Source organism: Pteronotus mesoamericanus, unplaced genomic scaffold, assembly GCF_021234165.1.
Source record: "Pteronotus mesoamericanus isolate MK-2021 breed Mesoamerican mustached bat unplaced genomic scaffold, CSHL_Meso_final contig_26, whole genome shotgun sequence".
Classification (NCBI taxonomy): Eukaryota; Metazoa; Chordata; class Mammalia; order Chiroptera; family Mormoopidae; genus Pteronotus; species Pteronotus mesoamericanus.
This window is the reverse complement of record NW_026555109.1, coordinates 8,535,287-8,607,375: the sequence shown is the minus strand read 5'-3', so window position 1 is coordinate 8,607,375 and position 72,089 is coordinate 8,535,287.

Genomic DNA, 72,089 nt, shown 5'->3' with positions numbered 1-72,089 from the left:
TGCTTTCAGTGAGGGCATTTTCCATATATACTAAACAGCTTTGGGGGAGATCCAAACAAAACATATACAATCTTTCTACAGTGCACATGATAGTTGAATTCCTGGAAAATTCAGTATATATTAAATCCAAGCAAGATATATTTTGGGTTTACAGGTAAAATGATATTAGATTTTTGGTCCATATTGTTAGATGTCTGGGGTGGGGACACTGAAAAGCCAGGCTTAGTAAAAAACTTAAGATTAATTTGTTTCCGGAATTTTTCATTTTGTATGTTTTAACTGCTATTGACAACTGGTAACTAAAACTGAAAAAAAATGTGGATGGTAGAACTACTGTACTAAAATATGTTGAACATAGCAATAGAATGTTTTGAAAGACATCATCTTCAAAATCAGATGGTACATTTTCTATTTATCTGGGACTCTATCTGCTGTAAGAGGTTCACATATTAAAAATTTTACAATTTCTATCTTTTCAACTGAATTATAAATATTAAGGAAGACAAACATCTTCAATGAATTATATACCTTATTTTTCTCAATGAGAAAAAGAAATATTAAAAATCATCATAATAAAAACAATATAATTAAATAATACAAAAATAATTGATAACCAGTGAAAATTCTTTTTTTCCCTTTAAATATGGGGTTCTCTCAGGTTACATAACAGAATAAATTATATAACAAAGAACTTTACTTTCTCTTATTTTTCATATTTCAGGGCTGAACCAAACTAGGAAGTATACCTACAGAATCTGTAATATCCTTAAGTAATTTCTAGTCATTTCTGTTCAACCCTTTATATTAATATTTAGAACTGTGAGGTTAAATGTTCTCTTTGTTATATTAATAAATAAATGAATCAAGAGGTTCTTGTTTTTGCAAGTTGCATACAATATTTTTTTTTTACCTGGATGGGTTTCGCCCATTAATTTTTCATACTTTCTTAAGAACCAATTAACATAGTATACTTTCATTCAAAAGCCTTTATATTGCAATTAGAACGTTGGATCAATTTTCCCCAGAGCTATATGTCAAAGATAAACACTTTTATTAGTCTGATGTGAATAAGGGTTATAATTATAATCCAATGTAACTGATTTATGTGTGTGACTTTTCATTAATTTATCATAGCCTTATTATCTCTTTGGAGCTTATGTAACATGTTCAGTATAATTTTGAAATATAAGAGAGGTCTGTGTGAAGAAGATGGAAAATTATATATATATATATATGTGTGTACACACACACACACACACACACACACACACACACACACTACATCTATACCTTTTGGAGTTCTGAAATACTGTAAGCTTGTCCTGGACAGTGAATAATGCAAACCATTATGCTCCAGCATTCACTCACCCAAAATTAAAATTACCCACTACATTTTGGTTTGGTTGCTTCTCTGAAAAACCAGATCTACCTCAAGATATTGAAACTAAAATACAAAAAGTAGAACCAAAAATACTTCCTTTAAAGTAATAGCATATTATTAACTTACATTAAAATGAAAATAACACAGAGTCAAGTAATAGAGAATCAATAACAACAAAAACTTGAGCTAAATAAAGCTACTATAATTCACCCAAAGTTTCCTTCAGACTTTCATTATAGCCAGAGCAAACATAGAAAATCAGAAGTTTCATGGCTCCTCTTTTCTAATAAAGATAATAAAAAGGATATTATTTGGTCAGGAGAGATGACTTAGTGTCTAATCTGAGCTTTCCCATATCTTTTATATGGAAATACTAGATTTCATGGTGAAGAACCTCTTCAAAAGCTGTTTTATTAAAAAAAAAAAGTTAAAAAGTAGTGGTGTTCCATCTATGGCTGCATTTTATAACCATCTTTAATAAAAGTTGCTGTCAGGAATCGTTTGGTTTCATGAAGGCATGAATGTACTTTACGAGCCAAACTTTCAGCACTTAAAAGAGTGATTAGCATCCTTAAGTACCAGCAAAATGTAGACTCTATGTTGTAACCACTGATTAGAACACAGGTTCTGAATCAGACAGACCGTTTATGTTCAGCCCCTATCTCAGCTTCTCAGATGCTGGGTAGCTGAGGACAAGAACTGGCCAAATCTTTGCATTAGGAATAAATTGCTTAGAACATAACAAACACATCAAGATATTAGTCATTATTAACTGTATTGATTAATGTAATTACCAATATGTCCTTTCAAAACCAGAGATAGTCAATATCTTCACATGTATTCTAGTAAAGAATTTGTAACCAGATAGATAGTGCTGTGTCTTGTTTTCCTCCCACATTGACAATCATATAATGTTTGGAAGGATCGTGATCTATTGCTTCAAAGTTATAGTGAAAAAAAGTTTTTACAGAGTAATTTTTTTTCTTTTTTTAATTTATTTTTAAATTTATAAATCATGTTCATTCTATTACAGTTGTCTCAGTTTTTACCCCTTTACCCACCTCCACCCATCCCACCCCCACCCCCTGCTCCCGCAGTCCATTCCCACTCTGTTGTCCATGTCCATGGGTCATTCATACATGTTCTTTGTCTAGTCCCTTCCCCTTCTTTCCACCATTGTCCTTTTTTCCCATCCCCTCTGGTCACTTTCAGTCTGCTCCATGTCCCCGTGCCTGCGATTTATTTTGTTTGTTTGTTTATTTTGTTGAATACAGTCGACTTATAGATGAGATCATATGGTAACTGTCTTTCATCAACTGACTTATTTCACTTAGCTTAATATTCTCCAGTTCCATCCATGTTGTCACAAAGGGTAGGAGATCCATCTCTCATTCTTTCTTTCTTTCTTAAATGCACATTTTATTTATTTTTTTAAATGTCAAGGTTAATTATAAAATATTTTAAAAAATTTAAAACCATTAAAAGTCTCAGCAATTAAACCAACATGACACCAGCACAGAAATAATCAAGTAGATCAATGAAATATAATGAGTATTCTAGAGACAAATGTATATATCTGTTTAACAATATATGATTAAGTTGATATTTCAAATCAATGGGTAAAATAAGGTTTATTCAACAAATAAGGTGCATGGACCACTATTACTTGAAGTAAAACAAATATAGAGCCCTATTTCACACATTACACAAGAAATATTCAGGTGAGTGAAAAATCAGTATGTAGAATCTAAGGAGTTTTAGAAGAAAATAGAACTAATATTTTTCATGACCTGAAGTAAAACATTCAAACTATAAAGTAAATATTGACAGTATAACTTTATTACACATTTAACTATATAGTAATATACATATTTAAAAAAGTTAAAGGACAAGGGATATAATAGAAAAGTATTTGCAACACATCTAAAACATAGTTAATAGGTTTTTGGTTTTTTGGTTTTTATTTTGGGAAAAAAAGTTCTACAAACCTTTAATCAATAAATGGATAAGACTACCAAAAAGTCATTTCAAGTTTTTTTTTTTAATAATAGAAATAGGCAAGAACTATACTAAAACAGGTTTAGTTTCAACAAATAGTAAAGGAACAATTAAAATAACATCATTGTCACGACCAGATTAATGAGTATTAAGAATATTGGTAATAGCAAGTATTGGCAACTCTGAAAGGAACTGGATATTCATAGAAACTTTTTCCTCATCTTAAAGAAGTCCCTTTAGCATATTTTGCAGTGCTGGTTTGGTGGAGGTGTATTCTTTCAGCCTTCTTTTGCCTGAGAAACTGCTTATTTCGCCTTCCATTTTAACTGAGAGCTTTGCTGGGTAGAGCGGTCTTGGTTGCAGGCCTTTGTTTTTCATAACTTGGAATATTTCTTGCCATTCCCTTCTGGCTTACAGTGTTTCTGTTGAGAAGTCAGATGCTAGATGTATCGGGGCTCCCTTATATGTAACTACCTCTTTCTCTCTTGCTTCCTTTAGGATTTTCTGTTTGTCTTTGATATTTGTCATTTTCATGATGATGTGTCTTGGAGTGGGCCATCCTTGGGTTCCTCTTGAATGGGACGCTCTGTGCTTCCTGAACTGGTGTGACTTTTTCTCTCCTCCAATTAGGGGAGTTTTCCATCATTCCTTTTTCAAACAGCTTCTCTATCCCTTCCTCATTCTCTTCTCCTTCCGGTATCTGCATTACATGGATATTATTACTTTTCAAGTTGTCCTGCATTTCCCTCAATGCCTCTTCATTCTTTTTGAGTCTTTCTTCATTTTCTTGCTCTTTCTAGGAGCTTTCTGCTACCTTATCCTCCAGCTCGCTGATTCGGTCCTCAGCTTCATCAAGCCTGCTTTTGATTCCTTCTACTGTGTTCTTCACTTCAGAAATTGTATTTTTCATTTCCTCTTGTCTCTTATAGAAGGTTTCTATGTCCTTTTCATGCTGATATAGTTTGCAATAAGTTCCTCGTAGTTTCCCTGTAGATTTTTGTAATTCTCTCTGAGCTCACCAAGCTCATTGAGCTTTCCTAGAACCATTGTTTGGAACTCAGTATCTGTTAGTTTACTTGCCTCTAGTTCACTTAGTTCTCTTTGTAGGGATTCTTCCTTTCCCTTCGAGGGGGGCATATTTCTTTGTCTTCCTATTATTTGTGAGACTCTTCTCTTTTGCTTCTGATTCTTAAGTTGATCTGTCTTGATTTCCTGACTTTGTGGTGTGAACTTCTATGGTTGGAGACCGCTGTCTTTTTTACTTTCTGGATCTGCCGCTGATGATGTCAGATGTCGTCCCCGTTTGATCTTAGGCAGTCTGTTGGAGACTACTAGGAATCCACTGTCTGTGGCTCTCTCCTTCAGCTGTTATTCTATTCACTCTGCACTGAGCAGACCTCCCTAGACAGCTCAGGGTGGGGGCGGAGTCCCTCCTAGGGACAGGGTTATTGGGTCCTCTCACACTGGTGCATATGGGGGATGAGTCCACAGTGGGATCCTGCTGGCTACTCTCTCAATTCTCTCCCCAAAGCCTCCATCCCCAGTCTCTCCTCAGGTGTAGCCAGACCTCTCTGCACTCTCTTTAGCCTGGGATCTACTGTCTGTGGCTGTCACTCTGTACTGAGCAGGCAACTTAGAAAACACAGGGCGGGGCAGAATCCCACCTGGGGTGAGGCTATTGGGTCCTTTGACACTGGTGCCACTCAGGGGGAGTGGTCTCTGCCTAAACAACATGGTTGCTGCCACATGTTGGGGTGAGTCAGCACTGAAATCCCCTGGCTACTCTCTCAGTTCTCTCTCCAAAGCCTCCTTCCCCAGTCTCTCCTCAGGCATCTCTAGCCCACTCTGCCTGGCCTTTGCAGGAGATCAGGAAAGTGGCTGCAAATAAAAATTTATGTGTTGGCCCTTTAAACAGTTCTTTGCATCTCCAGCTGCCTGTCTATGGCAGAGAGCAACCCTGCTGCTGTTCACAGCTGGCTGTTTGCTGTGCACTCTTTGGGCTCTGGTGCTGTGGGCTAGAGATCCCTGCTTTTGGTTTAGACCACGCTCTCTTCTGGGGGATCCCACTGGCCATTTGAATATCTTTCTAGTGCTGCTGCCCGTGGGTGCCCTCCCTACCTTCTCAGGTCTGTACCGCACTCCTTACCAGTTAGGTTGTGCTTAAGCCAATTCTTCTGTCTCCAAGGTTACAAGACTCCTCTCTCACTCCTGTTCAGTTGTTTGTTCAAGGTGATTTCTCCCCAATTTAGTTGTAATTCCAGGCTGGTCCTGGAAGGAGGTCAGGGTGACTTCCACTTACTCCTCTGCCATCTTGATTCCCCAGAGTAACTTTTATAATGCTCGTCACATCATATGTTACTCTTCCATGAAATGTAGAAAACAAAGGACGAAGCTGTGTTTCAGTGTACACTGGAATATTTTCTAAATGTAAAATAGAATATTCATGATAGACAGTGGAGAGGAATAAAGACTTCTTTTTAGCATAAATTATTGTGCCACCAGATAAGAGGTCAAATGACATACATAATTAAGTCTTGGAATATGAAATATTATTTACCTTATTTTTCTTTGTTCCAGAGTGCCTATTGGGTTGGGCTCATCTCTTGGATAATGGAAGTCCTGGGATCAGAACAAAATTCCTTGCCTTCCCTCACTCACATCACAAAACTCAGTTTATAATCCATTGTCCCAAGACACATACAATGATCTAAGGGAAAACATTCAACTTCTTTGGATATTAGTTAACTTGTCCACATTTGAGGTTAAAAGATCTGCTTTCTCTGCCTCACGTGTATGCTGTGTTATCTGAAGAAAACCACAGCAGTGAAAGTAGAATGATATTGTGATAGAAAAACAAAAAGCACTGGAGGATATATCTTCTTACGCACCTAGATTGGTTACTAGTTGGGTGAGATTATTTATTTAATCCATCTGAAATTGAGTTTTATTCCTTGTGACATGATATCAGTAATCATTCTGAGCTTTTTTCTGTTATATTCACTGATTCTTTCAGCATATATTTATCGAATACAATTATGTGTCAGGTACTGATTTATATACCTAATGATATATTAGTAATTGAAATTGAGGAAGACAGCATCTTTATCATCACCATTGTTGTCATCATTGCCATCCCTGCAGTGGATAACATTTTTTTAAATTATAATGTACTTGTTACTGTGCTGCTATTCTCATTTCATCCTCACAACATTTTTTAAAATCTATACTATAATGCCATTTATACCATTTTATAGATGGAGAACCCAGAACTCAGTAACTTGCATATTCCAACTAAGAACCAGTTTACCTTGGTTATTATAAAATATTACCTTTATTATTATTAAATATTGTTATCATATCCATAGTTTAATGTTTTTGGAAGCTCCTAGAGGTCAATGAGTGTAGACTGGGATATCCAGGCATGGAATGTGAACATCATTCTTACTTTATATAATTATGTGAGCAGATGGAAGAAGCTAATGACTTTTATTCCCAGTTGTGTTAAACAAGATTAAAGGTGCTGGCAAAGACTAAAGATTTGTGCCAAAGAGTTTATATCTCTTTGCCCAGATCCTGAGTTATTCAATCTCTTAGTCTTATCGTTATTCTTCTAGTCTGTACTGTGGATTTTGTGTATATTTTTGTGTGTAACTATGCACTACTGTCTGGTTTTCCTAAAGATGTAGCAGAATCCTAATGCGTGCTCCCCAAAAGTTTTGGTTTTCTCCTTATAGGACCTAGAATAGACTGCAACATTTAGATTTGCAGCTTCATAGCTGTTTCAAGACCTGCGATTTAATTAACTGTTGATGGACCATCTGGGCTGTTCAGAGTTTTGTGTTGCTTTTTTTCCAATTCACCTTGGAATCTTATGTTTAGACACATTTGTCTACTTTTGAACAAAGGTCTTGAGTAAACAGTAAGATCTATGCATGAGACATTATAAAATGCAGGGAAAAACAGCTACTTTGAATTAGTTTTAGTTTAGAATTGGGAAAACTAACATGTATAGCTTAGTATACCTTGAACTTATTCTGTTTTTCATATAATCTTTCTGCACAAATTTTGGAGCACAATACTTTATTCAGTTTCCCTCACCTCATATTGCCTTGTGATTCAGCCTTATTGCTTTAATTCTGTTCAAGTTCTGGCAACTGAATAAAATAAGATATGAGAACATATTGCAAATATGTTAACTACATTTCCAATATTACAAAAAGATGTTTATGGAAAACATATTGTTTCATATATATTTTTCTTAAATTGGTTGGATGATGTATTCCATTTATACACCAAGGGTTCTTTGTAACACCAAATCATATCCAAAGACTGCCTGCTGTTGCCATCACTGTGTAGAGGATATACGTAATGCATTTCCTTATGAATAAGTCTTCAGTATATTACATTCAGTGAGCTGGTAATTGAGATTAAACTGTCTCAAACAGGCACACATATAACAAATTAAAAACAAATATCTATGTGTACACAGACACACACACACTATGTGCTCCAGATTAAGATATATTGTGGGTCATGTTGGTTTATATGAGTGGGTTTAAACAAAAAATAATATAAATCTTTCTTTTTCCTGTGCAAAAGATTGGATATACCACTGTATAGCATTCTGTTTCTTAATTTCTTGAAGCTAATAAGTTTAGAAAATTCTTCCTGATAAAAATAGACTATGTTGTCTAATTTTTCTTTTTTGGAGGAAAAAAAACATACAAACTTTACCTGTAAAATGTAAATAGATTAATTTAAAATCACTTACATATACTTAATAGGCATTAAAAGAAAGATTTTAAAGAAAAGCGGTGACAAAAGAATATCATAAATATGTATGTTATTTAAAGTTTTATATTACTTTGTCACTTTTTTCCTAAAAACAGTACTTTTATTTTTATCTTATTATCTTAATGTTATTTAGTGTAACTCTAAAATTCATTTGCAGTATAAATATTGCTATTGCAACTAGTTAAACAGCAATATAAATGAATTTCCTTAACCTAAATAACAATATAAATGAATTTTCTTAACTATAATGCATCACTCTGAACAAGTTCCAGGTCAACTGAAAAAAAGGCAATAGAAAAAAGTATTAAAGAATGGGAAAATAATAACAATAATAATAATGGTGATGATGATAAAACCAACAACAGAAATAATAAGGTACCATCCTGAAAAATTAGCCCTTATGAAATTGCTGTCACCCTAAAGAAAGCTATTATTTGAAAGTTTTTTTCGTCTTTTTTTAATGATGAAGGAAGCGTTTTTGTTTTTGTTTTTTCTTTTCTCTGTCTATTTAGCATGCTTCAATTTTAACCTAATGGAATTTCTTGGTTTTTATAAGTACATAGCCAACCAACCATATCACTAAGTAATTGTGACAGAAGTTTGTGATCAGTGTTATTAAAGGGTAAGTTGTTTCCCTGGCTTCTTCAGAGAGCTCTCAGTTCATATAAACTCCCTCTGGCCATATACATATTCCTACACCCTAATCCTTTTATTTATTATTGTCAGTGGTATTTCCAAACAAATATTTCTTAATTTTTCCTAGGTTGTCTCAAAACTTCTTATAACTTTAAATGTCTAATTAAAAATAATCTTGGAGTCCTACAGAAAAGACTTGATATACTGTAATTTTAAGGTAAGAATATACTTAAGAAACAACCTTCTTATAGTGAACATAGAGGAATTTCTTTAAGCAGTATTGCTAAAACCAAAAATATTTTAGTTTTTTTCTTCTTATCAACTAGTTTAAAAATAAATGTGAAATAACAGGAAATATTTAAATAGAAGTTTACCTTGTTGGGTTTTCCTTTTTCTTAATAAACCATTCCCTTTTGTTATATATATATATATATATATATATATATTTATATATTTATATTTATATATATAATATATTTATAAATATATATATATAAAACAAGGGAATATATATATTACTCAAATTATTGAGGAAAGAGGAATTGAAAGAATATTAGACACATTGGGAAAGAAAATTTAAGGGCTTAAATTGTCTGAGATGGGCACAAAAGGGAAGGACACAGGACCATATAATCAACGACTTTCCTTTCAGGGCCTTAATCAGACCTGGATTTTTATTCTGGCTCTTATGCTTATTAGCTGGATACCCTTGGGTAATTGAATTAACTTCTGATTTTGTTGTTCCTTAAATGATAGTAAATACAATTGCTTACTTATCCCACAGAGATGTTATGAGATTATTTCCCTTACTAGATTTAGATATCTTTGATTATCTGTTATGCATTTTATAAACTGTCTGATGTACTTGATTGCTTGACATCATGACTCAAGATGACCAACAAATAGAGGATTATTTCTTTAGTAGATTGTATAAAAGAGGTTGTGGTAAAAATTACCAAAGCAATGATCTAATTCAATTCAATAACTTATAGATGCACCCTATAGGAGAAAATCAGAAAACATTAAGGTTTTCTGAGTTATTCATTGATCCAAGGTTGATTCTAGGAAGAAATGAAAAGAATTGAGAATTAATCTCCTAAGAGCTCAGGTAATACTGTTGTCCTATTGCATTATTTTTCCTGTTATCAAAAATAGTATCTCTGGTTAATTGTAAAGATCCTTGTATTAATAAAAGAAAATTCAATATGTAGAGAAATGATAGTGGTCAGAATCCAACCTGAAAGAGGAACAAAGATCCAAGTCAATCCCTAAAGAAAAATACTTTAATGAGTCAAGATGAAGAACACTAATGGCGACAGAGCTAAGAGGTGAGAACTGAAGTTAGGAATGTGGAAATCAAACTTTCTTTATTTACATAGCAGACCAAAGCTTTGTTCTTTTGGGGGTGTTTTTTTGTTCCTCTTGGTTCATCCTTTTGGGTCACATTGTTCTGCTCTTCTCTCCTAGAAAATTTATGTGTATGTTGAACTAAAAGAATGAAATTCTCTTCCCTTGAAAGTGGCATGCCGATATTTTTCCAATTCCTTCCAAAAAAGGTAACTGAGAACCAAAGGAACAACCAGAAGGATGGAGGTTTGCAGCTAAATACTCTTTTTGTACCTGTTTTGGTTTGCTGAGATATGATATTTCAACATTATAGAAGTGATTTTCCAGCTGAGCTGGCAATGCGTGACATAGGATGTTGGTGTCCACAAAGCCACATCATCAACATGCTACATCTTCCTGGAAGATCTGGAAAGCCTTTTATAGCAAAACAAATATGAATATATTGTAGCAGAATATTTGAAATTCTTATACATTTTTAGAATTAAAACTATGCTTCAAAAAATATATGTTCAGTATAATGTATTAAGCTCTGACTCTGGCTGGTGGTGATGTGGGGATGGTAATAGAGGGGAGATAAAAGGAACACTTATAAATCAATGTCCCTTAGTAATAAATAGTGCACACCACACTTGTCTAGTGTGCTCTTTAAACTATTTCTATTGGGAGCCTAATTCATTGTCATTGCTAAGACAGAAACATTCACCCTGGTCATCATCATGACCAAAATTTATGTATGTTGTGATAGTTTGTCAAGTGTAAATTATAGAACATATAGGTCTTTGTTAAATGTCTCATCCTTTGATGCTTAGTTTATATTCTGGATTAATTGGTTTACTTTTGCCTCCAAGAACACCCAAATAGGACAAAAGCCCCTTTTCCAGGCCTTTGCCAGAGATAGCTGGACCCCATAAAGCATGACAGACCCTAATTGTTTTATAAGCCTTCCTTATCAGGACTAGAAAATTACTAGAAGTGCCCTGAAGGCTCAAAGGCTCCAGAAAAATACGAAACAGGGCATACCAGACCCCGCCACCAGACCATGCACCCAAAGATAACATCGAAACAAGCTGCAGCTCAACTGAAACATCCTGCTCTGCAACCACCCCATTACCTGATAAAAACCCAAAGCCCTAAGCCCTTGGGGCTGGTGCATATTTCCTTACCTAGCCCTTTCCCACCATTAAGAAAGTAAAAATAAAACCATCACTCTCTCCACTTTCTTCTCTTTGTGAATTCTTTCACAGCCTGCATCTCTGACCACCCTAACATTTTGGTGGCTCATCCAAAGACATTCTCTATTTTCCCCCTCCTCCAGCCTCCTGAGACTTTTGACTAGGGGAGTAGTGGGCAGTGGAAGCTCAACCCAGGCTAATCCCCTAACCCTGTTTCTGTGAGGTTTGGAGAGAAGATTCTAATCCTCCTCAGTCTCTCTGGTCTTTGTGGACAGCCTCCTCTTCACCCATCTGCACTGCCAGAGATTGGTAAGTCTCTCTGAATCTCAGGACAAAAATATCCTATTGGAAGTTATACATTATCCCTTTGTATCATTGTTGTTTTCATAAATTGTAGAACTGTGTCTTTCACCTTCCTAGTGCTTCAACTGGGAAGGATGCCTCCAATCCTCTCCCTGCTAGTTTCTTTCTGCTCTCAGGGCCCAGGAATGCCTGGCTCTGAGGCAGATCTTGATGTTCATTCTGTCCTCAGGCTTGAGGATGCTCAGCTTTGGCCATAGACCACTAGGTCATTTGAGTTAGGGATGCCCTTCTCAAACCTTTCTCCCGCCTTGTTGTTCTCATCCCTGAGATATCCTCCCCTCTTCTTTTCTGAAGTTCTCACCATGGGCAATACTCAATCTAACTCTGTAAGGACTCCCCATTGGGTTGTTTATTTAATAACTTGAAGGCTCACAAATTTACCAACCTCAAGCCCAGGCACTTGGTTTTCTATAGCAATACAGCCTGGCTTCAGCACAAACTGGGTGACTAAAAAGTCTGGATCATAAAGAGATCTCTTAACTGTAATACTATCCTCCAACTTGACTTGCACTGTCCTTTCTCTCAGAAAGGGTCTGAGGTACCTCACATTCAGGCCTTTTTCCAACTTTCTCACCATCCTAACCTCCCTGCCTCCTGTTGCATGTTCTCCTTTACATCTACTTCCCTTCCTCTTCCATATTCCCAAGTTTTGGAAGATCTCCCCATCTCTGCACCTCCTCCTCCATATCCCCCATCACATGACTGACTCTTCAGCACCCCTTCCATTTCCTTTCCCTACTTTTCCTCCTCAGACTTCTCTCACTATATCCCCCTTCTGAAGGTTTCTCCCAGCCATAGGCTATACTAGTTCACACTGTCCCTCTCAGGAGTCCCCTAAGCCCGCAATTTAATTCCCTCTACATGAGGTTGCTGGATCAGAGGACATTATTCAGGTCCAGGCTCTCTTTTCAATGTCATACCTCTCTGAAATTGAGGCCAGACTCAGCAGTTTTTCCACAAATATGGCTAAATTTACATAGGAGTTTGAATATCCCACCCTCTCACATGACATCTTTGTGACTGTTTTGTGACTGCCAATCTGTATTTCTTAATCCCTTCACCTTACTCACTGCACCCACATTTGCCACTGGCGACTGTCACCCTCCCTCAGGGTGGGCTCTGTACAAATGGTAGAGATTATTATCCAAAGTCTGTTTTTAAATCAGAACCTGTTTTCTTCCAGGTAGGAACTGTTATGGAGCAGCATATTTTTACCAATCAAATCTGCTCCAATTCAACTGGGAGGGTGCGACTTTCTTGAAACCAATGATGCCCAAATATCTTTTTTCCAGAATATATGTAGAACTAAGTAAAACAGATACTGAACAAATGGGAAAATAATGATTTTAAAGGAATCTCCCAAGAGAAAACTAACCTTGAGATTGACTGAGTGTTTGCTAACCATCTTTTCTTCATTATTAACTTCCATGAGAGCTTCAGGAACAGCTTAATAGGGTACCCACTCTACTCAGAATAGCCCAAATCAGCCCAGAGGCTTACAGGGATGCCTCTAACTCTCAGCTTTCTATACATCCGTCTCCCTGCCTAAGTGGAGTAAATCCATTCCCAGGGCATCTGGTTGGTATTCTCATCGTTGGTAAGGTCACACTCAGGCACAGGATGAACACATCCATCTCTTTGTATCTCTCTGTTGGTGTGGACTATAACTCCTGCTCTTCCATCTGCAGCATATATCTTCTGTTACCAGGTTTCTGACCTGTCAGAGGACTAAAGAAGCCTCACCCAGGCTCTTACATGTTGCTCAATTCATTGGAGCCCAGACATTATTTCCACCACTCTTTAATAGTCCTTAGAGCTTTTATTGAGAGTCTCAATAGGTCTTGTTGCATCGTACTTAGGACATCACATCCACTTTTCCAATCTTCTTAAAAGTTGTCAAAAGCTAATGAGAAATATCTTGTACTTCCTCTACAAAAGTTATGCATCTTTATGCGTTTAGTCTTCATATGTATGGTCTTCATGTGATATGTGTTTGTGTGTTACATGTGGTATGTTTTCTGCCTCTGGATGGCATAACTGCGGTGTGTGTTATTTTGGCCTAAAGATATTAAATACTTATATAAATTAGGCAGGATCATCTGGGTTAGATAAAATACAAATTATTTGATATCAAAACCAGTTTTAAATTTGATTAATGTTTCTTTAAAGTTATTACCAGGTTATGTTATAATCTTTTTATTAAGTTGTTTGACAACATTCCCAAAGTTTAAATTTTAAAACACCCTTTAACCAAGAAATGGCTTGAATTGTTCCATGAGCCTTGGAATGCCCCAAGGATTTATTTTCTCTCTTTATAAAATAAAAGTTTTTGAACTAATTAGACCTATATAATATGCTCAAAATTACATGGTAAGTTTTGCCGAACAGAATAATGATAACTATAGTTTATTTGTATACATATATTTTTATCAAAATAGATTTTCTAGAAATTTTAATGTATCCTAGAAAGAAACTTGCAAAAATTTAAAGCCAAGTTCAAACAGGAAATTCTCAGGGTTAACAGGTGTTCTTTCAGTGACACTGGACAAACCAAGAGTGATGGTTCCCTGTGAAGACATCAAACAGTGGTACCATGGATATTTGTGAATTGTTTCCAATGCTCAGTGCACACTTCTGAGAAGTCCTGTACAGCATTTCAAAATCTTGCATACTGTTTGGTCTTTATATGTATAGAGATTGTGTATTCAATCTAAAAATATGAGTTTTATATTATGTTTTATGTTATTTTATAGTAATAATTACCAAGAAATTGTTATCTTGAAAATGTTATATCTTAACATTAATTAATTAATAAAGAAGCAAAGTTCTTTATTAATTGCATTGTCATCAAATATATAACCATGTCAGTTTAAAGTTTGTCATTTATAAATAATCATGTTTTACTCTAATGCATTTGCAAATGCATCTTTGGAAAGGTTCATGAAAAGAACTTTGACTTAGTTTAAATTATAGGTACCTAAGAAGGTCATATCTTTGAAGTAAATGAAAATTTATGGAATTTTGGAATGGAATTCCAATTTATGGAAATGGAATGAAAATTCCCTGAGGAATAACTGGAATCATGGAAATGCAGGCAAATAATCAAGAGAAATAAAAATGGATTCAAAATATTGCTAATTTTAGATCTTTTTTTCCAGATATAAGGAAACTTGCTTTTTTTCCCCTCTAGAGCAATTTGTAAAGCATTCTCTCGTAAGCAATATTGAAGGATATATATTTTTCTCCCTACCTAATCCCTCTAGAATTTGGCAACTCTTAATGAGTGGGCATTATTTTCATGTTAGTATATTTGTTTGCATAAATGCAATAAGAATCTGTTCTCTTTATAATAGCACCAGTTTCCAAATGTGTTTTTATTAACCAAGTCTTTGTCTGGAGTGTGATGATTAGAAGAGTCATGCCTGGTCTCGATGTCACCAGAAAGTGTTATGGAATTAAGATGGACTTTTGAAGCCAATTACATGGAAAGCCCCTTGGAGAAATGGCCTGGTACCTTGCTTGGTAACATGGTTCATGGTAATCTTTCCAGGTAAGGAACAAAGGTTGCTTTCCTGAAAAATGGCAAGGAAGGAACCTCAAGACATTTTTGGACTTCAAGAATTTAAGGAATCCACCCAAATTAATAGGTATTTCAGGCAAAGCCAGAATGCAACTGCGTGGGTTGGCTTCTTTGCCTTGAGAGGCTGATTAAAGCTCAATCTGAAGTTTCCTTGTAAAATCCCAGCAAAGCAGATTTGAAGGATCTTGTATGATCAATTACTATTCTTGTGGTCATACAAATAATCAGGCCAAATTGAAATTGGACTTAATGCAGTCTCTTTGATAAAATGAAGGTGATTTTAGGAAGAAAAATTGTGTTTTGATGGAAATCACAATGTCCAATTTTGACCCACAAACTGAATTAAATCCTAATTTTTCTAGGTTTCTTCCAAACTAAGCTAATGTTTCATTTTTTCTTTTATCCCTTGACTTGGAATTATTGAGAGCTACTGATGCAGTGTCAGCTGTACAGAATTTACCTACTTTTTTGGGATTTTAAGGCCAATATCTAGTCCTAGTGTTTCCTGGCTGACTCCTTTTTTAGGTCCCATTACAGCTTTTCTTTTTATTGTCACTTTTGGGCCATGCCCCCTAAATGGCCCAAAAGTGACAATAAAGATACCTTATGTCTTTCATCTAGCAAAGCATCCAAGTTCTAGAAGACTCCTTTCACAAATGACCCCCAGCTATAGATCTTACCTTTTGGAATTTACAATTTCACCCTCTCCCTCTTAATGACCCATATCTGGATCCATGGGAAGTAGTTCCAGAAGAAGAGACCTTCATCCCTACTCCCCAGAACCAGAATGGGTTCAGGTTATTAAGAATAAATCCATCTCAAAAACCAGAAGAGGGGATAATAAGACAAAAGCCCCTTTTCCAGACCCTCTTTGCCAGAGATAGCTGGACCCCATAAAGCATGACTGACCCTAATTGTTTTATGAGCCTTTATCCTCAAGGCTAGAAGCTCCCTGAAGGCTCAGAGGCTCTGGGAACTTATGAAACAGGACATATCAGACCCCGCCACCAGACCATGCACCCAAAGATAACATCGAAACAAGCTGCAGCTCAACTGAAACATCCTGCTCTGCAACCACCCCATTACCGATAAAGCCCAAAGCCCTAACCCCATGGGGCTGGCACATATCTCCACACCTAGCCCTTTCCCACACTTGGGAAAGTAAAAATAAAACCATTACTCTCTCCACTTTCTTCTCTTTGTGAGTTCTTTCATAGCCCACATCACTGACAACCCTAACATACCCTTTAATCAAATATTTCTTTTATAAGACCTGTGAAGGTGTACACATAAGTATGCGAGTTTACATAACTAAAATATTTTTCTAAGAATATTAAGAGTTTTTTTTCCTTTGTAATATATTCTCAGATTGAGTTATAACACATTAATGGACATCTAGATTAATACATAATGGAATTAATGTTTATAACAATTTAATTCCACATGGCAGATATACAACTGTTTGGATTTTTTGTTGTTGTTTTTTTAATCTACTGATGCTTTTCCATGAACATTATTATAAAACTTGTGGAAATGAAAAGTTAAGAGAATTTTATTTGACAAACAGATGCCAGAATTGCATTCTTCTACTCTTACAATTTTTATAATGCCATAAATGTTTACACATGCATAAGGTACAGGAAATTCTCAGAGGTTAAGAATTTGTTTAGGCTGATCTAATTGGTTTATTGGCTTAGGTACAAGAGCTTTTGAAATGCACATGTGGGACATCCTAATGATAACTTTTTTTTTTTTAAGTCAGTAAAAAGGAGACAGTAGTAAGTAAATCTGACTAGTGCCTCTCTCTAAACTAAACAAGCACTCATGCGCAAATGTTAGCCTTTAAAACTATTATGTATGGGAAGGACTGATATGTGTCTCTTAAAACTGAATACCTCCTTACAAGTTCTCACCTCCTTATTACATTAATTGCTACCTAATGATGCTCCTCTACCTTCCCCAATTAGTCAGGCAATTCTTTTCCAAAACATCATTTTTATCATGTTATGTCTAAGTCTTAGAATACACGAGCTTCTCTATGTTCCATATAGTTTCAAGACCAAACAACTCTGCCTATATTTTCAGAATATTGAAGTGTTTGTTGTCTTTATATACTTATTAATCATGTTCTTATTTTGTAATTCTATGATTAAAGACAGCATTTTTATTGTCTTTTCAGTTTAGCTAAAGCCCTAGGCTTCCCTTAAAATTGTTATTAATGCATATAAAAATGACAGGTTTGGGATCCTTCCTAATAAAGGTAAGATCTTTGAATTTACACAAAATTGTACAGCTCAATCATAGATTTCCTGTAAGTGGCATACCTCAACGAACTGAAGAGGGAATTCAAATAAGGCAATGAACATGATTGATAATAAAAGTGTAAGGGGACTAGAGGGTAATAGAAAAAAATACAATAAAGATTAAATTTTAAAAAAAGTGTAAGGTGGAATCCAACAATTGGATTTGCTAAAATTGTTTAGCTGATAATGGGTGTGGTCTTTAGTTGTTCTGCACATTCACTCTAATATTTCATTTTATTGATATGTATGAAGAATGCCTTATTAAAAACATTTGTTAAAATATTTGACCTCCCAGAGGCTGTAAGATTTTTACAGAGATGTCAGTACTTGCAATATAAAGCTGAGAAGCATAAAATTAAAATATGTAAATGTTTTTAGTTTCCAAAGTTTCTTTTAAATAAGGTTTTGTTTATTTGCTTTTAGTGTCTGGGTTTGGTTTCCTGGGATTATACTATTTTCTAATTATTTATCTCAGTGAATATAAGAGATGGGACATACATAATGAGATAATTCAGATCAGTAAAAAAGTTAACTTAAATTCATTTATCTCTTATTCATATAGTTAATTTTACATAATTTTTGTGTACTAAGTTCTTTCAAGAAACCTAAATGCATTAAAACTAACTAAATATAAATTGGAGGTGGGACTCCTGTTATCATAACTTATGTTGTTTAAGAAAAAATTATCTCTAAGTTGGAAAAAATATTATATCTTAATATATTCAATTATCACAATTATAATAGAGGCAGACATATATTTGGTCATTTGTGATAAATGACCAAATGTGATAAAATATTTATTTGGTAACTTTAAAATACTTTAAAAATCTGTTAGTGATTCAGCTGTCTACAAATGCACACACTTAAACAAGTTTTCAGTGTGTATAAGGTACTACATTGTTTAACATGTTTGAAAATTCAACATTCATGCTAAGCTCTGTAGGTGTTAACAGTTTATTGATATGTAGTTTAGTTGGCCAATGTTCATCCTCTTCCATAAAGGAAATACTTTAATTGTTTATCATTTAGTAGTTTATGCACTGGAGAGTATACAATATGGTACATTTTTCTCAATATTGAAAGTATTTATTGATAGAGCAGAGGTATACTCCCCTTGTTATATAAAGTTGATAAAAATAAGGACTTCTTACTTTTGTTTACAACTGTATCCCCAGCAACTAACAAAGAGGCCTGGCATAGAGGAGGTGTTAATAAGAATTTCTTGAAGAAAAAGAAAAGCATGACATTCTCCTTTTTATAAAATAATAAGAGCCTGATAGACTGTTCTTAGTGCTGGCATTTGAGCAACCATTGTCCAGAGAACCCATGCTTATAATAATTCTATGACTATGGGCAAGATATGTACATATTTGAGCCCAAGTTATGTCATTTACAAATGTAGAGTAGTGCATTTACTTTTATGATGTTGAATTAAATGAATAACAAACATAAATTTTATAGAATTGTACCTGGCATAAAATAAACACTCAGTAAATCTTGTTATTATTTCTTTAATTCTAGAAGCATCATGGATACCTCATTATGATATCGTATCCCAGTCTACTATCCTTGCTTTTATTTAGGTATCACTGAACCATGCTTCTCTCTGCTTTGGTCTGGTCTGCAACAACCCTGTAAATTGACACAATGAATTTATGCCTATTAAAGTACTAGTAACAGAGAGTGGATTAATACTTGAAAGGTGATTTTTTAGTTTGAAGGGAATTCTTGAAGATTTAAAGGTCTCACCATACCACAATGGAAAAAATATGTAATGATAAACTTTTATAGTATCAAGAAAATGAACAACATCATTTTAACTAGAAGCATGACTTTCCAAATGCCACAGTATTGTTTAATATAACTTTCTGTGCCCAGTATAAACTCATCATTAAAATAAGTATTATCAAATCTTTTGTGATGAAAAATTAATTTTTTATCTCACTTAAACCTTGACACTGAACATGAGACATGTAAGTATCTGAGTATATAAGGTGAATCCATGGAGAAGTACTGGAAGCCTTCTCTCTCTATGGAACCTCAAGTACATTCTAGAGAAAAAGAAAGCAAGAAAATAGTATATGCCTATGATGCCTAATTTTGGTAAGTTCTAGCTGTGGCCTTGAGAGAGTAGCTGGTAAATTATGGCTACTGGTTGAGAAAACCTAATAATATTAGAATGTGGCTTTTCACTGAATCTACTATCTTTTCATTAAATACCAGATGTTTTTTGGTATTTAATGTCAAAGATTTCCTAGGGACACTAGAAAAGATATTTGAGAACCCAGTTGAAAGTAGTAAAAAAAAAAATTGCCTATCACAGATAACAACTGCATCAACTAATGGGTCATTGCCATGCAGTAAATTTTGGAATCAGCATGTTGCAAATCTTTGTTAATGACTGACCATGCTTACATAAAATATATATTAATAATGATGAAATTAGACTAATAAGACCATCTGTGTCGCAGAGTTATTCTGAGTATCAGTTAAGTTAATAAAATTAAGTAACACTGAGTACACTGTTTCCACCGTCTCAGTCTGTCTCAATCGTAAATGCATTATACGATTAAGTTCTAAGTTCTATTATGTAAGAAGGAATTTATGTCAAAGATCTTAACACACTGCATGCAGTTAGAGAAAGTCTTTTCTGATATCTTGGAACTCTGGAGAATCTCCTATTCCTAGTGAATATGAGATCTCTGAAAGGAAAATAAAAGAAAGGGATATTGAGTGTTAATAGTGTAAAAATTATCAATAGCTCACCAATATCACCGTCTATATTTCTCTATAATTAAATGTGTATTGAATGGCCACATTGTCTGAGATTCTACAGAAGGCCCTAAGAACAGAAAGATGAACAAGAAAAATAGCATTGTCTTCAAGAAGGGCATGTCAGTTTTGGAAATAACTATAAAAAGAGTGTTGTAAGAGCCATAAAAAGGGAATATATAGAGTTCTTTTTGAGAACCTAGCAGAGAATATCAGCTTCTGTCCAGGAAGAAGGATATGATCAGAGCATGCTTCAAGATTTCAAAAAGCATGAATAAGTTTTTTTACAAAGTAAAACATTTATAGGGGGTTGATCCATTCAGGAAGGTTCATGTAAGACAGTATTGTTAAAGTGTGGGCTATATTGAGGAAAAATGGCAAAGGATAAGACTAAAGAGATGGCCAAAGCTCAGATATGTGGCGATCTTGTTCTTGTGCCAAGCTAAAGAGTTAGCTTTACAGTATTGTAAATCATAAAGTATTAAAGAATTTAGAGCAGAGAAAAATATAATTGTGTTTGAATTTTATAGAGAACACCATCAACAATATGAAAAACATGTAATTAGGCAAAACAAGAAAGAGAAAACAGTGGAAATTTGTTGCATCAGTTTGTTCCAGAAGTGATGGAATTTGAATCCAAGCAACAAGAGTTAAAACTGAAGAAGTACACTGGTAAATATTATCTTTTGGGTAAGACACAGTGTGTTCCGCTGAAATTCAAAGTTTTGTTAAAGGAGGAGGAGGAGAAGTAATATTGGGAAAAGCAAGTCACATTCTCTGCCATCTTCAATAAGAACTAGTCAATGACACTTGACAATTTTCTGTGAACTCCTCCCACAATTCCGGCCTCTCCTAAACTGATGGTCTGGCCCAATGTGACAACATTTACATTGGAGTGCTATGCCATGGTAATTCCAGTGTTTTTAAAGTTTGGGTTTGAAAGTTTGTCTTGGCAGATTGCCCTCGGTTATGGTTTGGTTTGTTTGGCTAGAAAGTGGCATATGTAGACAGGCTTAAATCCCAACCCTAGCAAACACAATCTTAGGCTTTTCGGATTCTATAGTTCAACACACCAGTGATCCTAAGTAGACAGCTCTGGATTACACATGTGACATGCTGGCAAGACATGGGAGTTAGATCATTAATACAGTCTTGTCAGCTGCCCAGCAGAGGGGTAGGAAGTCAATTGCCTCCGGAGTCTGGAAACTTGTTTCAGGCTTGACTCTGCCACTTGCTCATTTCTAATCCCCTTGGGGAAGAGACATCAATGTAAGTTTTTGCATAAGCTGCAAAATAGTTCAATTTTAGAGAAACTGCCTATAAACAATCACCGACCTTTTTCTCATTTCTATCTTGCTATCTAGAAAACTTTCACAAGCAAAGCATAGTTCTGTTTTGTGCCTGTATCTTCTGTTGATCTTCTTGAGTAAAACAGCCTTGTTGATAATTTAAAATATAATTTCTGGGTATTTATATGTACATAGCATTACTGGCTTAAATAAAACTATTACTGGCATCTGATAATTTAATGAATCTTTATTTTTCCTGGAACTGAGCACATTGATGTTGTAAAGGAAATGATTATAAATGTTTCATTAAAAGAAAATCCAGTAATCAAATATTATCTAGAATTAAAAGAAGTGCAGATGGCTTAGTGTACTGGAGGCACATAATGTCTTTTAGCAGAAAGCGATATATTATAAAAGATATAACCAGCAACTTTTTGGTCTAGAGACCTCTGGTTCTGATAAATAGGCACTAATAGTTAAGATACTCTTGTCTGTGAACTTGTAGAATGTTTTCAGAAGCTTAGAAGAAGACTGGCCCTCTTATTCCACTGGATGGTGAGAGGAAATAAAATAAATATATATCCATATCTATATTTATATATACATAATCTCCATATTACATATTTAAAGTAAATTACAAATGTTTATTATTATTTTTCCTATCATAGGAGACAAGCTTTCCATTGTTCGAAGGCCTCTTAAAAAACATCAGGAAACTATTTCTTGAGACATAGTTGGTCACATACACATAGAATTTGGAATTTTGACTCATAGATTATACAAATGGGTAATCTTGCTTCAATTGCCCAAGGAAGGACATTTATCTCATTGAGGGGACTAGATAACAACACTATAAAACATACTTGTGAAAGAGTCTAATGAGAAATATCAAACTTAAAATGGACATGGAAAATTACCTATTGCAGCATAAGGTAGCTGCTTTAAAAATTGGCACAGAGAATATTCATCCAAAAAGAATGGCAAGAAAAATACATGGAAGCTGTCATATATGTTTTATCCCTTATGGAAGAGGAAAAAAAAAAGATTGGCAGTTGACATATATAATGACCCTAGGTTAGAAGTGTGGTTTACTCACAGAACAGTGTTTGTGTTAGAATGATTTAATTATTCTTTTAATGCTAGAAGTTATAATATTCATCTATAGACAAAGTGAAATTCTTTGATCGTTATAATCAGTCCTCTGAAAAGATACAAAATTATTTTTTCTCTAAGATACTTCACATATATCGTAGGTATTGCATTTTTCTAGTCATAAGGGTTTTGTTTTGTTGTTTTTTTTTTTGAGAAAAATCTCAGGAAATATTTATTTATAAACATCACCTCATGTTATTAGCTCAAAGGAACATATAAGGTACCATGCTGGCCCTTAGTTTACAAGGTCAAGTGAATCTCAGACAGTGAAATATTATCCTCAGATCATAGGGTCAGTATATGCAGAAGCAGAACTGAATAATGGTGTATCTAATATCAAACCCTCTGCTCTTAGGAAATTTATATTAATGCACTTAGGAAATTTATAATGGGTTGTTAATATCTCACAAAGGGATCTTCAAGTTATCTGCAGAGAAAGGCCACATTTCGTTTTCAGTTTTTTAATTTCCAGCTCATGGAGGACTCATATATATATACATATATATATATATATATATATATATATATATATATATATATACTTTTATAAAATACACTATAATGTTACAACAATGTCAAATTGCTATAAAAATTTCTAAATACTTTATTTTCTACACTTATTTTAATTCTGTCATAAACTTCTCACAAATTGGTTTCCATCTCCTTTTAAAAGCATGAACTTAAACTCCAATTTGGGATTTCTTAGCTCTCATTTTCTAGAAGTTTCTAGTGACATAAATTCAAGTTGCAGAAACGGTTTCTTCCAGAATGTGATTATTTTTATCCTTTGCAATAAATGATATAAAATGTCTAATATAATTTTAGTGTACCCGGAAGTTTTATTATTATGGCTCCAACAATAGCCCTGTCAAAGAAATTTTCTCAGTTATATTAGCTTTACAGATTATGTATTGTAAAACAAGATAGTTTACAAAAATTTCCATTTTTACTCAGATATGTTTTTCATCATTATCTGAAATGTTATGGGTGGTTTTAGGGTTTATGGTACTATTTACAATAAGAATAAGAATCCAGTATATTATGTTACAGTTGTATTTATTTCTTGATTCTTGTAATTCACTTTTATTTCAGACAACTTGGCCAAAGTCTAAAGTTTGATACAAATTCCTCTTTAGATCATGGACAGCAAGCATTCTGGGCACCTCTTTAGACATACTTCCTGATATTTCTAGCATGTCTGAATTTAAACAAGTTCAGACCACAGCTTTGGGTTTCTATTTTGAATTGGATATGCATTAGAAAACAGAATTGTTCTGTTCTCTTTAACCAGCTATGGTGGCTAAGAGAAAGTTATAATTTACCTAACCATATCAGAGAGGGCAATCTTATATGACCATGGCCACATTTAATGTGTGGGTAATTTAAATGAGTGCAGACTTCTAGGTATAAAACAGTGAAGCCTTGGTGGTGTTTTAGCTGAATGAAGAGCACTTATCCCATTCAAAGGCATTCAAATTCATTACTGTAAAGTTCTCTAGGAGAATAACAAAATAAGTATCTAGGCAGATTTGGCAGATAGCATTTCTAATTTTGTCCTTTGCATACACCAGCAGCATGAATTTTCAAAGTTTCAAAATACAATACAATGTAATTCTAATACAAAAATCTTTATTTACCATATTTATATGCAAATATTGAGGATCAAAGATATTTTATATATGTTAAATGTTCTTATTTACCTAGTTAGTCATTTATTTGTTTTTGTCCTACTGGTTGCTTTGAAGTCCTCCAGTGCTGGGGCATGTCTCCCTTGTCCATGGGGCCCATGGGAATATAAACTTTGTGAGGATAGAGTTCACTGATCCTTTCTAGTTCACTGATGTACCTCTCATGTATAGAGTAGCATTTTCCTGATTGTAGGATCTCAATAAATATGTCAAAACGAGTAAATGAGTGAATGAATTATTCCTACTTTGCATGTCAAGAACAACATTTAGATGACTCAGTCAGAATAAAAACCAGTGATCTTAACACTATCTTAATTTCTGTGAAAAGAAGATCCATTAATCAGGATAAATACTTGTACAAATCTGAACTCACATAAGTGATCTTCGCAGCATTGAGCAGAATAATGCGTCATATGCGGGGTACAGGGTGTGGTAGACACTGAGCTCAGGACAAAGAGACACTGCAATAAAGAAGTGGGTAGGGGAAGAGATTGGAGATACTTTCTGGGAAAAATTGACAGTGGAAGATGAAAGTAATTGCAGATGACTTTAGTATTCTAGGATTGGGAGTGTACATCAATTTCTTCCTCATCCTTAACCAAAGACCCATCCCCTACATATTTCACTGAACTATCTTCTATAGCAAGAAGCCAACTAAGAAAGGAAAAAAGGGAACATTTCTGCTTGGCTGACCTGTCCAGCTGAGTTGAGTCTGGGAATCTCAAAATTTGCCAGAGTTCAATCTTCCTTGTGTCCAGTTTGAGATTTGGCACCCAAAAAAGTTCCTCTTACAGCTGTGCAGAGTTACAGCCTTGACTTGCCATCCCAATCAGCCCTGACAGCAAATACAGGTCTATGACTCAGAAAAAGTTCATTTCAACAAGTCTAACCACTTTACCTCTGAGGGTTGGTCTGTATGTTCTTGATGCTTGCCTTTTCAGTTTGTGCTTTTCTAAAACATATCATCTTTCATTTAATAGCAGTTGTTTTAGTGCTATTGCCTTCTAATGCATGTTGAAGATATGCGTATGTTTTAATTTTGAGTAAGTCAGAAGCAATTAAAGAGAAAAGACCATATCTATCATCTATCTACCTACCAATTATCTATCTATCTATCTATCTATCTATCTATCTATCTATCTATCTATCAATCATCTATCTATCTATGCTTTGGGTCTCTTACAACTTGTAGTATAGTCATATATACTGTATAGCTGGTCCTTGAATAGCATCATTTTGTTGAACATTGTTTTGTTATACTGCTGATGAGGTGTTGTAGGAATTTAACTTGTTTATATCAATTAGCCTACACTAAAATTGGTTTTATTATGTCATTTCTCTACAGTTCCAAGACCCTATGGATGGCATTAAGTGAAAACTCACTGTATGTGTTCAAATAATGTTGATACAGCAATCATGTCTTCTCAGTTGAATAAAATCCTTTTAAGTCAATAAAGATGGATAGATAGGTAGATGATAGATGATAGATGATAGATAGATAGATAGATAGATAGATGACAGACTGATTTTTAATGTATAGATGGATGGGCAGGTAGATAACATAGCCTGACCTGACCATTCCCAATGAATAATCCATACCTGGTGGAGAACTACCTACCTTTGAGAAGGTGAATAGTCTGTTTTAAGGTAGTAGAGTATCACTGCTGAAAAAAGAAGGTTATCTTATTCTTGTTAGTTGAAAAACAAATTTGTCTCCTAGATGTAAGCAACTTATTACCAGGTACTAGTTGACTCAGTTTGGTATTAGACATAGAATCAACATCAATTAGTTGGTGTAGGGCCCTAGACAAGGTATGAGTTCAACTTTTTCAGAGCCTACATTTTCAAAAGTACTTTAATTTACTTGAAATTCACAGGGGATTTTAATAAAAATAATTATTATTCAAGAATCAAACTAATAGTGTTACAGGACTCTCACAAAATTTTAGAAGATACTTCTCTCTCTCTCTCTTTTTTTCTTTTGCCAAAGTATTGATTTAATGTCACAGGATCAGGGCTCTATTATATTGGAATATAATACATAATGAACCTTAATACCAGATGTAGCCATTATCACAAAAACCTTATGGATATTGAATTGTAAGAGAATTTATTTTAGAGGTAATATAAACTTGAAAGCATGAATGTTTTCTGAAAACACTGTAATTCTAAGCTCAGTGACACTTTATGCCAATTAATGATTTCAGGATAATTTATTAGGGTATTTCTAGTTCACAGAAAGTTCTAAAAGCTAAGAAACTGTTTCCCACACTGTCATCTCAAAAGCAATAGAAAAGATAGCAAGAGGAAATGTTTCAACCACCTTTATTAAAGAGTTTATTGAACTGCTCATTTCAACAGCAGGATATAAACAGAGAAAACAACCCTTAGAAATAAATATTAAAAGCTCATCTCTGTAGACCTGTAGGAGAGAACAGAGAGCTAACAACATTTGATATAGCTGGGGAGACTATTCCTCAGCTGGAAATGTACCATAGAAAATTTTTCCAAGAAAGAAATGGTTTTCTGAGAAAGAAGCAAAAATTTTCTAAAAGCTTATTAAAACACTCAGTTTGAAATAACAGCAAAAAATTAAAGGAAGCATCATAAAATAGTACAGCCTACAAAATCAGCAGGTTAAAACAGAAAAGAAAAACTAGCACCTCAGTCATGTTAATAAAATGAGAAGTAAAATTAAACACTATAAACAAGATTTCTTATAATTTTTAAAAAGAAAGTGGTTCCAAGGGAATCATTTCTGAGGCTTAACTTTTCAAAAAATTTATCTTTCAATGAAATGTTATCATTTTATAACATAGTCTGGTTTGGGGTTTTAAAACCTGGGTGCTGAGCAGTGGCATGGTTGAAAGAACAGGGCTTTGGAAGCAAATGAAATCAGGCTTAACTTCTGGCCCTGTTTTGTGTTACACAGCCTTAGATATCGCTTAACCTCCATGGTCTCAGATGTGTCATCTGTAAACTGGGTGATGCCGTTCTGGCTGGTGGTTGAGAGCATGGGTTTTAGAATTGGGCAGACCTGAACTGGAATCTGCCATTACAATCAAAGGGTGAGCTGTCTAACCTCTAGAGAAGCCTGTTTCCTAATCTGTGAGGATGATACTAATATGCAAGTCTCATGTTTGCCAGAATTAAATAAGCTATCTGGAAGTGTTTAGTGTAGCACCTGGTACACTGTAATTGCTTCATAAATCAGGGGCAACATAATGCAGGTGATAATGGGATGAAAGATTTAATAATATTCCTTATATAAAGCTCTTAAAACCTGGCAAATTTAAGGTGAGAATTCTCTTCTCTTGACTCATTATTTTTGACCAATACGTAAGGTTCTAAATGGCAAAGATGAGCAATTATTATAGTGCATATTATTAATATACATAGATATTTAGTTAGTATCTGCTACATTAATGACCAACTGGTTACACACACAACTTACAATTGCACAGTGCCTTAGAGTGTATGATTATTCTTGCATATATGATCTCATTTGAAAAGCATAACAATCCTATGAGGTAGGTATCTCTGTCATAGTTTTCCTCATTTTTCAAAAAAAAAAAGTTACTATTCAGCAAAATAACATGTTCTAGATGAATGAGATAGCTGGTTAGTGGAGTCAGTGTGGCTGTTACTTAATTCAGTGTACTTTCTATGATCACACACTGATCTCTGGGAAGTTCTAAAATTTCATAAAGAGAAGATGATTCTCATACTTAAAAACCATGCTTCTTATTAGGAACATTCCAAAACTCTGCCAGAAAAATAGTCCTGGGAAATAGTGTTGACAACTCCGTATCCCTCTTTTGAGGAAACTCCAGAGTCTCATCAGCCTTAGTCAGCTTCTAGGAATACCTTCTCCAAAGATACAGACAGAACCCAGCATGACTCTGCTCACTTTGCACAAAACCTGTCTTATATAGCAGGAAGGCACAAAAACACAGCAGGCCTGGATGTTCCTTTAATTAAAGTTCAGGGCCATATTTTACACCTGGCTTCTAAAGTCCACACAGGTTATGGGGCCAAAAATGGGTTGGAAAAGAGGAGGAAGAGTCTATTATAGAAATACTTCTCTTTACTGAGAAGACAATGCTTCTACTTACCAAAATTTAACCAAAAAGAGCAAAGGGCTCCAGAACAAAATTGTTTCCTCTTCTCCCTCCCCCTTCCTCCTCTTTTTATTAACCTTGTTCTTTTTATGTTAAGTCAATTTGCAAAATCCCGGGTCCTGACTCCCCGCTTCCCTTCCTGTCTTAAACTCTGCGGATTAAGTAAGTGGTGGTCATATCTGGGCAACCAGCTACCACAGGTGGCTCTTGCTTGTAAACAGAAAACTAAGGTGGTTTTATTGTTTATATGGAAGTTACTGAGCAGATCAGTGGGTGGATTAACTTGAAACCTTTTCTGCTTCAGAAAGATCAGACTCCTGCAAATAGGAAGAATTCCTTGAAAGCTTGTTCTCACTCCCAGAAAAACACTACACCTGCCTGACCCCGTACCTCCTAGGATACAGGTCATCAATCCCATTTTATTAAATATAATTAATAATCCTGTTATGGTGACTGCCTCTCTGATATTCTTAAAATGGAAAAGCTCAAACACACACACACACACACACACACACACACACACACACACACGGGCAAAATGGTCTGAGATTTGGAGATATTTTGAAGGAAAAGATCTTATGTAAGAAAAAAATCTTTAATTTAGAGGGAGGCAAATATTGCCCTATATAAATGTTGCATTCTAAAATACTGGGAACATCTTGCAGTTTCCTTGAGAACATTTGTTGAATAGGTAGTATAATTATTTTGAAAATAGAGATGACAAGAATCTGATTAAGGAAACAGAAAAATTGAGAATACCTTTCTAGTCTCAAGCAGTAATTCAGCTGTCTTTGATGTGGTTTGTAACATAATGGAAGGAATGTGGGCTTGACTGAGACTCAGGCCTTACTTCAAATGGGCTGTCCTCTAGTGATCAGCTCTGTGGCATTGGAAAGCTTATTCAACCACTCTTACTCCCCCAGTAGGGTTGTTGTTTATGCAGCAATATGTATGTTGTAGCTTATAGTGAGCTTTCAGTAAATGGAAGCTCTCATGCAACAGACACACCTCTGATTAGTCATCCCTCATACCAGCATTGTTCTGTTGCACAGCATAATGAGAAATGCCTATACCATTTCATCTAATTTTTCATACCCAGTGTATGTGGTTGTGCAAGGGATGTAGACATACTAGAACCTTTTGTCACTCTCAGCAGATTAGACATGAACTGAGATGAACCCAGCTCAAGGAATCTTCTAATTGTGCTTAGTTCTGGTACTGTCCTATGGGACCTGCTATACCTAGTAGAGTCGAGAAAGGTAACTTAGGAAACTTAATCATTTTGTCTGTGTACCTTGCTCCAATAAACTGGCTAACTGCCTAGTGTGAATAGGTGATAGCATGAGATCATGACAACAGTTGTGCTAATGATGACTGTTAACTGAAATAATGAATTAATAATGGTCACATTAGTAATGCAAAGTGTAAATAGCTAAGCATTATTCTGTAATGGTGAATCTAATGTATATTGTAATAATGATAAAATAAAGCAATTTTATGCCAATAGATTAATAAACAAGAAAAATAAACATGTACATGTGCATGAAAGAATGATGTGTTTGAAAATCCAAGAGAGTATGTGAAAGTAGGGACTCTCAGCTTTCAGCTATGAGCCTGCAGCTTGGTGGAAGGTGGAATTCTGCAGATGCTGTGTACAGGGCTACCCCCAGACTACTGGCCTGAGGGTAGAAAGACACTGTGAAGCAGACACACTGAGATCAAAGACCCCTGGTGATAAAATAAGGAGGCCTTTTGTTAGTGTCTGCTTTCCTGGGCCTGGGGATTATAAACACAAGTAGTGGCCTTCACAAAAGCAGTTCTATTTACCAGAACTCTGTAGACCCCAAGTAAAAGAGTCCTGTGCAATCAAATCTTCTCAGGGGTATTACATCAAAAACTATCACTGAAATCACTTCTCACTTGTCTTTCTGTGGAACCAGCTCTGCTCTGAAAAGGAATCTCTGAATTCCACAGGCAAAAAGGGTGTGGGTGAGTGTAGAAGAAAATAAAAATCCCAAGTCTAGTAGTAGTTTATCTGAAAACTTTAGAAGGACTCTCCCTTCCTGCCTCTGCCTCCCCCTCCTTAAGTCCTCAAGTTGCAAAGGAATTCAGTTACCTAAACAGGGGATAATTCCAGGATTCCTGCCCCATGGGAGACAAGGGCTTGTCTTTGGGTCTCTGAGCACTTTGGAGCATGGATTACTACCTGGGTGTGGAGGCCATCTCTGCTCAGATCCACCCCCTTTTCTCCAGGGATCACTGTATTCTGCACCTCTCTTCCAGTTTCTCTCACCCCAGACCATGATGGCTAAATAACTCCAGTGTTCAAACTCTGGTAACTCTTTAAATTTTTTTTGACTCCTCAGATTCTGAAAAGACGTTTTCGAGTCTTCTAATATCTGCAGTAATTATTCTTAAATCTTAACACATTGTTAATTGTATCCATTCTTTAGGTTTATGATTTCAGTAATTTTGATTCAGAGAGTCAGTATGTAGCCCAGGAGTCTGCATTTTCATAATCATTTCAAGTACCAGTGATGCAGGCTGTCCAAGGACCAAACTGAGAGACAAAACTACCCATAGTGACTTCCTTCCAAAGAGCACAGAGTGAAAAGGGGTTTTAAAAAGTAACTTTACAGTAAAAAAAACTGCCAAACACTATCTCAGTCAGTTGATCAAGGTCAATATCAGCAGTGGTAAATCACCACTATATTATATACTTTTGATACAATCTGATAAAAATCACATGCTTCCTGCCTATTTTCTTCTCTAAAACATATAACCCTAGTCTAATTATGAAAAAAAAATCAGACAAATTTTAATAGAGAGCATTCTACAAAATATCTGACAAATATTCATTAAAACAGCGAGGTCATCAAAAATAAAAGCTGTCTTTTAATAGCCTCTGAGGAGGCTATTACCATTGGTATTTAGCTAATTATTAATAAAGGGAAGGGAAGCAAAGAGAATTAGACTTGAGTTTAATAAACTGTGGGTATGAGCCTGCTTGCTTGACCAGGAAGCTATAACTGCACACTGTAGAGGATCATAGCGTTGCTACACCAAGGGGATTAATACTCTTCAGTTTCCCCCCTCTGGTACCAGGTTGGGGGGCAGAGAGGGAGGTGCTGGACCATAAAGGCCTGTCAGCCTAATTAGGGTTGGGTCTATCAAAAGCCCATGAAAATTCAGGAAGTTCATTGGTCAATTTGTAAAGTCTTCTGGTTTTTTCTAAATTTAAGCTAATATAATCCCAGAGGAACAAAGAAGCTTTCTCTTTCTCTCTGGATGACTGCACTTGCATGGTGCACATGCCTGTTCTCTCCATGGCCATGTGGCCCTAGCTGACACATGGCTTATGGCCATGTGGACTTCACACACAAGCCTGAATACTGTAGCACAGCAATAGACTAAAGCTGGAAACACATGCTGAGCTAGCCGGATGGTAGACTGGACTGTACTTTAACATGGAGCAGAAACTTTGGGCACTGGCCTTTATCCTGGCCCACTGAAGGCAAGATTGGGCCTTTTCTATGGAAGAATGGACAGAGATGAGTCATAGGGAGTCAGGAGTGGAATACCTTTAATTGTACATCATTGTACATTAAAGTTTATCACAGAACCCCATTCTCCCAGGTGGGTCTCAGAAAATTATTTTCTCCTGACACTGTAAGGACTCTACTTCCATTGATAACATAAGGAAACTCTGATAACTAAATGAAACATTGTTTTCTAGATGGGAGTCCAGAACTATCAAAGGACATTAGATGAAAACTAAGGAAATTAGGACAAAATATGGGTTTTTGTTAAAAATAATGTAGCAATGTTTATTAATTGTAATAAATGTATCTTAAATGTAACATGCTAATAATAAGAGAAATTGGGTGTGAAATATAAGGTAACTGTCCTATCTTCTCAATTTCTCTGTAAATCTAAAACTATTCTAAAAATAATTATTTAAAAGTAGCAAAATTTTTTTTAAATTGCATAATGGAAAATAATAACATTTTAGCATAGTCTGTCTAAACTATTAGTAGGAAACAAGTTCTTCTTCATCCATAGATTTTAATTTTTTTAAATTTCAAGAGAACATTTTAAACATGACATATATTATCTTCCCCTCTTTAATACAACAGTAATATTTCAGTAGTGAGGAATTAGAAAACTCCTATATTAGATAATTTATTTCCACAGAATCTTTTGTCGAGTTATATGCTTTTAATTATTTTTCTATTTGACACTTCCCTTTATTTTTGCCCCCCTTAATTCATTATCAATTTTAAAGACAAAATTTGAATCTCTCAACAGTATACATAATAATTTAGGTTGCACCAATTAGATGTGGATTGAAATTTTATCTCCTAGTTACACAGAGACCATTTAAGTGACACAAATTACTTTAGCCAATTTAGGAGGCAAAGTGTGATCATTTTCTTAAAACAGTAGGTTTGAGGTCTATCAAAACAATGTAAAAGTTTAATCTTGCTATATTAGACTAGTTTCCTATAAAACTAATTTGGGGTAGGCAGTAGAGACATTGCTTCTAAGAGAGACAAATAAAAATGCTTTTAATAAACTAACTTATTACAAATAATTTAATGATACTATTTGCTAGTGTACATTTTTATATTATAAATGTTTTTCTATTAAACAGTACAAAACCAGATTGAATTGTTTTTAATGTATAATTAAGGAAACATGTAAGAATATATTTTTAGAAAAAGTGTTTTGACTGTAAAGTGTTCATGTCATACATACAGAATTGGTGTTGTGTTTCCGATTTGTTTTAATGTACTAAGAGTGATACTCTGATTATTTGCTGATTACTTCCAGACTTTAATATCTAGTCTTAATCTTTGACAATTGCCAGAAGGTCTTTCTATTTAATTTCTCATTACCACTTCTAACTCAGTTTCTGAAGAAAATTGCTGAAAATTCCTTCTTTTCTCATTTCTAAAAGTACAATTTTTCTCCTTATTCATGATTTCTTCTTTCCAATTTTGAAGGTCATACATTCATCACAAATGCACTGACATTTGATTTTTTTCTAGCATATTGTTGAGACCTCTTCTATGTTTCTTGAGTTGTGTTACTCTTTAAAGTCTTAGCCTTCAATATCCTGAAATTATAGCTAATTTTGGGGGGTAGGTTTAAAATTTTTTTTGATTGTTGATTACCATCATTGTTTATTAATCATATGAAAAAAAAACAAAGTGGTGGGGGGAAAGGCAGAGACAAATGTATTTGAAAAAAATAAATAAATTAAAAAAAAGAAAATTTAAAAAAAAACCCAACAACCTGGTAGTTAAGAGAAAGGCATATTTACCAAAGAAACATCTAACTGTACAGGTTAACTTCACTGTGTTGGATGATTACATTACTTTTATTTTATTTTTTTTTCTTCCTTGTCATTTTAATACCATATATATGAAATTTTCCAAGAATTATTTTTTAAAGTATTCAGTTATCAAGTGATTTACACTTATTTATCTTTTATTCATTCTTCAAATTGCCTTCATTGCCTACCACGCTATTAAAAAAGTTTTTAATGTCTTTCTATGTTTGAATACAATGAATGATTCTTCACCCTCATTTACAATTTCCCACAGTTTGAAATATTCTTTGCTCTCCAATTATATGACATCATATTTTACCTTACTTACTTAATCTTCCTTAGCGGCTACTTTTCATTCTCATGAAAACTATTATTTCTGCTTTCTCCACCACCAAACCTTTAGAGGTTTGATGACACAGGCTTTGGACTTACAAATTCTTTTTTTTTTTTTATTAATTTATTTACTTTTTAAATACATTTGTCTCTGCCTTCCCCCCACCTCTTTCCCTTGCCCCCTCCCACCTTCCCTCCCTCAGCTCTTCCCCTTTGGTTTTGTCCATGAGTCCTTGCTATATGTTCCTTGACTTTCCCCTTCCCTTCCCTTTCCCTGCCCCCCCCCCCCGCTTCCCTCTTGTCTCTGTTGATTTCTTTTCCTTTCAGTGTTGCTGGTCATATTTTCCTTGCTTCTTTGCATTGTTGGTTAGGTTCCGCTTATAGGTGAGATCATATGGTATTTGTCTTTCGCCCCCTGGCTTATTTCACTTAGCATGATGCTCTCCACTTTTATATTTGTTTCCTTGAGTGCCCAAGCTTTGTGATACTCAGAGTCATTTTTTTTTGTTTGTTTGTTTATTTTTAATCTAGGTAACTTGTCAACTTTGCAACAAATCTTAGTTCTCTAAATACCCTCCTGTTAATTTCTGCAACACTTTCCACCTGGTCATCTGGTTGCACATTTCTCTGATATTGAACATCAACCCTTCCCTTTGCTCTCTGGCTTTCCTCTTTCTCCACTGTTCAATGACTTCAATTTTTTAACTACTTTCATTGTATTGTGAATCATCCATCTATCCTTTTGTGCTAGATTATTTCTCTCAGCATAATAAATTGCTTTAGCATCTGCTATTTTACAAAATTGTGCTAACATACTATATCTTTCTTACATGGCTGTCTCATGTCTTTATTCACCCTTCACTGCACAATTTCTCAAGAAATGTTTAAGTCTCACTGTCTGTATTATTCTTTTCCCATTCCTATTCACATCTCATTTCACTTCAATTGGTGGTTTTCATCACCACTTTAGTGAAAGGGATCTTGCTAAAGTCATCAGTAACTTCCCTGTTGCAAAGTTCAAATAAATGCTTCTACACCCAATTCTTAAATTACTTAAGCCACATTTAACTGATTGACCGATTCTTTCTTCTTGACATGAATTTATTTCCCTCATTTCATTAGTAACCGTTGTTTTTCTTTAGGGGTTTACCTAACCAGGACTACCCTTAGGTCTAGGTATAGAACTCACTACTCTGAACTCTGTTATTTAAATAATATACAGGCATCTCTCACTCAGGATCCAGGGCTCAGCATCAAACCAGGGGGACCTATAACCTCAACATTTACTCTGATGACTAATGTGATTCAGGCTTCATGGAAACCCTTTTCCATGACTCTTGCCCTGCATTCTTAAAACAAAAGAGGACTGTGTCTAAATGTCATGAAATTCTGTGAGTTATGCCACTGCCCTTATAGAAATAGACAGAGCTTCAGAATGTGAACAATAATCTATCATTTCCCATTAGTGCTCAATGCTTACTTTATTTCTTCAGTTTGTGTTCTAAGATGTGGTTCTAGAAGCATATACTAATTAGTATGGTATTGTTTGTATGTGTGTGGTATTTGTACGAAGTAGCTGAGAAACATTGGCAATTCTCAATAACCTCTATTACTAAACTTCAGATGGATATAGGTCTATTTGACTCATTGTGAAGTGTGATATTGAATTCTCATATTTGCAGGTGTGTTTTAAATTTTAGAATTGTAAGTACTTTTGTTTTTATCAACATCACTTACTAAATTGTAATTATTTTTCAAAGTAAAAAATGTTTAGTTTTACTTAAATGATTTAATATAATTTCATATAATTACAATTTTTACTTTACTTTTTATTTTTTGAAGATAAATTTGAATACTTACAAAGAGTAATGACATTTATAAATATGAAAAAATATCTTAATTTTTTACATTTTATATATACTAACTTAAAATTTTAATGACTATCTCATTTAATTTTACATAGCTTAGAGTTACATTAAAAATCATATTACTAAATATAAAATTATGAGAAAGTGATAATTATAATTATTCATTAGTAATTTTCTGAAATATAAGAAAAATTTTATACATGTGAATACCTATATACTAATTTATAAATTGCATGTATCCTAATATTATTCATTCATATGTGTTTAATAATGATTTGGGTCAGTTATTTTTCATTTCTTGACAAGTTTCAATTATAAAATAATATTTTACTCATATTGCTCCATTTGAAGGTATTTTGTCCAGGGATTTTCTGTTCCTTATAATTTTCCAAGTAATCAGGCTGATAGGGGATTTGCTTTCTTTCACTTCTAAAATTCACTAGTTCCTCTATTCAAGTGGCTAATGAAGAAAGAGCATGGATTAGAGCTGGAAGGTATTTACAGTTTAGGGAATCAGTTTTGAAGTTGCATTCTGCTGACATTCCAATGGTTATGGCTCAATCTCTTGGCCACAATTAATTGCAAGGAACCGTGAAACACAGAGCCTCACTGTGAGTCCTACAGCAGAAAAAACCTTGGATTTGGATGAAGAAAGAGAAATCTCTGTCACAGTGAGTATGTCTTTACCCTATAAAGTGTGTGGTTAACATACATGTTTTCTGTTTTAACATTTTAAAACATCAAGATGTTTAATAGTTAATATACAGATGACTCCAATTTTTCTTCTTTTCCCAATAACATAAGGGTGCTTAATAGCTATGTCTTGAATTTGCATGTCTCTGTTATTCTTTTCAACTGGAAATTTGATTCTTAACTGCATTTGATAAAATAAAGTTCTATTAAAAGATATAAGAATTTCCACAGTACAGCTTAGTCAGAACTTTAATTTAGTTCCTTTAAAATTAAAACATTAAAAATTAAATTTTTAGGATGAAACACTATGCATAGAAATTGTTATTAAAACACACATATGGAAGCTAAAAAATTAATATTTTTATATTAAAAAAATTCCTCCCCTCTGGCATTTACCATACTGTTGTTTGTATCCATGGGCTTTGCATATATACATATATGTTCTTCGGCTAATCTCCTCCAGCCCCCTGTACCTCCCTCCCCTCTGAGGTCTATCAGTCTGTTTCATGTGTCCATTAATCTTCATGGAAAACTCCAGAAGAAAATGCACAATTCAATGTCCTTTTCATCATTGGCAATTTCCTTAAGCACAAGGCAAGCTTCTCTGTTATTCATATAAGTCAAAGAACCAACAGTATGAGTCATAATAACTATTTAACTGCCTTAATTCTCAAGAATCATGAGAGATAATTAACTTGATTTCTTGTTGATCTCCCATACCTCTGTACATCTCTGCCTTTCCTTCTCTTTACACTTGCTCCCTACACATAAACAAGTTTCTCTTCCTATATTCTTGTAGTCAACAATTGTATATCCTTCCTTATCTTCAACTACTATCTCTACTAGATGTTTCTCATATTGATTTGTTTCTGACTTGCCATCTGAGCTGTCCTTGCATCACTTAAAGCTAAAAATATTCAATATCATGCTTTTAACCACCAACCAACACCTCTCCATCGTTAATCTTACTAATGTACCAGTAGCTTTTGAAATCTGAGTTGTCTTTAACAACTTTCTTTTCCCGTAATTAATCATCAGTCAAGTTCAGTGTTTTTAATTCCACCTTTGTAATAGCTTTCTCTCGTTTTATTTTGTTCTGACTTATCCCCTTCACAGACAACTGCTACAACTTCTCAATTAAAATTATAATCTCTAAAATCACTCACATTCATAGTTCACATTTTTTTGCAAAATTAACCTAAGTCATAGATATAATATTGTCATCACCATATTCAACAATCTACAGTAGCTTTTTATTATTCTAATGACAATCATTTTAATATAACATACACACTTCATTAAAAATTTGCCCAAAAGTTTCTCTCTTAAGTCTTTACTTTTACCCAGTTATTTATCTTTTGCTTTATTCTTGATCCATATTGGTAATTTTAGAGATTTAAAAAATAATAATAGCAGTATAAGGGGGTGAATGCCTGGTCTTGCTTATCTGGTCCACAGTGTCATCCTCATAAATGGCGTTGTCCTCTCTAGCCTTTGCAAACTCCCACTCAGATGACTTTGATCTTCAGTGATACGGCCTCTGGCTCACACTGTCATTTACAAGCACATTCCATCATTCTAATCCTGTAGCCTTTTCAAGTGCACTGTCCCACTCTCTGTCAATGTGCACGATTTTCCTGAGAACACAGGAAATAGTAGCTAGTTTCCAGGTGTTCTCTGGGATAACAGTTCCTTGACACTATGTTCAATCCCAATGGTATCCATGTCATAATTTTTTAGAGAGTTTTTCAAAGCTGCTGGTTCTCTTCTTTCATTTCTATGTAGGAAGTGGGTATCATTGTTTGCTACTTTTAAACCCCTGACCATATCTAGATTCTGATATTGCTCCCCTTAACAAATTCCTGGCAATGAGGGAAGAGGGGGAGAGCTAGACTCAGAGATTTAAAGACCCCTATCAGGATCCCATAGTGGTATCTTCATAGCCTCTCCTCATCTCCCCCTCTCTGACTCCTATTTTACTGGGTTTTTTCTATCTGTGTTTCTACCATATTCTGTATACATTATGCTTGGAGTCCTTTCATAACACAGGCCATAATTTTAAAAACTTTTTTTTCAAATGGTGCTTGAAATTAACTACTTTCTTGCTATAGCATTTTTTCTCTGAACTAATAGCCTTGGTAGTTCCAGGACATTTGCTCAACTAGGTTTTAGGAGGAGAGAAGAGAGTAAATTAATAGAGTAAATGAAAAACACTCAGGTTAACAGTTCTAAATAACCTTCTTAGAAGGAAGGATGTAATAGATATAGGTCCAGATATATAGATATAAAATTATAGTCTGTGTGATCCTCAGATTCCCTTGCATAGGTTTTACAGAGTTGAGAAATAGATTAAATACACACACACACACACACACACGCACACCTTTTTACATATAATGGAATTTTTAACCAAGTTGGTTAAATAATTATAAAACTGAGTTATTATGTTTTTTATTCTGGTTTTATTTGATAAATTATGCAGCCACTAAAATATTATGCTTCAAACACTGCTGGGAGTTCATCATTTAATTTCTTTCATTCACTTGTAAATGTTCATGACCTATCAGTAGGTGGTGAAATTTCTATAGCTTAGGTACAAAATGAAAGTTTTCAAAATACTATTTTTCTCAGTGCCAGATATTAAAGTCTTAAATGGCCAATTCTAAGGATACTTGAATGTTGCTTACTGTTGAGCAAATACTTTATATAACATGTAAAAATTGACATTTATTAACTCCCTGGTTATTTTTCTTTATGATTGTGAACAAAGTAGACCCAGAAGGGAAGAAAGGGATTGCATTTGAATTCTAAAACGCTACAAATAATTAGCAAAAAAGAAAAAGGGCAAACAGGGAGGAGAATGAGAGAAGTAAAAGAATGAAATAAACTTTGATAGAGAGGTATAAAGTGGATTCAGAAAATTAAAAAAAAAAATCACATTTCCTTCTTATTGGTAATTTTATCTTTTAGGTCTAAAAATACCATTTTTAAATTAGCTAAGAAAAAAAGATTTGTGACTATAATCTTGGAGAATATTAAAATTTATTTAAAAATATTTAATTCCATAGTGGTAAGCATTAGGAATAAATCAAAATTTCTATAAAAATAAGTGACATGATAAAGATTTTTTTCATTCTATTCTATCCCTTGATGGGTAGATAATTACTGAATGTTTAGTATGATTCTGACTCAATGAAAAATTCTGAACCAATATTCAAATTATTGATAAATAGTGTAAACAGCATAGAATTAGGTTCAAACTACTAAGTCCTTTAAATCTTCTGTTTATAATTTGTGAAAAGGGATGAAGACAAGGACAATAAAAAATGTCACCCATAAACTTGTTACATGAAACACGTTAATGCATATGAAGTGTTTTGTAAACCTCTGATTAAAATAAAATGGAACATATTTCACATTTTAACCTAAGATTTCTTTTTCTTCCATTTAAAATTTTGCAGGGGTTGAAAATAGAGTGAGAGAGAAATATGTAATATCTGTTAATGTCAATTACTATTTGATTCAGGTTTTATCATTTCCACCTACAAAGTTCATTTAAGTCATTTGCTTTATTTCTGAAATCTCTGATGCTATATGATATCTATCTACATTGAGTTGAATTGCACTTAGTAAATTATTTCTCTGTGCAAATCTGAGAGAGCTTGGTATCAAGTGAGGCAGGTATTACTGTAAGGCATTGTGACTCAAAAGAGAAAGCTGCTCATTATGTCAATTACATTTATGGGAAACAGGGGAACCCAGTTTCCCATCCCTCTTGTGAATTCTTTCAGCAAATTAAATTATGGACATGCAGACTTGTTTAATTAATGGAGTGCATTGTAACTTAGAATTGTAGCATCTGTGCACAGATAAATTATCATTTCACAGCCTCAGAGATTTTTTTTATTAGGCCTTTTATCATGGGTGGCTATTTACTGCCTTCAGTTTTTGAGAGAAGAGACTCTCACTACTGTCACATTTATATAAACCATCAACAATCTCTGAGTGTAGTAACAAGCAGTGTGCTTAGATATTCAATAGGTATGTTTGAAATTAAAAAAAAAGCTCATAAAGATTATAGAGAATTCTCTTATTACAAACTGTTTGCCCAGTAATTTTGACCCATGAATAACTGTGATACTTTTATATGTCACTGAACCTCGAATATCTTATAGCTTCTCATCAGTTGTGTTGTATGATTGAAACTGACTGGATTAACAAAAATAATATGAATAACTCTGACATATTTCTGTTCCTAAGTATACATAAATTGAATTTAGCAAATGTTTATTGAGTATATGTTTTATGCAAAGCATTTACTTTGGCATCTTGGTTTATTAAGCTGAGAAGACTCAAATTTGGCAACTCACTGTTAACTAAGAGAGATGAAACATAAATTCCTATAAATCTAAATTATTACTATCTTAAAAGAGATTTTTGCAATGGTCCCTGGAAAATGCATATTCAAAAGTAATTATATCTATCACAGGAAGTGGTGGACTAGTGGAGACAAAGGCCAGGCAAAACTATATAGTACAAATAATAATCCAGCTAAGAGAACAACATAAGACATTAAAGTATAAAGAAATGACTCTCCTTTCTGATAAAATGAGCAGTCCAGTTTTGGCTCTGATTAGAAATGGAATGACAATGGGGTATTGGAATAGTCTGAAGATTATGCATAAGAATTCAAATATTGTGTCACAGATATTCATTAAGATCTTTTAAACGAAATCAGACAAAATCCTACCTGTTTTTATAAAGTCAGTTATCTCATCTGAATGGAGAGTGTTGAAGGAATGGGAAGAAGAATATTCTCGGCAGGAGAGTGGATGAGTATGGGAGATATTTGAAGAGTCCTGGCAAGGGATGAAGGAAGCCTGGACAACTGTAGTGGATGTGGAGAAGATGGAAGAGTAGTGCGCACCTGCTATCTATTGTTGGCATCCTTCTTCTGTCCTTGGCAACAGAACTTGTATTTGACAGCTGCCACTTCCTCCCTGATCGGCTGCATGCTTTGGGAGATGAGTGCATGGAGAACACAAGTGTGGAATGACCACACTTCCCCAGGAAAATTTTGAGGAAGGGGGTTTGAAGGTGATTTTAGGAAAAAATGTGTTAAGGAAACTAAACAAACCAGAGATTTCGTCCAGATAAAGTTTCTGCAAATGGTGATATTTTAGCTGTCTTTTGAAGGATATATAAATAGGATTTTGACATTAATAGATTTGGGTAGAGGAAGCCGAAAGGAATTTTTTGGTCATAAATTTGTTTGCTCATGACAAGACTCCATTCTGAAAATCTCCTGTTTGGTTCCTAATTGGTCACATTCTTGTTGAGCCTCATTTTTAACAAACACTGCAGAGAGAGGAAACCACTTCAGATTCTAGTATTATAAATATGCTCATAGTTTATGAAAACAATATTTGAATGTATCCAATTAGTAGTCAACAGCTGTTCACTATATGCTACCTCTGTCAGTTAGATACTCTGAAAGCCTTTTTCCATAGGAAAGGCAATTAGATATCCTACTTTGATCCTGATAAACTCAGTCTAAAAATTAATCCTGATAATATAATTATACATTTTCTGTAAAGACATTCTTTGAAATTTAGTATAACAGGAAAAATACTAGGAGAAATCTCCGAATGGAAACTGTAAATGGATTGAATGAATTATGATATACCAATATAATGGAATTTCTGCAAGTCAATAAAAATGTAGAAAAACAGTGTTATAAAAATATTTAACTCATACTTGTCTGTATGCTCAAGTTATTCAACTCTATGTGGGTATATATGCATGCATATCTACACACATATCATACACATGTATATTTTCTTTTTTATTCAATATTTATTTATTTATAAACTTATAAAACATATTTATTCTATTACAGTTGTCTCAGTTTTTACACCTTTACCCACCTCCACCCACCCCACCCGCACCCCTCTCCCACAGTCCATTCACTCTCTGTTGTCCATGTCCATGGATCATCATACATGTTCTTTGTCTAGTCCCTTCCCCTTCTTTCCACCATTGTCCTTTTTTCCCATCCCCTCTGGTCACTTTCAGTCTGCTCCATGTCCCCGTGCCTGCGATTTATTTTGTTCGTTTGTTTATTTTGTTGAATACAGTCGACTTATAGGTGAGATCATATGGTAACTGTCTTTCATCAACTGATTTATTTCACTTAGCTTAATATTCTCCAGTTCCATCCATGTTGTCACAAAGGGTAGGAGATCCATCTCTCATTCTTTCTTTCTTTCTTAAATGCACATTTTATTTATTTTTTTAAATGTCAAGGTTAATTATAAAATATTTTAAAAAATTTAAAACCATTAAAAGTCTCAGCAATTAAACCAACATGACACCAGCACAGAAATAATCAAGTAGATCAATGAAATATAATGAGTATTCTAGAGACAAATGTATATATCTGTTTAACAATATATGATTAAGTTGATATTTCAAATCAATGGGTAAAATAAGGTTTATTCAACAAATAAGGTGCATGGACCACTATTACTTGAAGTAAAACAAATATAGAGCCCTATTTCACACATTACACAAGAAATATTCAGGTGAGTGAAAAATCAGTATGTAGAATCTAAGGAGTTTTAGAAGAAAATAGAACTAATATTTTTCATGACCTGAAGTAAAACATTCAAACTATAAAGTAAATATTGACAGTATAACTTTATTACACATTTAACTATATAGTAATATACATATTTAAAAAAGTTAAAGGACAAGGGATATAATAGAAAAGTATTTGCAACACATCTAAAACATAGTTAATAGGTTTTTGGTTTTTTGGTTTTTATTTTGGGAAAAAAAGTTCTACAAACCTTTAATCAATAAATGGATAAGACTACCAAAAAGTCATTTCAAGTTTTTTTTTTTAATAATAGAAATAGGCAAGAACTATACTAAAACAGGTTTAGTTTCAACAAATAGTAAAGGAACAATTAAAATAACATCATTGTCACGACCAGATTAATGAGTATTAAGAATATTGGTAATAGCAAGTATTGGCAACTCTGAAAGGAACTGGATATTCATAGAAACTTTTTCCTCATCTTAAAGAAGTCCCTTTACATGTATTATTAAAATAATTTTTTTTTTTTTTTTTTTGTCCCTTTTTGTAAATAAATTATTAAAAAAATTAATTATTATTTTTTTTATAATTTTAATATAAAAAAAAAAAAAAAAAAAAAAAAAAAAATTTTAAGAAGGGGGGGGGATAAAGGGAGGATTAGGGAAAAAAAAAAAAAGATAAAAAAAAAGTGGAAAGATGAAAAAAAAAAAAAAAAAAAAAAAAGGAAAGGAAAAAAAAAGAAAAGAGGGGGGGGGGGGGGGGGGGGGGGGGGGGGGAGGGAGGGGAAAGGGAAGGAGGGGGGGGAGGGAAAAGGAGAGGGGGGGGGGGGGGGGGGGGGGGGTTCCGCATATTTTGCAGTGCTGGTTTGGTGGAGGTGTATTCTTTCAGCCTTCTTTTGTCTGAGAAACTGCTTATTTCGCCTTCCATTTTAACTGAGAGCTTTGCTGGGTAGAGCGGTCTTGGTTGCAGGCCTTTGTTTTTCATAACTTGGAATATTTCTTGCCATTCCCTTCTGGCTTACAGTGTTTCTGTTGAGAAGTCAGATGCTAGATGTATCGGGGCTCCCTTATATGTAACTACCTCTTTCTCTCTTGCTTCCTTTAGGATTTTCTGTTTGTCTTTGATATTTGTCATTTTCATGATGATGTGTCTTGGAGTGGGCCATCCTTGGGTTCCTCTTGAATGGGACGCTCTGTGCTTCCTGAACTGGTTGACTTTTTCTCTCCTCCAATTAGGGGAGTTTTCCATCATTCCTTTTTCAAACAGCTTCTCTATCCCTTCTTCATTCTCTTCTCCTTCCAGTATCTGCATTACATGGATATTATTACTTTTCAAGTTGTCCTGCATTTCCCTCAATGCCTCTTCATTCTTTTTGAGTCTTTCTTCATTTTCTTGCTCTTTCTAGGAGCTTTCTGCTACCTTATCCTCCAGCTCGCTGATTCGGTCCTCAGCTTCATCAAGCCTGCTTTTGATTCCTTCTACTGTGTTCTTCACTTCAGAAATTGTATTTTTCATTTCCTCTTGTCTCTTATAGAAGGTTTCTATGTCCTTTTCATGCTGATATAGTTTGCAATAAGTTCCTCGTAGTTTCCCTGTAGTTTTTTGTAATTCTCTCTGAGCTCACCAAGCTCATTGAGCTTTCTTAGAACCATTGTTTGGAACTCAGTATCTGTTAGTTTACTTGCCTCTAGTTCACTTAGTTCTCTTTGTAGGGATTCTTCCTTTCCCTTCGAGGGGGGCATATTTCTTTGTCTTCCTATTATTTGTGAGACTCTTCTCTTTTGCTTCTGATTCTTAAGTTGATCTGTCTTGATTTCCTGACTTTGTGGTGTGAACCTCTATGGTTGGAGACCGCTGTCTTTTTTACTTTCTGGATCTGCCGCTGATGATGTCAGATGTCGTCCCTGTTTGACCTTAGGCAGTCTGTTGGAGACTTCCAGTCATCTGCTGTTTGTGGCTGTCTCCTTCAGCTGCTAGTCTACTCACTCTGTACTCAGTGGAGTGCCTTAGACAGCTCAAGGTGGGGTCGAGTCCCTCCTGGGGACAGGGTTATTGGGTCCTTTCATACTACTGCCATATGGTGGAGGAGTCTGCACTGAGATCCCGCAGGCTGCTCCCTCTATTCTCTCCCCAAAGCCTCCATCCCCAGTCTCTCCTCAAGTGTCACCAGACCTCTCTGTGCCCCTTTTAGCCAGCGATCTATTGTCTGTGCCTGCCACTCTGTACTCAGCAGGCAACTTAGAAAACACAGGGTGGGGTGGAATCCCACCTGGGGTCAGGTTATTGGGTCCTTTGACACTGGTGCCACTCAGGGGGAGTGGTCTCTGCCTAAACAACATGGTTGCTGTCATATGCGGGGGTGAGTCAGCACTGAGATCCCCCGGCTACTCTCTCAGTTCTCTCTCCAAAGCCTCCTTCCCCAGTCTCTCCTCAGGCATCTCTAGCCCACTCTGCCTGGCCTTTGCAGGAGATCAGGAAAGTGGCTGCAAATAAAAATTTATGCGTTGGCCCTTTAAACAGTTCTTCGTGTCTCCAGCCATCTGTCCCTGGCAGAGAGCAACCCTCCTGCTTTTAGCAGCTGCCTGTTTTCCGTGCACTTTTTGGGCTCTGGTGCTGCAGGCTAGAGATTCTCGCTTTTGGTTTAGACCCAGCTCTTCTCAGGGGGATCCAACTGACGGTTTCAATATCCTTCTGCTGCTTCCACCTGTGGTTGCCCCGCCTACCTTCTCAGGTCTATACTGCACTCCTTACCGGTTAGATTGCGCTAAAGCCGATTTTTCTGTCTCTGAGGTTACAAGGCTCCTTTCTCGGTCTTGTTCCGTTGTTTGTTTCAGCTGATTTCTCCCCAATTTAGTTGTAATTCCAGGTTGGTCCTGGGAAGAGGTCAGTGTGACTTCCACTTACTCCTATGCCATCTTGATTCCTCCTATTTTCTAATAATTCTATAATAAACACATCAAACCTTAATAATAATATGCATTACATTTTATGAATATATTTTAAACAAAATAGTAAAAGTTCAGTAAACTTTGCTATGTGTTCTGACTGTGAAATAGCAGCAGTTAAGAGACTGCATTCCTTGGCACTCTGCTGGTACACTAGAAAAATATGGTATGTGTTTAATGAACACTTCTCAGTTCTTTGGCACTTGAGCTTTGCGTATGTAATGGTAAGCAGAGGCTTCTTGGAATTTTTTCCATTAGAGCTCTCAGCATCTATGGTCTAAGAGAGCCGTGGGAGTGGTCCAGGCTTTGCAGTGACTATACACTACCTCTGTGGTTTCTGTGCAGTGCATGACCTTAATTTTTGTTATACATAACCATCCTTCTGAACCTGGATCCTCAAATTTGGTTGTCCAGACTTACTGTTCATTCTCTGAGTTACCTGTATGCCTGTAACTTTTTGTTGTTGTTGTTGTTGTTGTTGTTACCACAATTCATTTCTTTTGTTCCAAGCAGTGGCCCCTACTAACAAAGAGTCGACCCTGTGCAACAAGAATGTCAGGCTTATGTATTGAGATTTCTTGGGAATAAGTAAGCATAAAAGTCCAAAACCTTGATAGAATAAGAAGCTGCACAGGAATTTTTGTGATACATCTCATAGAGTGTAAAAGAATATTAGCTAGATTTATGAAAAATTGAAGTTACAGAGTAACATATTTATTAACATTTTAGATCTAACTATGCCCAGAGAGCTATCTGCTGTGAGGAAACAGTGCTACAATCTTAGACAATAAAGTCTCTTATAAAACAAAATGTAGATGCAGCAATAGAGTTAAACCGTATGCCATCAGAAATTACTTATGTGCATTTTTAAAGAACTATCCTTTGCTTAAATTTATATCCCAGAAATTAACTACCCCGTTACCTGTTTTTGATTTAGCATCCTTTTTATATATTTTTTTTGGAAACTGTACCATTTTAAAATCTCAATTATTTCACTCGGGCATCTGAGTCAAACCAATTATTATTATTTTTTAATTCAATGTACAAGCAAGTACTCATAAAGAATGGCATTTGCTGTTTGGTTAATAGCACTAATATCTGGGAGGATATAAAATAATTTTACATCTCTGTAACTAGCATAACTCAAATAAATTTCTAGAATTGTCTTCTATCATTCTCTTCCAGTTGCCTATTACTAACCTAAAGTTATGAAGAAAAAACTTTGGTATGATTGCTTACTAATAATACTTTTCATAAAAATCATTATCTCACTATTTCATTTTCTGTTTACTTTTTCATTCAAATGTCAAGTATCACCATTTGGCAGATACAACAGTCTCAGAAGATGGATTTTCTTAAAGTTCAACAGACTTTTCTGGGAAATGAAAGAATAGTGAGGTGGAGTTAATGATAAAAAATATAGCAAACCATGAATATAATTTTCTGAAGATAATGATTAAACTAGTTTCTCTCAGTTGCTTAGATTCAGTCATAGATGTGTATGAAACAAATAATTAAAAATTAATATTTTTGTTTTTGATGAAAAGCTATTTCCTGAAAGCGAAATAGTAGAAAAAGTTTTGAGAAACCCTTAGATTTTTTCACTTTCTAACTGAGGCCCCTATATGAGGCAGTATGGATACTGGTTCAAATCACACTAAAAACTCTGTTAGTGTGATGAAATCACACACTGCATTACTCAAACAACTACAGTTCTGCAAAGGGGTTTAGAACTGCAGAAGTGGAGATACAAGGAAAAATTTCATCTCTAAACTTGCTTAAATGTTGTAGTTTTATAAAATATTTCATTTGTTTCCACCTTCTTAAATAAAATTTGAATATTACTGCCTTAAGAGTTGGTATAAAAATCACAAAAAAGAAAAAAAAAACTAGATTTAATTAAATTTTACCTTACAGAAGTGATATTTGTTATGTCATATGTAGAAATTGCTGTGACCTAAAATCAATCTCTAGAGTGTGATTAGGGTCTTAGGGCAATAAAACCAAACCACAAAACAAGGTTTCTGAAGTATAATGTTTCAGGCAAATATAGTATTTTGCCTGTTCAGTTCGCTCTAAATTAGAGCTCATTACTCTTCATGATACATTTGATTGCTCTCAAATGCTCAGTAAATGTACCATGAGAGGAGCAGTGCTATTACTTGTGATCATCAACCAAAGCTTCCTTGGAAATTATTGAGAGACTTCACTTCTCTGTGGTGACTGGGGAAGAGTAAGGAGAGAAGAGCACTCAGAAGCTGCTGACCTTGAAAGGGTTCAGAACTAGGGCAGAAGTAAATAATCAGAAGCAAACAAACATCAAATCAAAAACAAACAGGATTTAATGTGAGCACTGCTCATTCTTTGAAAGCATTTAGGAGGCAATATTCATACTCCTTTTTTTCTGCTTCCTTCTTTGTGTTTACTAAAACAGAGCACAGACCTCCCCCATCAGGAGTATGAACAAGAAACTACAAATACACTTTATTTTCCAAATTGCTTTGGCCAAATGGCTCGGTGGTAAATCACTTTATGTTGCCACAATGCAACAAAAGTGTATGAAATATATGAAAAACAGTATTATGTAGAAGAGGCAGTAGATTGTTAAGTACTGATATTCATACCAAATTTTGGATCAAGATGTCAGTTCAAAGACATTAGTTTTGGCCACAGCATACGCAATTCTGATGTCTCACAGTGAAAAGAGCATATCCTCTGATTCCTCAGTCCCAAGCTGGGATCTAACATTAGGTTGGAATTATACTATCCTATGGTTTTTAGCCACAAGTGATAGGCTATTAAAAAAGAAAAACAGAATAGAAACCTAGAAACTGTCAAAACTTATAGGCTGGCCATCAGATATAACTGACCAAGTTTGGCAGATAGCCTCCTCACACCAGCATGAAATGCTGACCCAACTGGTAGTCCAGGTCTCCCTCAGAGGAATCTTGGGCTTAGTCTTTTATTTGACCTTAAGGATACAGACACTTACTCATTTCTTTGCCTGAAAAACTCATGTCTAAACCTCATATTCTGGGTTTTCTTCTGGTCTTGCTGTTGAACTCTCTGATCTTCTGTTGAATGTTTCCCCAGCACCACTGAATTTTGCATCTAAGATTTCATGCTATTTGTTTCCTTTCTGAATTTACACACTAACTCGATTCTTTACAGTACTGCCATGTAGGTATTCAAAACCCCATCACTTCAGCACCGATCATATAGCTTTCCCTCCGGACACATGTGCATTATATTAGTATCTTAAAGGAACCTTTTTCAATACTTCTCTTAGTTAAGACTCATGATACCTTTTTTTTGTTTTTGCACTTTTATGACTTTTGGAATACACTATTTTACCATGTTTTCCTCCCTGGAAAATATTCATTTTTGCTGACAACAGTTGTTTGTTGTTATTCCTCAATCTATGAACTTGTAGCTCAGGGCTGCAGGGAAATTTCTACCTGAGCCTATTTGATTAGTGATACAAGCAGGCTCTGTACTTTTATTTTCTGTTTCATTGTTAAGTCACTACTTTCCAATATTATATGACCTTGGAACTGCTATTTTTCCTGAAGATCACCCCTAAAGTCACTGGGACCTGTTATGGAATCAAAACGGAGAAGGTGAAACAGCTCAGCCATAGTCAGGAATCTTTTTATGCCTGTTATCTTCACAAAACCATCAACGAGACTATTTACAAAGCCAATGCATATATTACTACCCACCTGGTATCATCTGTTAATAAATTATACATGACACATGTATTTATTAAAATAGCTTGAATTTCCCCCACTCTGCCCCACAATGTGCAATCAAACACATTTTTGAGTATACACAATGGGCAACTAAGAATTAACAAATTTAAAATAATAGAATATTGTAATATTTAATGTAAATATTTATGAATTTATGGGGAAGAAAACATTGTAACAAAATTCAGGAGACAGGGAAACCTTGGAAAACTGAAGAATTCAAAAAAAGCTTTATAGAAAAGTGAAAAATAAAGATTTTTTTGGTAAATTGTCTTCATTTCTTATAATTTGGTAGAGAGATTGCTATGATAGGTGTAAATCTTTATTACATGTTTTTCCTAGAGTTTACATTAATGTGTTTGCACAGCCTCCCAAAACAGCTGTCCTTTGTGATTCAATAACATCCAACTTAAGAAAGCTCTAGAAAAAAGTAGGAATATCATGGACGGGTTGGCCCTGAGATTCTCTCCCTTGAGAAATTTTTATTAATCTTACAGAGGCCTTGAATCTTTAATAATAAGTATATAAGAATTAGCTGGGGACTTGTTTAAATAGAGGCCCACATCACCACTACAAATATTCAGATTTATTATGTCTTCTGTGGGGCCTGGATGACAGCACTTTTAACAAGTGCCCCAGGTGATTCTTATGCTGGCAGTCCATGGGCTGCTTGGGAAAAACGATCTTAGTATACAGTCCAAGTTCTAACCCCCAAATTTATCCACTGTTTACAGTGTTCTTTATCAATATTATAGATGTTCATGTTTAGCAAGTAATCTTTTTGTCATTATTATCTTTAACTGTGCATGTCCACCATACTTTGAACAGTTCTCCCATTTATTTTAAATAGAGGAATTGAGCTATATTCTTTAAGAAATATATCATTTACATGAGTGTCAGAGAATTTGGAGAGTGCTCTAAAAAATCAAAACAAAATGAAGATTTCATCTTTAAATACAATTAACAAATAATGGGTTAAACAAAATGAAGGGAAGCCTCTGAATATGAATTAAAAACATGCTTATAGATCATTAAGAATCTCCAGTAGGAGATTATCATACGTAGTCCTTTCCATGTGTGTTTGGTTGCAGGTATATATATATGCATATATACACATACACACACACACATGAAAAATAAGTTGGCAAAAGTCTGTAATAGAATGAAGGTGAATAAGCTGAGGCATGAAAGGTGCAGTTAACATCTTTCTTTTACTTCATTTCATACTGCATTTCTTTATCTTAAAAAACCATCAGCACTATTTTGACAAGCCTTCCATGGGCTCTTCTAGAACACTGGAGGTGGCAAAGAATAAATGTAAAGGACAAGAGAGTAAATAATTTAGGTTTCAAGGAAAGCCATAGGAAAAGGTAAATGAGTGGGCATGATTGTATACCAATAAAACTTTATTTACAAAACCAGACCACAGTTTACATATGGTTTGGAGTTTATATTTTGCTGACCCCTGGTTTAGAATTAGCCAACATTTTAAAAAAACTGCTTTTTTAATTCATTTTTCCTCCATAGTGTATATTTCCTCCCTAGAAAAGTGAAATTAGGGAATAAATTCACTTTGTCTTCAGATATTATTACAAACATGTTTGAAAATAATTCAGTGATTCATTTATTTCCCAAAAATTAGTTGAACATCTACTATGTTCTAGGCACAAAGGAATTTTCTATCATTTGATTCTAGCTAATATCTCTGACTAGTTTTAAGAACTTTAGCACACTTTAACAACTTGAACCTCAGTTTTGGATGATGATAGGTACTTTAAGGGGAGGTTTGAATTAGAATTTTAACAGCTGCTATACTTCAGTTTGTAGTTAGCTCTCAGTTCTTTGTAACATAAATACATGAAACATTATATTTAAACTAAATGGAGAGCTTTACACTATTTAATGGTCTCTTTCCTTTGTCAAGTTTGAGCCAAATATTTTGGGAACTTTCCCCAAAGTTACCTACATGTACTATTTCACTCAGATTTTAAGAGTTAAGTAGTTGATACTCCTTAATATCCTTTACAACACAATCTATAGCACTTAGCCCTTAGTAGATCATCAATAAGTATTTGTAGAATTGATTAGTAATCTAATGGGATAATTTTAAGTTTATTGTCTTTTAAGCAAAATGTGATCAATGGGCTGCTTTAATAAGCATAACACTAATTCTCATTTTTTAAGTAATGTATTTATTCTCATATTTCTTTTTATATGGTTCACTTTACAAAATACATACAGGGAAAGAAGGCTACAAAATGCTATCTTGGCAGGACAGGATAAGAATAATTTATACATAGGTTGTTTTAATTGAATATCTACTAAAGCATATATAAAACCACTAGCTATCATTAACTACTCAAAGAGAAATGAGAACTTGCAGTAGGTAAAAATGGGGCATATTAAGGTAAAAAAAAAAAAAAGAAAGGAAGAATCAATATGGCAGAGGAGTGAGTGGAAGTCACCTTGACCTCCTCCCAGGACCAACCTGGAATTACAACAAATTTTTGGAAAAATCACCTGGAATAAACAACTGAACACTTAAAAATAGTGAAAGAGGAACCTTTTAACCTCAGACAGACAGAGGAATCAGCTTTAGCACAATCTAACTGGTTAGAAGTGCAGTAGAGATTCAAGAAGTCAGGCAGGGTGCCCACAGGTGTCAGCACAAGACGAATATTGAAACAGCAAGGTAGATCCCCCTGAGAAAAGCAGGGTCTAAACCATAAGTGGGGATCTCCAGCCTGCAGCACCAGAGCCCAAAAAGTACACAGAGAACAGCCAGCTGCAAAAAGCAACAGGGTTGCTCTCTGCCAGGGACAGGTGGCGGGAGACACAAAGAGCCATTTAAAAGGTCAACACATAAATTTTTATTTGCAACCACCTACCCTGATCTCTGACAAAGGTGGGAGAGAGTGGGATAGAGATGCCTGAGGGGAGACTGGGGAAGGAGGATTTGGGGAGAGAACTGAGAGAGTAGCCAGTGGGATCCCAGTGCTGACTCATCCCCCAGATGGTAGCAGCCATAAAGCTCAGGCAGACCACTCTACTGAGTGGCAACAATATGAAAGGACCCAATAGCTCTGCCCATAGGAGGGACTCTTCCCTGCCCTGTGGTGTCTCTAAGTCGGCCTGCTGAATGCAGAGTGAATAGATTAACAGCTGAAAGAGACAGTCACAGACAGTAGATTCCTGGAAGTCTCCAAATGACTGTCTAAGGGAAGACGGGGTCAACATCTGACATCATTAGAGGCAGATCCAGAAAAAAAAAACACAGAGGTCTCCTACCATAGAAGTTCACATCACAAACTCAGGAAATCAAGACAGATCAATTTAAGAAGCAGAAACAAAAGAGAAGGGCCTCACAAATAATGGGAAGACAAAGAAATACCCCAAAATCAAAGGGAAAGGAGGAATTCCCCAGAAAGTGATCTAAATGAAATAGAAGCAAGTAAACTATCAGATATTGAGTTCCAAACAGTGGTTCTAAGAAAACTCAATGAACTCAGAGAGAATTACAAAAAACTACAGGGAAACTATGAGAAACTCACGGCAAACTAGATCATCATGTAAAAGGACACAGAAACTATCAATAAGGGACCAGAGGAAATGAAAAATACAATCTCTGAAGTGAAGGACACAGTAGAATGAATCAAAAGCAGGTTAGATGAAGCTGAGGATCGAATCAGCAAGCTGGAGGATAAGGTAGCAGAAAGCTTCCAGAAAGAGCAAGAAAATGAAAAAAGACTCAGAAAGAATGAAGAGGCATTGAGGGAAATGCAGGACAACCTGAAAAGTAATAATATCCATGTAATGCGGATACCAGAAGGAGAAGAGGATGAGGAAGGGATAGAGAAGCTGTTTGAAAAAAGAATGATGGAAAACTCCCCTAATTGGAGGAGAGAAAAAGTCACACAAATTCAGGAAGCACACAGGGTCCCATTCAACAGGAATCCAGGGAGCCTTGCTGGGTAGAGCAGCCTTGGCTGTAGGCCCTTGCTTTTCATGAGTTGGAATATTTGTTGCCATTCCCTTCTGGCTTGTAGTGTTTCTGTTGAGAAGTCAGCACCTAACCATATTGGGACCCCCTTGTATGTTACTTTCTCCTTCTCCCTTGCTGCCTTGAGGATTCTCTCTTTGTCTTTGACATTTGCCATTTTAATGATGATGTGTCTTGGAGTGGACCTCCTTGAGTCCCTCTTGAGTGGAGTCCTCTGTGCCTCCTGGATCCATGAGACCCTTTCTCTCCTCAAATTAGGGAAATTTTCCATCATTACTTTTTTGAGGATGTTCTCTATCCCTTGCTCCTCTTCTTCTCCTTCTGGTATCCCTGTTATAAGGATACTATTGCGTTTCAGGTTGTCTTGCATTTCCCTAAATGCCTCTTCGTTATTTTTGAGTCTTTTTTCCATTTCTTGTTCTTTCTGGGAGCTTTTTTCTACCTTACCCTCCATCTCACGGATTCGATCCTCGGCTTCATCCAGCCTGCTTTGGATTCCTTCTCCTGTGTTCTTCAATTCAGAAATGGTATTCTTCATATCCTCTTGTGTCTTCTTGATAGTTTCTATGTCCTTTTCCAGGTTGATATAGATTGTTGTAAGATCCTGATAGTTTCTGTGCAGTTTCTCATAGTTCTCTTTGAGCTGGCTGAGCTCATTGAGCTTCCTTAGAACCATTGTTTTGAATTCAATATCTGATAGTTCCCTTGCCTCTATTTCATTTAGCTGTCTTTGTGGGGATTCCCCATTCCACTCATTTGGGGGAAATTTCTTTTTCTTCCCATTTTTGTGAGAGTCTATTAAGTAATTAATGAATTATTTAATTTATTTTTGCTTCTGCTTCATTTGATCCATCTAGATTTCCTGACTTTGTGGATTAAACTTCTATGGTAGGAAGCGGGTCTTTTTTTTTATGTACTTATTTATTTATTTTTTCTTTACTTTTCTTTCTGGTCCTGCCTCTGATGATGTCAGTTGTTGACCCTATAGGACCTTGGGTTGTTTGTTTGAGCCTTCCAGGAGACTACTGTCTGTGTCTGACTCCTGCTCTGGGCAGCTCTGTGACCCCTTCGGCCAGGTAACCACTATTTCTGTGGATCGCTCTGCACTCTCACGCTGGCTCCTTGAGCGCACTCCTCGGCCTAGCAGGATCCCCCACCCTCCTGGGCTCATTCATGCTTGCCCCAGCCCAAGGGGCTTATTAATGACCTCATGCACTCATCTGGCCCCCCAGCCTGGCAGGAAGCCCAACACTGGTCAGTTTAGGGTCTTCTATTTTGTGCTTTCCCTGCTTTTGGCTCTTTGGATGGGTTGCCTGTTCTCGCCAAATGGAGACTACGGAAATGTGAGGAAGTCAGCCCCAGGATTCTCCTGTTAATCTTGTGTCCAGTCTCTCCTCTAGGGACTCGGAGCAGCTCTGTTACCCCTTCGGCCAGGGATCCACTATTTCTGTGGACCACTCTGCACTCGCAGGCCCGCATGGGTCGGTTTACACCTGCACTCGCTGATCTGTGCACTCCCTCGCAGGCCCCGTGGGCCCCAACCTGCGGGAGCCCTTGCCAGCCCACCCGGGTCCACACACACACTCGCCAACCCTCCCTGGCCACTCGGTGTGAGTGTGCGTGCCTGCACTGGGTGGTTTTGGGCTGTCTATTGTGTGCTTTTCAGCTTTGGGTTCTTTGGGGGCGTGGCCTGTTCCCCTACAATGGAGACTACGGAAAGGGAAGGAGTCAGGACTCCCTTGTTCCTCCTCCTGTTCTTTCCCCAACACCTTTGTCTCCAGTCTCTCCTCAGGGGTCTCTGGGTAGTTCTGTGACCCCTTTGGCCAGGGATCCACTATTTCTGTGCACCGCGTTGTAATTGTGCGTAATCTGGCTGGTCAACGCCCTGCTTCTGCCTCTTTAGGGGCACCTCCTCCCAGCTCAAAATGGAGACTACCAAATGTGGAGGGAGTCAGGACTCCCTGGTTCCTCCTCCCATTCTTTCCCCAACGCCTCCTTCTCTAGTCTCTCCTCAAGGCTCTCTATGCAGCTGTGTGACCCCTTTGGCCAGGGATCCTCTATTTCTTACAGTTTGTCTGCACTTAGCCCCCCAGTTCACACTCGCACAAGCTGTGTGCAAAGAGCACAAAAGGCAGATCAATTGATTCCCTTATGCCTGAGCGAGATGGTAGCCACAGAATGGGAGGTGAGTTATCACCGGGCTCTGCCGGCGACTGTCTCCGTTCTCTTCACAAAGTTTTCCTAGCCAATCTTTTCCCAGCCACCAGCCCACTCTGCTGCCGCCTCTACCCAGAAATCAAGGAGGGCGGCTGCCACTGCAAATTTTTATGTTGGCCCTTTAAATGTCTCTTTGCATCCCCAGCCACCTGTCTCTGGCAGAGAGTGCCCCTAAGCTTTTTGGAGTTGTTTTGTCTGTGTGTTTTCCTGGTTTCAACTGCTGTAGTCTAGGGGTCCCTGTTTATGGTTCAGATCCTGTTCTTCTCAGGGGGATCCAACTGGCCTTTTCAATATCCCTCTGGTGTTGGTGCCCGTGGGTGCCTAGCCTACCCTCTTGAGCCTCCACTGCGCTTCTCACCAGTTGGGATGTGTCAGAGTTGAATCCACTGTCTGTCCGCAGCTCCAAGGTTCCTCTCAAAATTTCATTTCTTGTAAACAAATTCCATTCCTGATTGCAGATCTGAGCCTACCTCTCCTATGAAGTTTATGGTCTTCCCGTTTCCTAATTGCTGAGACTTTATAGTGGATTTAAATTTTTAAATTTTTTATAATGGATCTTGACATTTAAAAAAACAAATAAAATCAATGTGCATTTAAAAAAAAAGAAAAAAGGAACTCCTATCTTTTGCAACATCATGGGTGGAACTGTAGAGTATTATGCTAAGTGAAATAAGCCAGTCGGTGAAACACAAATATCATATAATCTCACCTGTAAGTGGAATCTATTCAACAAAATAAACTAAGGAACAAAATAAACCATAGGCAAGGAAACATGGAGCAGACTGAAAGTGACCAGAGGGGATGGGAAAAGAGGGCAATGGAGGAAAGAAGGGGAAGGGGCTAGACAAAGAACATGTATGAGTGACCCATGGACATGGATAACAGAGTGGGAATTGACTGTGGGAGAGGGGGTTGGATGAGATGGGTGGAGGAGGGAAAAGGGGGAAAATTGAGACAACTGCAATAGAATAAACAGGATTTAAAAGTAAAATTTAAAAAACAAAAATAAAAAACGTAATGATTCAGGAGCTATCAAAAAGTTGATTTCACTTCTGCATAGAGAATTTCTGTGCCTCTATCTTAAAATCCTTGTCATGAAAGTGTCCTTAAATGATAAAAAATGAATTTTGTTATCTGTAGAATTGGTCACTTTACCAAACAACTTTCTGATAATAAAGTGAAATATTTTAACCTTAATGAATGTGAAGGTCAAACATTATCTTGCCTTGAAGGAGAGTCAGACAGTTTAAAATGAATTTTTAAGGGGAGAATGTATGAAAGAAAAAAGTCATATCTCTTATAGAAAAATATATAGATTGATGATTACAATCTATTTTAAGATCATTCTTGTAAACACTTCTGTGTTCAGATTCTCTCATTATTTTTCTCTTAGGAGATAAATGTTAAGTCAGTCTTTTACAAACCTCACCTGAGGTTAGGTTTAAGCCAGATTTATTCTTTGTAAAGTGAACATTTTCGATGGGTTTAAAAAAGCCTCAATTTCCTTTCTAGATTGCCACCAGTAATTTGGCAGAAATAACACATTCTTGTTATAATTATATCTATACCTCTTCATTTCCTAAGTGGTATTTAGTATATTTCCTTCTCAGAAGAACATTTTTTCCTTAAAACTATTCAAACAATAGGTCCAAATCTAGGAATAATTAAAAAGCCACACTCATCATAATTTCCTACAACAATGCTTCACATCTCACAAGTTCTTTATTGCATTTTCCAGAGAATCAAAACATAGTGAAGCATTTTCCCATGGCTTCTTCCTTACTGTATTACTTAAGAATTATGGGTAATTATACCATAGTTCACAATATCTTGAAAAAGTCCAATTTGGGTGTAAATGTTTTTAAAACAATTTTAAAATAAAATTTATAACACTATTTCTAAATGTGCACATTCTCAAAAATGGATGTGTATTGGAGTGTCTACCAGTATGTGACTTTTCCCACTTGATGGCTCTGGGGAGTACATGCTCTGATGTACTTTTTTATAATAACTGTTATTATTTTTTAATTTTATTTCTTTATTTTTAGGGCGAGAGTAAGAAAGGGAGAAAGAAAAGGATAGAAACATCGTTCGGTTGCCTCTTGCACACCCCCACTAAGGACCTAGCCCACAACCCAGGCATGTGACCTGGCTGGGAATTGAACCAGAGACATTTTGGTTCACAGGCCAGCACTCAATCCACTGAGCCCCATGATCCAGGGTGACTTTTATATGAATATATATAGTCAGTACAAACTTTAGAAGGCAATTGGCCAACTCATAAAATGTTAAAGTGGGCATACCTTTATAGCCTGCAATTCTGCCCCTAGGAATTTATCTTACTGAAATATAAACACAAGTGGCAAAGATATGCATATAAGTATGGTCATTAAAGCATTTTAATAGCAAAAATTGGAAATTGTGTAACCCTCCATCAGTGGCAGGAAGGTTAAATAAATGATGGTGTTTCCAAACAATGACAAGTAGGGAAGTATCTAAAAAAGCCAAGGAAAAATATGAAAGAGTTGCCCCAATGGAACGTTAAATGGAAAAAATCAATTTAATAAAAATAATGGGTTGGTTGCAAATTCAAAGTGTTCTTCCAGCCAGGTAACATCTAGCCAGATGTGACCTATGACAGCTGACCCTGGGTACATGAGAGAGGAAAGAGCGATGTGAACAAAACACAGGATCCTCCTGGCTCCTTTTGATCATTTCAGTCTAGGAACCAGTATCCTATTCTTTAGATATTAAGATTTTTCAAGAGATGGTGGACTAGATTTAGGCAATATTGTATACATTTGTGTGTGTTTAATGTTTTTATTTCATTTAAATGCTTTGAAAATACAGAGTTAGCCAAGTAAAACAAGTGTGTAGGCAAATCTTGGCCCAGCCACTATGTTACCCCTGTTGTCTAGACACTGAAAAATTTAGACAGTTATGCATAGAATCATGACAAGGATAAATTCTGCAAAGTGCATTTGGAAATGGGTTGATAGAATAGCATTGCACTTTATACATTTCTGTATGTTTGATCTTGTTTCATCATATGTTCACTAACTATATATTTCCAGTGTTCATGCTAGGGAAAGAATTATCCCTTAAGTTTCATAGTGTAAGGAAAAAAAATTTTGAGTACATACACTATCCTTATCTCTGTTACTTGAATGGTTTATTCAATAGTACACATTTTTAGGAGTGAATTTCTTCATCTATAAAGAGATTGAAAATGCTGGTAAGATTTATGTGAGATAATATATACAAGTCTCCATATGTAGTCCTTGCTTTGTTCATGTTCATTTCTTCCCTAGTTGCAGTAACAACCTAAAATGTGGCTACTTATCTCAAGGACACAATGGAAACAGCACATACATCTGTAGGAAAGCTAACCTATCCTTGCAGAAATTTACAACTCTTCTCAGAGTTGTAAATTGGCAGAAGGCACCAGACAATTCCCAAATGCCAAGTATACTCACACAATCTCTGGACTTCCTAGTTTCCTTGACTCAACTAACCTCATCTATAGTAAGCAGGAAGGCAAGTAGGCAACCAATCAGCTGAAAAAGCAAAATCACTTTCATATTTATTCCATAAAAATCCTTAGTTTGTGCTCCTTTCACTATGGCATGAAATATGGCTGCTGAGAATGGGAATTTGAGGGGACATACACAGCATAAGTGAGCTTCTACAAGGGAGATGGAAGATCCAGAAAGGATACACTAGCTCCAAAGAGTAAGCCTGGACATAAGCAAGGAAACCTGGAGGGCCCCAAGCAGGCCACACACAGTTTATTTGTAGAAGGCTTACCTATAGGGCTAAGGTGCTTCTTAAAGGGACTTAGAGAAAAATTTCACTATTTCACAATTTTCATGAAAACATGGTAAGGGTAAATGAATAGCTAATACATTTTGTGTCAAAAGATACAGATCATGTAATCCAGGTAAACTGACATATCCTAATGTTATATAAATATATAAAATTTGCCATCTCATGGTTAGAATTTTACAGGCTGATTTTAAAATACCTGGCTGATTAATTGCATTTGGTCATTTTGTTTGTTTTGCTTTTGAGCCTGAGTGTGTTTGTGCTTGCGCGCGTGCGTGTGCGCATGCACCTGTAGTTGGTTCTTCTTCTCTCTAAATCTGTTCTGGGGTTTCTTACAAAGACCAATATATATGCTGATTTTTTCCCTTTGGGGTGGATACTGTTGATGTTTTAGGCAGCGAACATTCACAGGGGGACTTTTCTGTGTTAAAGCAGCATTAGGAAGGTGGTGGTAGAATTCTCTTATTTTTGCTTATAAGTTAGATCCTAAATCTCCCTCTCACTTGTGATCTAAGGAGGTAGGACCTTTAACTGCTCTGACATCCAGCATCCTGGTATTTTAACTTGGTATCATAATTCCTGCCTTGTAAGATTATTATAGGTGTTAAAAATATACATAAAAAGTCTCTGGTACATGGTAGTTTCTCAAAATAAAGTGGGTGTTGTTATGACTATTGTTGCTATATTATCATGAGACTAGTTTAAATACATTCAATTTTCTTGGAAGAATGTTTTTATTTAAAATACTATATTAATGCATTTTAAAATGTCAGCTGCTAGATATTTAGGACCTGATAAAGCTACTACTAGGTATACAATGACAGAGGTTCGTTGGGTTCAGACACTAGTTTGAAGAAATCCAAAGAAACTGGTTTAAAAGGAGTAAAAAGAATGATAGGAAAGGACCATGAGTTCTTTACATCAGCTTAAAAGAAAAAAAATAACAACTATCATGTAGTAAGCACTTTGCATCAGGTGTAAGCCTAACTGCTTTGTGACATTGTATAAACATGAGAAATCCTATAGTGTGGTTTCTATTATATTCATTTTACAGATGAAAAAACTGAGGCACAGTTAAGTTTACTTATTCATGTGTGATCGTGGAAAAAAATAGAGCAAACTGCTTAATCTCATGAAATTTATGTTATATATGGACATAAAGACAGCAAACATATGAACAAAAATATGAAATATTTGGAGAATTGGAGTAAGGGTGTAGAATATAGGGGAGTGTAAAACTAAGGACAAATTTGTATTAGTTGGAATGTTTTAAATGCATACAATAGAAAGCCAAACCTAAATAATAAAGGACTTTGTAAAAGCCTAACAAAGAATCAGAATTAAGGTAACCCTCAGGGCTAGTTCGTTTAGATCAATGATGCATTGCTTAAAAGAAGAGTCAACTTCTTCGCTTCCCATAGCACTTAGAGCCAAGGTAAAGTTCCTTGAAATTGTATCAGGCTAACTAGGACTCCTCTTACCCACCTCTTCAGTCTTGTCTTTTGCTTCTTTTCTTTCTAGTTTCCAGTGAAATTCTAACACATCACCTACTAGAATAGAAGTGCTCTCATCTCTCTTTGACTAACTAATTACTTTACTTTTTAAATATTTGACCCAGGCATAACATCTTCTGGGAAGCTGTGGTTGTAAATATCACTGTTATTCAATATCCAGTTCTTCTTTCAGAGAACTTTTCTTGGTTACATTGTTGAATTCAGGCACCGTCTCAAACCATATGACTTACTGTGAACAAAAACATGTGAGTGGGAGTGATGCATGTCATTTCCCAGAACAAGCTTAAAGAACCACTGTGTTTTTGAGACATTGTGTGTGTCTTGCTTTATGTGCCAAGATTACTGGCAGGGTTTCTGATAGTGGCTGCTTTATGAACTCCTGCTATCTGAGACTTGGAGTGACTCTGTTACATGGAACAGAAAGCCCCCAGGACCATAGATGGACATTAGTATAAGCATAAATGAAGCCTTTAAACCCCCATTATTTGAGGTTTATTTGTTACTTCAGTGTAACTTCCTTCACAGTGACTGATACAAAAGCGTTTCAAGGCTTTCCTCATCTAGGTTTGGTTTCATATTCAATATCAAATTTTACGATCATTTTAAACCAGCAGTCAGCAAAACTTTTCTGTAAAGGACTAGATAGTAAATATTTTAGGCCTTGTGGGCCTTACAGTTTCTGAAACAAATGACTCAACTCTGTGCAGTACAAAAGCAACCTTAGACAAAGTGTAAAGGGATGTGTGTGGCTGTGTTCCAACAAAATTTTATTTATATAAACAGGTGCTGGGCTGAATTTAGTCCTCAGGCCATGGTTTGCAGATTGCTATTTGAATTAATGAGTATGAAACCAATAGCAAAAGTTCGTGGTTTGTACTTTAAGGATGAATGAAAATTTTCTTCTCATGTTTCTATCTTGTCCTACGTATTCAATCTGAATTTTGGGCTATGCTTTTCAGTAAGAAAATCAGGATAGATTTGAACCTGAATATAAACATTTGTTAAATCATATGTGGAGTTTTAAGAGATTATTCTAAAATATAATTCCTAATGGTTATAAAAGAAATAGCATACATGAGCATGATTTAAAAAGATAAACACAGTAAATTTATTATTTTACCCACCACATCTCTAAGTAATTAGTATTAAGAAGAACCATATGAAATTTCTGATCTGTGGAGAAACTTTGGCAATATATGATGCAACCTATTACTAATAATTATGTCCTTGAATTTTTAAATTATATTCTTTATGTGCAAAAACATACAGCAGCACTAATTTCCCAGGGGATGGGTAACTTGCTTCAGAACTAACCCATCCTTGCAAACATGTAGAGATGTAGGTGATTTTACTGCATCCATGAGCTTCAGTGCCAGTCGTATCCCAAAATCTCAAAGGACGATCAATCTCATCCTACTTGAAAAACAAGCCCACTCTATATACTCAGTTGCTCACCCCCACCCCGTGTTTACACAGAAATGTGCATTTGTGGAAGAACTTCGTAGGGGATAGGCTGGCAAAAACTTTCATCACTCAGCGAGAGTGATGAAAGGACCGTCACACAAAGTCACTGGTATTATAGTAGGTGGAAAATGGTGTATTCATACATCCTCTGCAAATGTTTCAGCCAAAGGGATAATATATTTCTTTTTCAGTAATTTTTAAATATAAGAGAAAAAATGGTGATGTATATCTACATTATATAAAATTACAAATCATAACATAACTCATCTTTTTGTATGGGGCAGTGTTTATACCATGTTGTTTAACGAGGATATTTATAGATTTCTTGAGAGTGACTAATTGTTCTCCAAAATTGTAGTTTTAGTTGTCTTCTCTGTATTCAGAGAATGTGAGACTGAAAAAAATTGAGGCCTGTTGGTAGACTTCCATCTGTTGCTGGTGGTTTCATTACAAAAATGTGTCCATCTCTAGAAGAAATTATTTAGAAAAAAGTCATTTCAGCTCCATGTCAATCGATAGATGTAGAAGTTATCCATCATAGTTTCTTTTATATGAGATATACACTTCCAGGGAAAAAAATAATCCCTAGAAGCAATCTTACAAAAACTGTGCTAGCATATTATGTGTACGAGAAGACTCTAGGAAAGCAAACCTATGGGCTGAAGCTAATGAATTATCTACGGGTCCAAGTTTGGGTTTCCTAGGTTTGCTTGAGAAGATGAATATATTCAGAGAAATAAATGCCATTATTATTTCTTTGCCTACTGACAAATGGCATTAGCAATAGATTACATTTTATAAGAGGTATACATTGCCTTACCTAGGGTAGCCCAGAAATATTAACAGTCAAAAATAATGTAAATTCTAGCAACATATTTATGAAATATATTGATGCTGTCAGTCTTAATTTATTATACTCTGCCATAAAGTCTAGACAGAATAATAGTGCATTCTTTGTAGAGGCATGCATTTCAAAAATCATTGAATTTGCTGTAATGCCAATTCTTGGGTTTCATTCATGAATTTTTTACAGTTGGTTTTACATTTCATCTGTAGAAAAAAATAATAAACAACATTTCCCCCCCTTTCCAATTCAACTAGAAATTTTCCTTTAGTATTAACAGGTAGCCTTTAAGTGACCATTGAGCTATGTCTTTTTTTTTTTTTACTCCTTTGCCTATTCCACACATTATAGTTTATCATGCAAATGTTAATGGTATCAACTATTTATCTTCTAATTACATTTCATAATGACAAAGCTTGCATCATTAAAAAACATCTATTTTAAAAATTCTAATTTATTGCAGATCCTCATCTAGCTGCTGAATAAAACTAGAATCTCTAACCCTCAAGTTTTATTGTCAATTAGTTTTAATTTGACCTGGTTTTTTAAGAACCTAAAAGCTATAGCTAAAAAACCTAAAGGTAAGTAAAAGTAGAGCTCACTCTTGAAAAATCTAAAAGGATCAACTGTCAGAGAATGGGGAATCTGAAATCTTCGAAGATCTGGTATTATGCAGCCCAAATCCCCTTTGCTCTAGGCAACCCTAAATATTCAGCATCAATCACACATTTGTTCCTCTAACCCTCTCTTCCTCTCTTTTGTGCCTCCTAAAATGCAGCGTGACATTTGTTATCGCCATCCCTGGAACTGATTCAATATACACCACTCACCAGAAGACTATATTTCAATCATGAACTCTCCAATAGTTTAAACATATCTATTTTCTTCTTGCCTTCGTCTTGTCCACAGGCAATTGATTTTTACCTGACAGCCAGCCATTTATGAAAAAGTTCTTTGTACAAATTTATTTTCTTTGCTGATTATTTTTTTTTTTTTTGCTCTGTTTGTCTGTCCTGCTGTTTTTCTGCATGATAAGAAGTTTATCTGCCAAATGTCAGTCATGGCAGGTACTCAACTTTAGATGATCTTTACCATGTTAACTTTCCCAGATAAAAGACACAGTATATGTATGTTAAAGGGGATTGTTTTAAAAGTGTGTTTATTCAAATATGCAATTGACACTTTAGACTTGCATCTCTGGGTAGAGGAATAAGTTTCCATTAAGAGAAACCCTATGTTTTTCTAGTAATATATACATTTGAGGAAGTCTGGCTGCTTTGAATCCTATTTCCATTGCTTACTGGATATTGACTTTGGGCAGGATATTTAATTTTGTTCCCTCTCTTCTTATCCACAAAACAGAGATATAAATATTGCCTTCTTTGTAAGCATTGTTTGAGGTATAAATGTGTTAATACAATACATGGGAAACTCTTAGTTTGGTGCCTGATATGCAGAAGACATTCCATTAAAGAGGCCATTCTTATTTTCACATCAATGATTGTCTCAATATATTTAAAGAATCATTTAATATTTATTTAGTCTTGTATGTGTTGCCCATATTATTGAAGGCATAGCATTTTCATTTTATTAACTGTTATTTGTGATCGAACTGATTAAATTGTCTAGTGATGTTATGACAGAAGTTTAGTGATGCCCAAGAAAAGTCTGAGCAACATTTCCACTAATTTTAAAGAACTGTATCATCTTTTACAGTTAATTTAAACAATCAGGGAAGTAAACAACCATGCTCTTTCCATCTCAAGGCATGACATAGTATGGGGGCTCTGATTCTTCTCTACATAGTTAAGCATAACTGTAAATATAGGGATATGTACTAATTGAAAGCTATTTTATTTTTGTGTGTATTATGGCAGTATTTTGACAAATTGAAAGTGTTACTTTTATTCCATTTTTCCTTACTTACAGAACTAGGAAAATAAATATTCATGGATCCCATTGAAGGTTAGAAAATATTTACTGTTAGAAAGATTCGAAGGAGCAAAGAAAGCAGTTTTATAAGTGTTGTGGGCTGCATCATGTTTGAGATATAAGAATCTACAAAAAAAAAGAGAGAAATGGGTTAATTCCCAGAACAAGAGGGCTGTCAGTGGCTTCTCTCTTTCCTTCTGTCACTTCACTGGGCTGCATTCCCACCTGCTATTCACTCATCCCTGTTCATCTCACAAACTAAGAATCTCTTAAGTTCATCCCCACTGATTCCTTTGAAAATAACCCATCACCATCTTGAGCCTGAACATTTGTGATAATCTCCTGACTGATGTATTTATTTGTTATCTGTATCAGAGACATCTTTTAAAACCTGTAATTGGAGCATGACTCTTCCCAGGTCTGACGCATTGGATGATTCCCCATTGCGCACACAATGAAGCTTCCAATCCTCACCTCAGGCTTTGGACACTGCATGACCTAGTCTTGCCTTCTCACTAACCTCATCGTCAGTCCCTCTCATTGCCTCGTCACTCAGACAGATTGTTCTTCTTTAGGTCCTGGAGTATTGTACATTTTCTACAACATGGATTAGGAAACTCTTTCCCACCTTCAAGTCTCAGCATGATCTCCATTTGCTGCTGCTAGCCTTTCCTCCATTCATCTGCCCTTGCCATACACATACCTACTCTTGACATCATACCAACCTGTGCTTTCCCTTTTGAAATGTTCATCCCATGCATGATGATTGGTTATCACTTGCCCCATTAGAATATGAGCTGAGAGCTTAGAACAACTATCATTTTTGTCTGATTGTAGAAAATAGGCTCAGATTCAGCAGAGGATCTGACACATAACTTTTAATATTCATTGAATGAATAAATAAATAAGTTTATAGAAAGCTTAGGTATTTTTAAATATTCAGTTGTTATATAATAAAATTGTTTGTGAAATGAGTTTAAATTTGAACCTAAATAATACCAGACATATGCAATTAAGAGAAATTAAAAAATATTTAATTAGTTTATTTGAGTATTGGAAGAGAATATAATGAAATTGTCAAAAACATCATCATCATGGCTGAAGTACCGGGTTCAAATGCTCTGCTACTGAGATGTGTTGGGCTAATTAACCTCTATCTCCTGTCTTCATTTCTTCATCTGTCAGATACATGGGTACACTAATAAAAATATATAAAACACTTAAAACACTTATTCATAAAAAGCATAATAAGCCTATTATTCAAACATAGTCATCCAAAAATGAAAATGTCTCTTTCTGTCCTTCCTTAAATTGGATGCTTCTGTAACTTTCTTAATAGGAGCAAAGATATTAAGTAGTACAGAATTCTAAAACTTTGCAAAGTGAAAAATATGAAAAACAAAACAAAAAGTTCCCTGTGACTTTTCCACTGATTAAGTTGCCTGGTTGGTCTGGACATTTTAGATGGAGGTCTGTGTCTCTGTAACTCAGATGCCCTCCAGCCAAGCCAGCTGGTTTTATCAGGCAGAGAGTGTATGCATCATGGATTATTTACTCTCTCTCCTCTCATGACTCCTGAGCTGAGTAGAAACAGACTCTTAGGTACTCCAGATTGCATATGACAGGAGACTTCCCATCAGAACAGCAATGAACGACCAGTTGAAGAGAGAAACTAAACTTTTGTTAGGATGCTTGTTAAGCTGCCAATATTTGAGTACGAGTTCTTTCTTTCACCGTAATACAAATGTCTATGTGCACTTATTTTAATATATTTTGATGATAAATTTATATTTTTCCATATTAAGAGTTCAAAATAATTTTTCCTGGGAAGTAGACAGGAGCTTAACAAAAATCACATTGAATTCTGGATACCCAGAAGGATTTTCTATTTTTCAAATGTTCTTTTTTTTTTTAATTCATTTTCTTTATTTTTTCAAATACATTTGTCTCTGCCTTCACCCCATCACCTTCCCCTGCCCCCTCCCCCTTCCCTCCCTCAATCCTTCCCCTTTGGTTTTGTCCATGAAACCTTGGTATACGTTCCCAGACCCTCCCATTCCCTTCTTTTTCCCCCATACCCCCCTCCCTCCATCCCTCTTGTCTCTGTTCATTTCTTTTCCTTTCAGTGTTGCTGGTCTTAATTTCCTTGCATCTTTGTATTGTTGGTTAGGTTCCACTTATAGGTGAGATCATATGGTATTTGTCTTTCACCCCCTGGCTTATTTCGCTTAGCATAATGCTCTCTAGTTCCATCCATGCTGTCACGAAGTTTAGTAGGTTTTTTTTTCTTTCTGTTGCGTAGTATTCCATTGTGTAAAAGCACCATAGTTTTTTGATCCAATTATCTACTGATGGGCATTTAGGTTGCTTCCAACACTTGGCTATTGTAAATTGTGCTGCTATGAACATTGGGGTATATAGGTTCTTTTGAATCATTTTTTTATTTTAATAATATTTTTATTAAATATTAAAGAAGGGGTTTTTTCTTTTATCATGTTAAAACCCATTTCAGTAAACACTTCATTTTTTATTTTTATTCTTTAATTTTTTTTATTGTTGTTTAAGTACAGTTGTTTCCATTTTCCTACCACCACTTTCCCCCACCCCACACACCCTGACTCCCACCTTCAATCTTACCCTCCTTTGGCTTTGTCCATGGGTCCTTTCTACATGTTCCTTGATGACCCTTCCCCTTCTTTCCTCTTCCCCTATCCCCTCTGGTTACTGTCAGTTTGTTCCTTAACAAACTGTCTCTGGTTGTAAGAATATTCCTTCATAAGGTCCTGAAATATGTTTAAAAAATTCATCAAATGGAATAATTAATTTTTTTTCCCATTTTGCCCACCACACACTGCTTTATAGAGGGTTTAACCTACTGGTATTCTACCTAATGGAGGACATGCTTTCTGGGGTAAATTTGCTCTTGAGAAATAATCAGGTTGCTTTGGTCGAATTTGGAAGTCTCTTTATTTCAAAGAAGCAGCATTTAAAGAAAAATATAATAACTGGCTGTATCTGTCACAATGAAAAAAGGACTTGTCACTGTCAGTAATTAATTTTAGATATACAAGTATTCAAAAATTTCAAGTTTTAAATTAACTGCATATTAGCACATTTTAGTCAATGGGTTTATTTTACTTTTTATTTTCAAAGATGTATTAAGTATGAGAGAAAAGCTTTTAAACAGACAATTAACAGCCAAAATTATGAGATTCATTTTCATGAATTGTACATAGGATTATAGTTCTTCCTGTTCTATATTTTGACTACATTAAAATATTGTTTACATAATGATGTTCTACAAAATTATTCCCAACTGCTCCAGAGAATATAGCTACTATACTTTTAGAAAGATAACATGATTCTCATTCTTCTGGGAATTTAGCATTGAAAAGGTTTATAAGCAATAGAAAGTAGGGGATGAAACCATTTTCTTTTATGTTTCTAATTAGGAATCATAAAAAATGCAGAGAATAGCAGACACATGCAGTAATAAAAGTAAAAATGTTGTATATTTTTGCTGTACTTCAAATGTATATTGTCCTATTTTGTCTTCAAACTAAATGAGTTTGGGAAAACTATAAATATGTATATATTTATATAGTTCATATATTATATATAAAATATATGATATATATGATATGTGTTAAGGTTCTGTCTATTTTGCAAGAAAAAACATTTTGAACTCTTAATGTGAGAAAATAGAAATTTATCACAAAAATTTGTGGAAATAGATGTATACAGACATTTTTGTTAGGGCAAAACTTATAAACTATATATACAAGAGTGGACAAAAGTAGGTTCATGAATAATACTGATAAATAATACAATAATTAATAAGTAATAATACAAGAATATACTGTTTCCCATACTTACAAGTGTAAATCTACTTTTGCCCACCCCTGTATATGTATATGTGTATTAGATCTATAAATTGTATATATACTTTATTTTATACATATACACTTTATTATTTATATATATGTAGTTTATTACACACACACGTGCACGCGTACTTTAGGATTGCTATATTGTAAGCTAATAAAAGGCTTGCTAATCCTTGGATTACTGATGCACATATTTAAAAATCAAAGTCAATTCACTAGGGATGACATTTTAAAACAGGAACATTTGGATGATTTGGAAAAGTGAACTGATTCTGAGACTCAGTTATTACCATGGTAACGCCAGGGTTCAGAAGTCTTCTCTTGGAGGTAATCATTGGATGCTCTGAACTAAAGCATAGATGATTTAGTCCTGTTTTTCTCAGGGATGTTAGAGTGGAATCTATTAATAAACTGGAAAAAAAGACTTAGATATAATATCCTGATAAGGTTCAGCAACCATGAAGCAGATTCCATTAATGGTTTATTTAGCTTATGTTAACCCTCAAATGAATCAACTTGTTTCAAGAAAAGTGGGGCTTATTCTCCACTCCCCATTTTCCGTAATGGTATATTATTAGCCTCTCCCAAATGAAGAAAGCTAATCAGTTCCTTCACCCAGTTTTAGAAGCCATTCTTTATCTATAACTGTTACTAATGCAGGGAAATATATTTCCCCATACACCCACCCTAAGTATTCCTGCATCAGAAGGCGTGACAGATAAGCATAAAGTCTCCAATGGAGGAGGGTAGAAAAACAAAAACCCATCACAAGAAAACAAATCTAGAATAGGTTCACAAGGCTTCCAGGACATTGAAGTGAGCAAAGACCATCACAACAAAGGCTGTCTTTGCTTATGAACTTGAACACTGGTTTAAGAAGAATAAAATAGTCTTAGTCTCTCCCCCTGATTTTTAGCATTAAATATAATTTGCTACAACATAAAAGTGATGTTATTATATAACTCAGAGACATCAAAGATACTATTTATAGGTGATGGTGGAAGAAAACAGTGTCTGTTTAAAAAAATGTATAGACTGTTCTTAATTGTATATACTTTTCAGCAGATCTTATCCAATAAGAGTTTCTGAATAATTCTGTAGCTTTTTGTCTAAAGTTTTCAGAGGAATAACCACACTCCATATAGCTCTGGGATAAGAGCACAACGACAGACTCAAATTTCACCTTGTATATTATCTGCAGAATCATCATTATTTCTAAGTGAATTACTGCTATCCTGTATACCAACAAATATGCTGAACACACTCATGGACTGGAAGTAAAGGCAATGCTCCATGGGATCTAAATGAGCTTGAGAGGAGAGTTGGAAATTGGGTTATTGTGTTTCCACATTGCCATTTGAGAGAGTTCAACTAGTCTTCCTTAATTATACAAACATTTGTTGAGAAATCACTAAATAGGAGACATTTACAGAAAAGCAGGTGTGTCTCTGCCCCCATCTAGGAGGAAAGGTGGTCATTTCATATGCAAATATGTAAATATTTTATAAACTATAACTATAAGAAATGCTTAAAAAATAAAGACTAAAATGAGAGCAAAGAATGCTGTTAGTTTTGAGAATCAAGAAAGAAAAATATTTTTAAAATATTCCTTAACCTGGTGAAACACAATTATCTGAATCTTAACTAGAAATAAAACAGGACCTTGTTATTCTCTTTCATATTATCACACTGATGGCTTAACAGCAATGAAATTCTATCCTGAAGCCCACCAACCATTGCTGTCTTGTAGCCTCAATAAGTAATATTAATACTTTCTCGGTGAAACTAGAGGCTAAGTCATCAGCTGAATGCAAGCAGGAAGTAAAGATTTTAGTGACAGGAGAAGAGAGAAAAAGTTGGAAAATAGTTCTTTAGTGAGTGAAAGACGAAACTAAAGTTAAGATTTTTGGACAGAGCCAAGGTCACAGTTTTGTTTTTCTTAAAAGAAATCTCAAGAGTAATCTATCAGAATGGTCAAGTATATTTCTGTAGCTTTATTTACCTGTTCTGGTCCACTTAGGTTTAAGATGATGCTTAATCAAGGTCATCCACCAGAGGGGAAAAGGGCAAAGAAACTCTGGGTATATGTATGGAAGACATTTGCAAGAGAAATGAACATTTGGCAGGGGTGAGAACATCAAAAACAAGTTAAGGACAGTGTATTGGAAATAGCAAAAGGGTTAAAAACTTGTGTGATAAGCATTTTAGGCTAAATAAGTTTCAGGGAATTCAGTAATAAACTCACCAATCTGGTCATCCTTCCTCCATCTTCCTTATATCACTCAC